This window comes from Haliotis cracherodii, unplaced genomic scaffold (assembly GCF_022045235.1).
Source record: "Haliotis cracherodii isolate W230 unplaced genomic scaffold, xgHalCrac1.p SCAF_9, whole genome shotgun sequence".
NCBI classification, from domain to species: Eukaryota; Metazoa; Mollusca; class Gastropoda; order Lepetellida; family Haliotidae; genus Haliotis; species Haliotis cracherodii.
In genome coordinates, this window is record NW_027266343.1 from 1,422,346 (window position 1) to 1,481,234 (window position 58,889).

General features: G+C 39.2%; 4 protein-coding genes across 5 annotated transcripts; 1 reads left to right on the plus strand and 3 right to left on the minus strand.

The window, feature by feature from the left end:
- Positions 1-1,427: 1,427 nt before the first annotated feature.
- On the minus strand, positions 1,428-10,325 carry LOC139452547 (ribonuclease P protein subunit p30-like). The gene is made up of 11 exons (XM_071234062.1): positions 10,244-10,325; positions 7,732-7,796; positions 7,271-7,330; positions 6,171-6,245; positions 4,780-4,845; positions 4,513-4,602; positions 3,696-3,812; positions 3,212-3,241; positions 3,054-3,091; positions 2,820-2,899; positions 1,428-1,594 (listed from the first exon to the last, which is right to left on the minus strand). Exons 1-11 carry the CDS (start codon positions 10,317-10,319, stop codon positions 1,428-1,430), a joined length of 864 nt encoding a protein of 287 aa, XP_071090163.1. The 5' UTR covers positions 10,320-10,325.
- Positions 10,326-10,508: 183 nt separating this feature from the next.
- Positions 10,509-39,457, plus strand: LOC139452169 (F-box/WD repeat-containing protein 1A-like). 2 transcript variants are annotated; one of them, XM_071233523.1, is made up of 12 exons: positions 10,509-10,662; positions 21,338-21,566; positions 23,928-24,114; positions 27,640-27,733; positions 28,164-28,307; positions 29,866-29,984; positions 31,345-31,450; positions 31,727-31,870; positions 32,111-32,229; positions 33,975-34,085; positions 35,098-35,176; positions 36,377-39,457. In XM_071233523.1, exons 1-12 carry the CDS (start codon positions 10,597-10,599, stop codon positions 36,530-36,532), a joined length of 1,554 nt encoding a protein of 517 aa, XP_071089624.1. In that variant the 5' UTR covers positions 10,509-10,596; the 3' UTR covers positions 36,533-39,457. The 2 variants fall into 2 exon arrangements, with proteins under 2 accessions (XP_071089624.1, XP_071089623.1); XM_071233522.1 differs by having other exon boundaries at positions 35,098-35,174; positions 36,372-39,457.
- Positions 39,458-39,524: 67 nt separating this feature from the next.
- Positions 39,525-48,877, minus strand: LOC139452947 (ribonuclease H2 subunit A-like). The gene is made up of 8 exons (XM_071234566.1): positions 48,721-48,877; positions 48,038-48,109; positions 45,978-46,104; positions 44,025-44,112; positions 42,534-42,671; positions 40,813-40,900; positions 40,175-40,298; positions 39,525-39,682 (listed from the first exon to the last, which is right to left on the minus strand). Exons 1-8 carry the CDS (start codon positions 48,845-48,847, stop codon positions 39,541-39,543), a joined length of 906 nt encoding a protein of 301 aa, XP_071090667.1. The 5' UTR covers positions 48,848-48,877; the 3' UTR covers positions 39,525-39,540.
- Positions 48,878-51,061: 2,184 nt separating this feature from the next.
- LOC139453002 (probable serine/threonine-protein kinase DDB_G0278901) lies at positions 51,062-53,979 on the minus strand. Its single transcript, XM_071234632.1, has 3 exons — positions 53,552-53,979; positions 53,318-53,410; positions 51,062-53,204 (listed from the first exon to the last, which is right to left on the minus strand). Exons 1-3 carry the CDS (start codon positions 53,977-53,979, stop codon positions 51,062-51,064), a joined length of 2,664 nt encoding a protein of 887 aa, XP_071090733.1.
- Between the last annotated feature and the right edge of the window lie 4,910 nt (positions 53,980-58,889).

A 58,889-nucleotide genomic window follows, 5' to 3' on the forward strand; every position in this document is an offset into this window, starting at 1 on the left:
CATGTCAGCTTAATTAGGGGGGAAAGCCCGAAGTGATGCAGGTCTCGGACATTTACCACTTCGGTGAAACCCACGAGCAGGGTAATGGTGCTGACAAACCTAGAAACATAATCGGGGGAAACCGGAATTTGAACCCACAAATGAGACGAAACTCTGCACAGCGAATCGCGGTGCCTTGACGACTGGGCCACCCGTGCCCCCACAAGACAGATGAAGTCAGCAAGCCGCTTAGTAGGGCTACTAGACAGAAAATGAGGTACAGCTGGCCTCGAGGGCTACCAGACAAGGTGCAGCTGGTCGCTTAGTAGGACTACTAGACAGATCAAGGTATAGGTTTCCCCAAGGGCTATTAGACAGATCAAGGTACACCTTGCATTATCAAGGTTGAAGGCAGTTAGTTACTGTAAACAGCTTTATTTCTGCGCCGTTAAAATATTGCGAATACCACACCAAAGGCAATACTGCGACGAGATAGTTTTGCGAGTTGCCATGTTGAGATGACCCCTCGATTACAAAACAATAGACAGCTTCTCTCAGAAGCTAGTTAATCTGAGTTGGCCGGAAAGTTGACCGGAAGGGATTGCAAGGGGTAACAGTGACACTAATTGGTCTGTTTACTCTGTCATTTGTGATGTATTGTGTGACCATTCTGCATTCATTTGTGTTTTTCACTTATTGAGTAACTTGTGGTTTTGGTTGATGATTTCAACATTTGATGACGTGTTGCAATGAATAAAGTATGTATGTATTATTTATACTTATTTTTGCGTTTTTAATTTTTGCGATTGAGTCTCGTTCGCAAATACCACACCAAAGGCAATACTGCGACGAGATATTTTTGCGAGTTGCCATGTTGAGATGACCCCTCGATTACAAAACAATAGAAAGCTTCTCTCAGAAGCTAGTTAATCTGAGTTGGCCGGAAAGTTGACCGGAAGGGATTGCAAGGGGTAACAGTGACACTAATTGGTCTGTTTACTCTGTCATTTGTGATGTATTGTGTGACCATTCTGCATTCATTTGTGTTTTTCACTTATTGAGTAACTTGTGGTTTTGGTTGATGATTTCAACATTTGATGACGTGTTGCAATGAATAAAGTATGTATGTATTATTTATACTTATTTTTGCGTTTTTAATTCCGTTTACAGTATGCTGTACATTTTTCTCCAAAATATGACCTTTTCAGACAAGTGAGTTTAATATAAATACCAAATTCACATATCACTGCATGCCAACCATATGAAGGATGAAAGTATTGCAGTTCATATAACATTTACGAGATGGCAAAACCAACCAAGGCCCATAGGAAATATGGGATCTGTGTGTCCCGGAATGACCATACAATGCAACTGTGGCGCCTTAGACCACTTGTAATACTTCTATCATAAAGACACGAAATAATGCAAAAAATAACTTGAAAGACTATTTATTTATTCTTTCCCTTTTTCTTCTTCCTTTTCTTCTTCTTGGGCTCATCTTCTGTCCCATCATCTTCAGCCAACACACTACATCCATACTTGTCCATGGTCCACATGTTACCAGACACAGGTAACTTGCTCACAGATATAACAGATTTTGAGATTTTCCTTGATTCTAGAAAATACAATAACATTAGAAAACTTTAAGAGCTTGTCCTGCAGTCTTGTCAGTTTTGAATTGGTCCAAACTAACATATCGTCTTTATTATTAGAGTTAATCTTGTACTAAGGAGCGCATCAAATAGTTACAGTTTGAAAACACACCCCATCCCACTCAGGAAGGAAATATTTAGGAGGTGGTTATTGTGATTTGAAACCTCTTATTGACCAATCAGAATCAAGTATATTTTGCTTTTTGGTTACAAATATGTGCTTGGTCTCTCAAAGTGTGCCAATTAAAGAAACAATTAAAAACTATCCTTGGGAATGAGGGCCAGAATATTCGTCCCCAGCAACCTTCTTTGGTCCTAAGAGGCAACTTGATAGCATCCTAAGACTGTCGTCATAGACCAACATCATGGACCATTGTACACAATATCAATCACTGTATTTTCTGGTCTAGATTCCATTATTTACAGGACACTGTCACAAGCTGGAACATTGCTGAATGCTGAGTTAGGCAACCAACAAATGTGTTTACAAAACAAAATAAACTCATCTTTGGCATGATAAATTATCTTCCCAAGGCAAGGGAGTAAACTGACTGTAAAAGTCCAGTTTCCAACCTTGCCGAACTAGGCTGGAATTATGGAGTTATATCTTGGCTGGACAAACGAGTTTACAAATAGTCCAATCAAATTCTTTTAACGAAATTGACATCTAGTTCGTAAAGAACATGGATTTCTACATGCAGATTTCGGTCGACTGCAGGATTTGCAAAGGGTGTGTTCTGTCAGATATTTTTCCCTATCCTTTCATGTTTTTAAACAAGGTACTCAATGATCTGATGGACCTTTCGAGGTGAGACACATTCTTTTGCAACATATATCTTGATCATCGATCAGATCGTCTTCATCGGGCACCGCCATTTTGTTTGAAGCAATTGCAAGTGATATGAGAGGTGGAATCTGATTGGTCAATAGGTGGTGCATAGAAGTTACATAACTAGTAATAGTCACTAGTGGTGCTACCATGGAACCCAGAAATTCTAGCCTAGTTCGGCAAGGTTGGAAACTGAACTTTTAGAGTCAGTTAATTCCCTTGCCTCGAATCGAATCAGCCACTCCCCATCAAATACTAGGGACCTATCCTGACACAGAATCCCATCTGATATTTTCATAGTAAAGTATGTATACTGACAATGGTAAATGGCTGTTAAAAGACACATTGTGAATACTGACCTGCATGTTTTAATACAGCTCTGCAATTCTTGGCAACAGCATTCTTGGCATTTTCATGATTCAAACCAAACATAAGCCCACTTATATATTGTTAAGGAAACAAAAATAGTACATGAACATTGCAACTAATTTTGAACCACATGCATATATGCAAAATGCATATTTGTTGCCATAAAAAAACATTGTAAGTAATTGCTTTAACTTGTTTATACCATCTATGAAATGAAAAGATACAGGTTGATGACATCATATGGACCTCTCAGCTCCATTGCCTAGAAAAAAGTAAAGTGATTATTATTTAATCTATTGGACGTATGAAACATACAGTCTAAGTTCTCACACTGTTCATGAATCTATACAAAATAGATGCAAAGTAACATGTAATTTCTTACCATTTCACAGCCACTGCTGAGAATTATGTTCTGAAACAAATTTAACAAACAGTTTTAGCATCATATAGTAAGCTTGTTGAATTTCTGTTTCAAGCATCTTGCTTTTATGGAAGTTGCAAAGTTTAATTAGACAATCTAAGGGAGAGTAGTCTTGTATCTTCAAATTATCTCCCCTTGGACATCTTCAGCAAGGTACTCTTTAATATAACAGTGTAAGGTCTTTGAAAGGCATTTAGAAGTGATGCACATTAGGAAGAGAATATATGGATGTCAACTTCTTAATTATGAGGAACACAATGTTTCGGAGTATATGCTTACTCCTTATGAAGAAGTAAGCATATACTCCGAAACGTTGCGTTCCTCATAATAAAGACATCCATATATTCTCTTCCTTTAACAATGTCACTGGTAATTCATATTTTATATTGAAATCTGCAGCTGATGTACGACCAATTTGTTTATCAGTATAGACATAACATCTTACCTTTCCCTTTGTGATCTCTGCCAGGGAAATTGCAGACGATATGACATTTCTCCTCAGTGTTGAATCACGTACAGTAGGACTGTACTTTATTTCAAAATGGATACCTCTTTCAAAAGCCTAGAAAGAAATCAATCTTATTTTGAAAAGTAATGAAATAAAATTGCAAAATAAAATGGATACATTTTGTCTCTATTTTCATTCACACTGCTTCATTTGATTTAATGCCATCTTATCAAATATTATTGTATAAATGGATATTCACCCTCTAAGTGAGGATATTTATTAATACAGACCAAATAAATCTAACACTAATAAGTCCACTTCTCAAACCATAAGAGTATTGTTTATCTGCATTTAACAGACATAAGCTAAAAATAATCTGTAAGCAAAAGGTTTTAAGAAGCTAATGGCTCATGAATTTCAAGTCAAATAAATCTAGTTGAAACATACTATGTGCCTGAGAATCAAGAATATGTATTTTGGTGCATCATCTTATGAGTGAGTGAGTGAGTGAGTGAGTGAGTGAGTGAGTTGGTTTAACGCCGCTTTTAACAGTATTCCAGTTATATCACGGTGGTCAGCTTAATGTGGGAGGAAAGCCCGAAGTGATGCAGGTCTCAGACGTTTACCACTTTGGTGAAACCCACGAGCACAGGTATGGTGCTGACAAACCTAGAAACATAATCGGGGCGAACCGGGATTCGAACCCACAATCATAGGTTTCTGGCGTGTTCAAGGGACGCAACTCTGCACAGCAAATCTCGGCGCCTTAGACGACTGGGCCACCCGTGCCCCCCATCATCTTATGAAGGCATACCATATTTATGGAGGGCTTCTTAAAAAAGTATGGTACTTTCTCTGTCATGTCTACAGAAATGATGTCCACATTAAGTACTGCACAAGCCATCTGAAACAGAATTACAGTGTAATCAATACACAGTTCATCAAGATGTGTTTTGAATGCTTCGTTTTCTAAAGTATCTCTCATATACATGTGAAGTGGTTGAATTTCAAGTTTATGATTCACCAATGAATATAAAATATCATAAAATAGTATAAAATATGATAATATGCCAGGACATACATGAAATGTCTTCTCTGACGTGGGTTCAACTGCCACCAAATCATAGGCCTGTACCTCGGGGGACCCCTGCAAGACATGGAAACAATGAAAGCTAGATTTGGCTCTGAAACATTGTACAAAGAATAAAAGAAGTTGCTTTCCATAAAAAAGTGCCATGTATTCACATTAAATCTGTTGTAAAGCATTTTTTGTCAGGGCGGTCGGGTAGCCTAGTGGTTAAAGCGTTCGCTCGTCATGCCGAAGACCCGGGTTCGATTCCCGACATAGGTACAATGTGTGAAGCCCATTTCTGGTGTCCCCTGTCGTGATATTGCTGGAATATTGCATAAAGCGGCGTAAAATCTCACTCACCCACTCACTCACTCATTTTAGGTCAATTCTGATTGTGCATCCAAACGTTACTAATCCCAACATCATGACACTAAAAAAAACATATAAATTATTGATGGTCCAGTGACTATTTTTTATGTGTTTTAAATCCAATGTAATACATGTATACAGTATATTAAACAAGCAAAAGAATTTGGTATACTATATTAGTTTCATACATGCAATCCCGTTAAAGTGTGCAATTTTATAGAATGTGTAATTATAATATACTCACTGCAAACAGAATTTAAGGATAAACATTATGCCAAGAGTGACTTAGTAGGATCTTACTGATTTCAGGAATGTCACAACGGTTTGCCAAGAATGGGCTTCACACATTGGACCCTAGACTTGCCCAATTCTGTTTGGTCAATTCAATCACATCATGCTTATCTCAATACCACTCATCCCTCCGTCCCCTTATCAAGCTCGCTCATTGATAATCAGTACTTTTGAATGGGATCATGTGCCTATCTAGTTTAAGGATTATTTCCCATAAAATAAACATTCTTCATAGAAATATTATTTGCCAAACACTGTTGGCCATGTCTGTTTGTACCCAACTGGAGCATCAAACCCCAGTCTTCAGTGTAATGAGAGAACACTTAAACCACATGGCTAGGCTGCCAGCCCAGTTTCAGTAACATTTGTAACATTTCTCATCTGCTGTTAGATAGATGAGTTTAATGACACATTCACAAAGTAAAGAAGGGACCACCTACTAATTTCTACAATACTTAATGAAGCATTACAGACAAAAGGGAGTGTGTGAGTGAGTATGGTTTTACGCCGCTTTTAGCAAAATTACAGCATTATCCTGGGGGGGGGATGTCACCACAACTGGGCTTCACACATTGCACCCATGTGGGGAATCGAACCTGGGTGTGACAAGTGAACGCTTTAACCACGAGGCTACCCCACTTATCCCTTGAAGAAAAGAAGACAGACTTGAAACAAGATTCTCTGTAAAGAAATGTTTCTAAAAATATTTGGCTCTATCTAGCATGGCAACAAACACTCACCAGCTTGTGAGTTTGAGAAGGGTCTTCAATAGTAGCAGTCAGTCGACTGAACTGCTCCATGGAACGGCGTTTTTTCTGTCAATAAACAATTTTCTAAAGTAACCAAAATTATAACCGAAGAAATATAGAGAAAATCACGTTCTATGCAAACATTCACACATCTGGTTTCCATGCATGTTAAATTATCATAACTACCTCTTTTTAAAAGACACTACTGCTGGGATCAGTACTTTAAACCCAGCATAACATGCAGGAAATGCAGTATATGGGCACCTATGATGGCTATAAACAAAGCTGGACTCAAACTCAATATCTACATAAATGACGTGAAATATTTTACGAGGCGACAACGCTCGTCGTAAGAGGCGTCAAACAGGATCGGGTGGTCAGGCTCGCTGACTTGGGAGATGCATGTCATTGTGTCCCAATTGCGTAAATCGATGCTCATGATGTCAATCACTGGATTGTCTGCTCCAGACTTGATTATTTACAGACCGCCATCATATAGCTGGAATATTGCTGAGTGTGGCATAAAACAACATACAAACAAACAAAATACTTTACTGCACATTTAATGTGATCTAATAATAATATAGGGATATGATCTAATACTGGTCATGCCAATGGACGAATAGTAGGCCAGAACTCTTTCCAGCATGGTCGTCATGTTCGTCATGTTTAACACAGAATAGAACTGACTAACAAAAGATACTAACTTCTCGCATGATGTTAAAAGCAAAGAGTAGGTAAACATGGTATCAGTAAATAAAATGTAATTAAACATACCATATGTTATAAAGTTTACAATGATTTTTAGGAACGGTATAGTCAAAGAATCTAAAAGAAATCTGGTTTAATACAGGTCCCCAGCAACCTATACTTGTTGTAAGATTCAACTTAATGGATTGGGTGGTTAGGTAGCATGACTTGGTTGATTGCGTGTCATTTTACCTAAACAGTGTGGAATGTTATTCATAATATCAATTACTGGATTTGTCTAGTCCAGACTTGACTATTTACAAGCAAATGTCAAACAGTTGGAATACTGCTGAGTGAGGTGATAAACAACAAACAAACTTAGTAAACAGCTGTGAACCTACCTTCAGGAATTGGAGATCTGATTTTCTCAGCTCATACTTCCTTGGTGTTGGTATTGTGGTCTGCAGGGATAACATCAGTTAACATACATTTGTCATAGTTGTCAAAGATCATTTACTTAAAATGTGTGTCATTACATACATGCAATATCATATTAATATTACAATACAATGGTGGTGAATGGGTCTAGGGTGTTTATCATATAAACATTGAGATATAATACACTGGATAACTGAGGACTTCCAGCAAGCTTGTTGTAAAAGGCGACTAACGGGATCGGGCGGTCAGGCTCGCTGACTTGGTTGATGCATGTCATCAATCCCAATTGTGTTGATCGATGCTCATGATATTAATCACTAGATTGTCTGGTCCAGACTCGATTATTTACAGACCGCCGTCATATAGCTGGAATATTGCTGAGTGCGGCGTAAAACAACAAACCAACCAACCAAGCACACAATACCTGTGAGGCACCTTTTCCTTTAAGGTCCTTCAACAAAACGTTCAGTCCAACACATTCATATCCAACTGTAAGGAACAAAACAATGAGTAAAATATCAGTCATAGATCAGAAGAGTTAACAAGAACTGGAATATGCCATGGCATTTGCTTGATTCCAGGCCTAAGGTAAATTATGAAATCAGTAATTCCCAAATCAGGTTCTTATTTTCATGCCTGATGTTCAAATTTTGCAGTGGTAACTTGCATTTCACTGAAGAGGATTGATAAAGAGAAAACAGTTTTAATACTATGAGTTACATGTTTCACCAGCATTTGAACTGTCTTGATCACCATAGGAGTATTCCGGTTATATCACGGCATCTCAGCTTAATGTGGGAAGAAAGCTTCAAGTGATGAGGATCTCCAACATTTACCATTTTGGTGAAACCCACGAGCGGGTTTGGTGTTGACAAACCTGGAAACAATTGGGGTGAACCGGGATTTGAAACCTCGATCAAAGGGAAACAACTCTGCACAGTGAATTGCAGCACCTTAGATGACTGGGTCACCCGCTCCCCCTTAAAACACCTGACCAAAGGTCAATGGGAGTACTTTAATGTTCAATTCACAAACTCCCATAACATATTCATTATTATTCATGGCGATGACAGAGAGCTTGAGTCTTTAATGAGTTATTGTAATTAATTGTACTACTTGTAATAAGAATAACTTAACACAAATGTCACTCTTTCATCAAATGTCCCTTCTAGACAATTAATGAACTGGAAATCATGAAATTAATGAGCCCAAATGTGTCATGAACAAATTAATGGGAGAAGCCCTTCTGCAGTGAACCTGACATGAGAATGAACAAGATCGATATGTGTCACTGTATTTTTGTAACAAATGCATTTTTAACATCAATTTTATACACACAAACTTCAAGATATAGTTTTCCCCCCAAGGCCTAATGAGCCATTACTTTATAATGTATTGAATACTTACACCAACACTATGTTTGACTTTAAAAAACATTAGAAAAAGACATTTTGTATGAGAAGAATGCCAAAGCCTTAAGTAAATAAGTTTAGGAGTTGCAGTTGAAGCAAACTTTTCCTGCTACATGGTCCTTCTTGAGTCACAAAATATTATAGTTACATGTACTTAAATGGTATCATTTGTTAATGACCTGAGCATACTGAATTGAAAAAAACAAATTTTGTTGTTGGTTGTGTTGGTAGTGAAAGTGGTAAACCAAACCCTGGGGATCGAACCCCGGACCTTCCGCTCTCTGGGCGGACGCTCTACCACTAGACCACGGAGGCGGTCGTAGATATTGAGTAGTATATATTTGCAGATATCTAAATATATACTGATTGTGTATAATTACAGAATAACCTACGTGCAAAAGTAATTATGGAATATCTGTACCAAGTGAATAAAGTTAATAATGTCAATTAAATAAAAGGTCGATGGGGTATTCTTCATCATTTTCCTCATACTGCATCTCATTCTGGATCTTATAACCTATATGGCAATGTTTTTCACCAGTCAATGTTGGTGACTTTTTCAAGCAATGCCATTTAGTCTTATTCCGGCCGTCACGCTGGACATGGTATTTTTATGGGTGCAGGCTAAAACGGCACCTCAGCAAAACCTCACCAATTTCTCAGGCAAAAACAGTACCTGATTTGGTGAAAACAGCTACCAATTGTCGAGCGAAAATGGCACCTCTATTTTTAATAACGATAAGAACAATTTAAGTAGTAGTATATATATGCTTTATGATGTTATGTTGTAGTACATGTTTTTTCTTGGGCGGGGACATGGACTCTTATCCGCAGAAACATTCTTGTGATGTTGGCTGCCGGCAGAAAGGTAACATATACATGAAATATCTATAAAATTACTATTTATTTTCTATTTACTAAAATAAATATTTAAAAAATAGTATACCTGTTGTCCGAATTCTTGACATTTCCCCCAGACTCAGTTTCAGCTAACATTGAGTAAATTGCCTTTATTTTACTTCAAAGCATGTTATGTTTTCACAATAAGTTTAGTTGCACCTCCCTTTCAGAGTCAGCGAGTAAATTAAGAGTAGAGGCTAGTTCCTAATGTAAGCTTGTTTTAACATTTCACAATTATTTGTGTTCATTCATGTACTTCAGTACCAAGGTAAAACAAAATAAGGTGCCGTTTTAGCCGAGGTGCCGTGTTCGCAATAACCCATTTAGATTATGGACAATATTTTTGGTTATTTCACTACTTGAGCTCCAGGAACATGTTTATTATCTTACAGTCTTTTAAAGGTGGTGTTTACAACTACAAATAACCAGCTACAATATGCTACTCCCCAAATAATGGCACGGATCAACTCGTAGACGGATGGTGCTGATGATACTGAGGAGAGAAATGTAAAAAACGTGATGATGTCCCACGAGAAATAACTGTCCATTAACACATAATGACTAATTATTTCATATCTACAACATCAGAATATGGATAGCGACGAAACAGACGATGATTGGTACGTTTTATTGCCATTGTCAGGGCATCCTTGGTGGTTTCATCTTCTGCAGCAAGGCAAAGATCTGAAAATGCCGCCATGTTTGTTTGAAAACCGGAAGCATGAACACATGTGCTCGATCCTGTCCTAATGACTGAAAATTGTTTAACCTTAATTTTTCAAATGTACATTTCTTTGCTATTCAGAACTCACAAGATCCTGAGGGAAATTGATAGATATTTCCAAAAAACACATCTCGCGTGAACGAGAAAGGTGACGTCATAGATCCTGTCCCTAATATGGGAACAATCTACAAGGGTGGATGCTGAATTTCGCCCGATTTTCTAAGCACATACTCTCTTTCTTCGTATAGTGAACATGTCATCTATGGAAACAACAATGGAAACATGTAGTTCTATAGATGATAGGCCCGATGAGAAAAGGGTAAGGCCGATAAAACGGTAACAAAGAGTCACTAATCGGTTATTTCTGGACGCCATTTTTAGAATGTTCTGAGATGTCTTGGCTTGTCAAATGGAATCGACCTGTTTTGTCTGCCTATATATATTATTATGGTCTTCTTATTTTCATCTGCTTTGTGGGTGTTGATTATCAAGACATCTAAATATTAAGAATACTTTATGAAATATGAGCAACGCCCCTAAATCGGTCTGTGTAAATATTTGAGGAAGTGAAACTTGGATTTTTGACAGGTGAGCATCCACATTGTCAAAACTGGCTGAACGAACGTAGTTGTAAGAAACATGTTATTCCAGTGATGTCAATATCTTGAACAAATAATAACTTCAATATTCATATGAGAAAAGTTTGATTATTTGGTTTTGTGAGCCACTGGTAAGCATGGTAAGTTGAATATTCATGAAAATTGTGTGTAACCTCTGATGGTGACCAAAATGACATGCTTGTCACTGTTAGTACAATATTAAGTTATTAACTTTACACATTTTGTTTGCATGTGAAATAGAAATATTTATAATGCCGCATGCAAGTTTGGTGCAGGAAAAATAACCCACTGTTCCATCATGTCTACTCTGGATTGGTTGTCCGATTCAGTTACTTGCAGACCACCGTTGATAATACTGTATTACTGCTAACTTCAATGTTAGACACGACCACTTGTCCAAGATTACCTAAAATCGATCTAGACTAGCTGTTTTTTCTTAAGGTTTTATTATTTTATATAAACAACTTATCCAAAATGTGCTGTGGACTTGTATATGTTCAAAGGTGTCTACCCCTTTTAACAACATTCGCTCATTCTTATCTTCATGATCATCAAACAGGGATTCAGATCGCCCTTGTCATCAGCCATAGTTCGACTTCAATATTGGGGTTAATATTACACACTGATTATAATCACACTCCATTTTTTACCTTTTTATAGACATGAGGATTTACAATTTCAGTTACATCCTGTTACGCGAGCTGCTAGGTATATGTTTTTATAATCAGGGATTAATATGATTAAGTTTGTCGCATGTAATTGTCTGGTAAATTGAGACGGAAGAAGAATTCCGCTCTAAACATGTTTCTTTCATAATCTACCGGTGATACAGTTAAAAAAATATCCACTTTAAGAACTCGAAGGACTTTGAGGGGCGAGGGGTAGCCTAGTGGTTAAACCATTTGTTCATCCCTCCATATGAAAATATTACAGAACCAGGAATAATGTTTTCTGATATGTTGTTAATCCATTTGCTGCTGTTTCTAAATACATTCAAAATCAAAATAGTCATAAAAGTAGTCACTTAGTTCTTTTACTGCTTATTTTTTACATATGGAAGAGTTTGACAAGATTACAGATCAGTGATCGAGCAAAAATGCTTCCAACAGTCCTGCCTTGTTGATCGAAAGAGCCTAATGATGTACAAAAGTCAAATAACAACAAATGTGACTTGTGCAAGTTAAGTAAGGCATTGATATTGATATATGTATCCATTAGGGGTGAAACAGTACAGCAAGGATACGATAAGTATCATGATACATAGGTCATGATACGATACATATTGTGACACACATTTTTGCATATTTATAAATATTTCAGAGCAGGTTCAAAAGTTAAAGCTAGCTGTAGACACATGTTCATAGCAGCTATTTTAAGTAGAAACTTGAAACCCTAATTACCAGTTACTTACGACACATTTCTTGATATTTGACTGCCTTAAACATGTTAAACAAGTAGTCAGTAATTTCTTTTAGCAAGTGTATCGTCTTGTATCGATACAGAAAAAAAACATATGAATGTATGATGTATTGTTTCACTCCCAGTATCCATTCATTGTCAACCATAAGGTTAGTTTCAGGTCATCCAAAGCAGTAATGTGATCGTGGTTGAAATTTTCCGTAAATAATATTCAATAAAACCAATTAAAACATAAGACAGATATACAATGAACAATTTTTATAACCAAATAGTGTAATAACAGGCTGACGTACAAACTTCAGTATGTATTCGTAGATGTCTCCTTTTCAGACTACACTACAATACCTTTTGAGGTTTGTTATTATATTTATCAAGCTTGTTGTTGTTTACATGAAGTATACTGAGAACTTAGTGATTAGAATGTTCGAATGTGTTTTTTACCGTACATGTTCATGATTTTTCTTTTAAGGATCATATAAACTGCACATGAATTTATATATTTTTCTTATCAGGTCAGTTTTGAAGTTTTAGCCATTTCCCAAATGGTGACCATCATGATTATTGAACTTGAGTCAAGGAGTCCTTTTCATAACCCTTTAATAAGGCTTTATATTAAGATTTAGGATTCACAGGTTGGTGGGGTAGCCTAGTGGTTAAAGTGTTCACTCATAACCCTGAAGAACCGGGTTCGATTCTCCACATAGGTACAATATGTGAAGCCCATTTTTGGTGTCGCACAGTTGATATTGGTGGAATATTGCTAAAAGTGGCTTGAAACAATAGTCATTTGATGCAGATACAATGGGACATGGAACACCTCATGGACCCTGGGTATATGTTTAAGTTTTATAACCTTAATCAATCAAGCCCAAACTAATTATCCTTAATTTCACACAGGGCACTATTTTTATGCAATGTCTGGTAGTCATGGTAGTCGGTAGACTAGCCTGGAAATGGGCACTGAACATGAAGCCATACCCCTGTTACACTCATTTATAACAGACCTTTTTCATGTACAGATTTTTGTAGCAAAAGGTTTGGTCTGTGGGTCTTTAATAACAATAAGAATTAAATGTATTGTAGAGGATTTATTTAATCATCTTAGCGTTGATGAAGGTGATTAAAAAATGACCATTTATTGAGGGTAACGGAAATTATTATTTTAATTATAAAAATCCTTTGGATTATTTTTATTATCAAAGCAATATTTACCGTATTTGGTATAAAAAAAACCTTGTCCCCAAGGCCTTAATGATTTGTACATCCTTGTATATGAGCCGCTACCCCTCTATTTCCCAGTCCAGTTTTATCCATGCAACATCTTTAAGTGGCATTTTGGAAACTAGTTTCTTTCATCTCTCAATTAAATGTTTCACTATCCTTGAAAACCATACCAAATCCTATAGCAATCTTCATAACCAAAACGATCTGCTGTAATGTCTTATTACTAAAACAAGAAGTGTTATGAAATTGAAAATTTATTTTTGACATATGATCTTTGTGTTTACAAAAATGCTTTGGTGTTAACTCATTTGATAAAACAATGTATGTCTTTTGTTTGCACAAAGTATCATGATGCATGTTATGACATCATGATAAGGTTTTTTTTGTTCTTAAGGTTCTGAGGGTTATTGAGTTCTGAGGGTTATTGAGTTCAAAAGACCTTTGGAGTAATCTCTACTTTTGATCTTGGGATGTATGTACTGTGTACTGATTCACTGCATATAGATGAACATCCAGGGATAATTATCAGTGTTAGAAACAAACAGTTTTCGCCCACTAGTCCTTATAATGATAACATATAGCAAAACCCTTAAAAAGAGCAAATTTCTACTAGTCCTTATGATACCTTTACCATTGGGCAGTTTGGCAAGGACTACAGGACTAGTGCCAATTTCTAACGCTGATTATGTTGTTGGGTGTTGGGGTAGCCTAGTAGTTAAAAGTGTGACGATGAAGACCCGGGTTCAATTCCCCACACGTGTACATTGTGTGAAGTTCATTTCTGGTATCCCCTCCTGACGTGATGTTGCTGGAATATTGCTAAACGTAAAACCATACTCACTCACTAGTGATGTTGAACTGATCATTTTATGTACCTATGCACTGAACATGCTGAAGAGTTAATCACCATTGATTCCTTACTGAATGGCTTTCATTGAAATTCATAATCCAGAGAAAGCATTACCTTACCTTTCCTGGACTCTTGACCCTAAGGGCAGTGACCCATAACACTTTGCATCATTGCCCCTGGAGTGAACCACATCTGTCAGTCAGGGATGATTTACTAGGTCATAGGTCAGCAATTGCAAGGCTAGATATCAGCAGCTTCACTTGAAGTTGGATGAAGAAGGTTACAGGTGAAAGATTGCTATGTGTGCAGGTAAACTAACTATGCTAACTGAAGAATTTGTTGGATTTCATTTTGATGGTAGCATTGAGAGACTATGGTGTTATAACACAGTGTTTGAAATTTATGAAAGACAAGGGCTCCTTCACAGTTAGGTATCTTGATTCAGATACTGTAGCACAAAAAGACTGAAGGATCTCAGGACCCCGATAATTTCCATTGATTTGTCTTGGATTCTGAACTTTGTATTCCTAGGAAGGCAACTAGGGAGAAAAAATGTTATTCTGTTCAATATTGGGATTGTTTTGAGTTCTCATTTCCTTCAATCAAGAGGTATTTTATCATTGTATTTTGAGTTACATTCAATGCAGTTGTATAAAACTAAGCTTTAAAACCTTTTCCACTCTATTGATCCAGTTATCAGTGAAGTACAGGTTACATCTGAAAAGACATAAAATTAGTTTATTACTTGAATTCGGAAATTTATAATTTAATTCCAATTTGAATTCTTTTAGTGACATTTGCTGCTTATTTGGGGTAAAATATCAGCCCCAGAGCAGATCTAGAGCAATCCCTGACTTCTAACATTAATGATTATGCTTGCTTGCCTCGAACATACAAATAATATGAAGGGAAAGAAAGTATCCCTAGTTAGGGAGCTGGTAAATTTCTGTATTTTAAGTTGACCTACCCCAATGTTATAAGTTGATCCCCAGATTCAAAACTATGGCAGGGAATCTCAATGATACGGAACTCTTTAATTTAGAACATTGCTTTACATAATGGAAGCTGTTATCCGTTAAATTTGTCAGGATTATAAAATTTCATTACGGCCATGAGTACTGTTTATTGACGTGTTTGATTTATGATGACAAGTTATGTATGATAGTGTTCTGGCAGTAATACACATCCCCTAGTCTGTTAGTCTGAGACTAGTGAAAATCTAGACAGTTTAGTTATTTTCTCCCAAAATTTCGTCATGGTACATACCCACTGGTCCGAAAAGAGTGAGTGAGTATGGTTTTACGCCGCTTTGAGCAATATTCCATCAACATCATGGCGGGTGGGGGACACCAGAAATGGGCTTCACACAATGTAGCTATGTGGGGAATCCAACCTAGGTCTTCCGAGTGACGAGTTGAAGCTTTAACCACTAGGCTACCTGACCGCCCCGGTCCAAAAAGAGCTGTGAACTAGTGGGATTTGACAGCCCCCAGGTCGAAATTGTTGAAGTACTTGATAACCTTGTTTACATGTAGTATTTGAATCTGAACATGCTAAATCTTTTAATTTCCAAAATAAGGAGTCCATGACTTCAAGCTTAATGAGAAACAATGTATGAAAAAGGTGGAAACAAGTATCTTGATATTAAAATGAAGCTCATTAGATCCTTACAAAGTCTAGCTCAAATTTATTGTTAGGGTTAAGTTCCCCTCAGTACAGACATGTTTATCCATAATAAGGAAACCACACAAGACTTCTTGAATTACTGTTACACCTATCTGTGATGTGTGCCCATGTTAAGGATTGTGACAGTCAGGGAATTAGACTGATTTGCAAGTGTGAGCATTGTCACTTCCTCCTGTGCACTTCCCTCGTCTGACCCCATTAGGTGCTCGCAAGTCTTCATGTTGGAGGAACATATGGCTTGGCTTCCAATGGAGGAAGTGAACTCATTCTAGTTTTTAAGAGAATGTATATTTTTCGCATGCCCTAACATCTGCAGAGTGAAGAATGTTTTGAGGTCGCTTTATGGTGACTTTACAAAATTTCTTCTTCTTTGACTGAATCTTGAGAAAAAGAATTCTCATGAGTACTTTGATATTGGTACTTGATATATTTAATTATTCAGGTTTAAAACTGTATACATCTTGTACATGATATATATTCTAAATAATTTCTGTATTCAGTCTGATGTTACTATTTGAAGTATGTTAACATACTAAACATTGTGAAAATCATTGATTCTACTTGTTGGATGCTACCTGTGAAGATCCGGGGTAGAAAAGGTCTTCAGCAACCCATGCTTGTCTTAAGAGGCGACTAGCGAGATCGGGTGGTCAGGCTCGCTGAATCGGTTGATGCGTGTTATCGTATCTCATTTGCGTGGATCAATGCTCATGATGTCAATCACTGGATTGTCTAGCCAAGAGTTGATTAATTTCAGACCGCCTTCATATAGCTGGAATATTGATGACTGCGGCATTAAACAACAAACAAACAAAAACTTGTTGGATGCCCTTGTGAGATTTCAGGGTTAGAATAGGTATCTGGCGACCTATGCTGCTCATTCTTTCAATCACTGGTTCAGTGTGTGCCCAAACTTTTGAGTCTACTAGTCCAACCTGTGCCTTGATGTTATTTTCAGTAGATGTTGGTGTTAATTTTTGTATTTATTAACAAAGCTTACAAGACTGGGCTACAGACTAGTGGATACTGTCACTAACTGCTGGTTTCTTTGGTCCAGACTGGATTATTGCCAACATCATATTGCTCGAATATTGCTGAGTGCGACATTAAACAACAAACAAAATTTACTGGATTGTTGTCTGAATATTTTGTCTAAAAATCTAGACTTAAAATGATATACAGCATTGAAAGAAAATCATGGAATCCCCTTTTTAGAAATGAAATATTTAGAGGATTCCTAGAATAAAATACTCTCAGCGTTAGAAATTGGCACTAGTCCTATAGTCCTTGCCAAACTGCCCAATGGTGATGGTATCATAAGGACTAGTAGAAATTTGCCCTTTTTAAGGGTTTAACCTTTATGTTATCATTATGAAGGACTAGTGGACGAAAACTGTTAGTTTCTAGACCTTTATAAACTCTACTAGTAAACCTCAAAATGCTCAAGGACCTCTTGGCCCATTAATTATGTTTCAAAAGACTGATTCTTTTTAATACCTGGAACATGAATCACATGATCTTGGGTATGAATAAGTTTGAGGTCAATATTTTTGTTATAAGTTGTCATACAGGGGTGTGAATAGTCAATGCATGACTTGCGTGACTGATTACCTGAGATTGCCAGTAAGAACCATAAAATCGGCTTCATTTGTACAGACAACCTTAAAATTTAGACCTTTAGTCAATTTTGATAAAATATTTGTAACAAGTACTAAATATTCAAAGCTTTTGATCATGTTTTAGGACCTGTTCTTTGATGGGTTGATCAGATTACCATGTAGCAACATATTAAGAAGTCATGGAGGGTCTGTTTAGAGTTTGTTAAACAGGATGCAAATTGCTGCATCATCTCTGACCAAGACTCGAAGTAGACACAGAAATAAGAAAGCATTACTTGTGGGATGTAAACAGATGCTCTTCAACATAAGTATTGTGAAAATTAAAACACAGCATGTTAGTTTCATTTGAATATGTGAGTTTGGGACAGTTTTCAATCTGGGATTTGTGAAGATCAGGAGTATGTGTCCATGGCACTGAAATTTGAACACGTCAAACTTGGTCTAAGGATCTCTGTCTTACTCAGAGAATTTAAACTTTTTATAAAATCTTTATTAATTAAAACATGGACGTTGCACATTTCTGTCAGTTTGGAATGTGCAGCGACATTGATAAGGTTTCAATGCTGTGACATCATAATTTAATGAAAAGTTTCGGCAACGCTCCCATTCTGCTCTGCTTTGACATGTCATAAAATGAGAATAAAGTCCATTTTCTTTGATAATATATTTTTGATGGTGTAGACTTTGTCAGATTTTCAGAGTCACTGCTTCATATCTTGACTCACAATATGTCATTAGAACACTACCATACATGCCAATTATGCGGGGATTTTTTAGATAATGCTGCAAGGCTTGTTCTGGTTAACCAAGTTAGCCACCAGCAGCAGCTGGATAATGGATATATCAAATATCAGAGGAAGGATTTAGTATAAAACTTGCCAAGATATTATCTTTATGAAAAAACAAGTTAATGGAATGACATTAGCAATTTCACAGTTTTGAGTCTGTATAGTTTAACCATGGACGTACTGTTCATGTATAGGGCCACTGGCGGCAGTGATTTATCCAGGCTTGTTGTGTGCTCAGAGGCCGATATTCAGACACAAGCCTGCAGCTCAGATTGGAATTACAAATTTCCCATTCCATTTATTTATAGTTATTACCACTATTACAGCTTTATATACAGACTTATATTTCACTGATAACAGGACCAATAAGAAGGGTTAAAAAAACTTCTGTGCTTAGTTTAACACCATTACATTGATTGCAATACCTCTCATTTTGAAACTTTTAACGAAAAAATCCAACTTCAAAGAGTTTTAACCAGTTTACCTGCCAAGCACAGTTTGAAATAGATGCTTGCCCGAAGGCAAGTGGCAGGTAGATCTTGTGTTAGGCCTGCAGGTTTAAATTTGTGAGGGTCCTCCTTACAGCCTGCAGTAAATTTACATGTTGATTTATTTGTCACAGTAATTTGTGTAAGCTGCAGTTTTGTTTTTTTCTAATTGAGGGTCTGCAGAGCTTATTCAGGGCCTCCTGCTCCTTGAGTCTGTGGGTGCTGATTACAGCGTGGCAGAGCACTTAGCTTTGTCAAAATGCCTTCCAAGCTCAAGATCAGCTTTTGGTTATTTGGGTATTTTTATGCAGGGTTTGGTTTTGATAAGGTATCCACAATTTTTAGAGGGTATTCAAATTTTTGTACCCACCTGTTTCTTGACATTTGGGTATTTTAACCTGTTTCATAACAATTTCTGTAAATTATTTAAAACTAACAATAGTAGTATACCCGTCTGCTTGCAGCTCCGGGAAGCCATTTTGTTTGCAAAACCTAGCGTTGACTTTGAAAGAAAGGCACCATTATTTTATCACCAACTGTTTAAGATACGTTGACTGGTCATGAGATGCATTTCAATTGGAATCAATCCGTATTTGAGTGTGTTTGTCACAAGTTTTTCCCACTAACTGTCGGTACGTGAACTTCGCAATGGGCTGATAGTGATACTCAATCACTTTATCTGACAGTTGTAACATACACAATCATTTTACATAAGTTATTATATGCTCATTAGTTTTTTTTCAATAGCATATTTATTTTTGTTATTGCGTATTTGATACGCTAGGATTTGTCTGCATATTTCAGTTTATTTAATGCATATTTTATGCAAATACGCAGCGTATTTTGAGCTCTGACCTTGAAAAGTAGACTTAAAACCATGTTAGTTGCTCTCTTTAAATGTCATTGACATGATTTAAAATATTATTTTGAAAGGCTTTTCAAGTTGTTTTTGACAATTAACAGTCAAGCTGTGCTGTGGATATAAGACTTCAACATTTCTAGCATGAAAGTCGAACACTGCAGCGATAGAAACCAACAGTTTTAGTCCACCAGTCCTTATAATGATGTAGCAAAATCCTTAAAAATGGCATATTTCTACTGGTCCCTATGACATGTATGATACCTTAACTATTGGGCAGCTTGGCAATCACTACTAGACTAGTGCCCATTTCTAACGCTGCACTGCCTGATGAATGCCTGGTGTAATGAAATTTTTATTGACTGGCGAACCCCTTGGTGAAACATTAGCTGTGTATGGTGTATGTACTAATCACATGGTTGATGGTACATGGGATACTTGACAGTCTAGCAAGGTGATCAATAGCCGCAGATAAGATGATTACTATCTCTGCCAAGCCTATTCTTCATTATGTTAGCTTCCGTAATAGCCGTATTCATCATCCCTTTGTTATTAGGAAAATTTGATTTCTAATATCGGACACTCCTCTTATTATGAAAAAGAGAAGAAATCTCATTGTTGTTGCGTGGTCATGCGTGACAGTGATTGACAACCCAGAGATCCAATTTGATCCTGGGTCACAACAAGTAGAGCATGTGTGGACAAAGGGTAGTTGACCACCTTTCAACTGCCCAGTGATGACCATTGGTCAGGTGCATTTCATTGACGACATTGAGGTGTGTAAACCTTACGTGCCTGTAATAGACCCAGCTGCTCTTAGAATACAAGCAACTCTATGTTGATTATGTCAACATTGTGTAAGGTCTTTGCTCCATTTAGATTTGCTACATGTTCAGGGTTTCAAACTTGCTGGCTTTGATGATTACTATGGTGTTTTTTGCTGCTTAGTCATGAGAGCGTGTTCAAGGAAGTTGACAATCCCTGCAGTTAACCCTGACCAGAGTATTCAAGTTAAGCTACAGTCATCGTTGACCATGAGAATAAGCATGATATTTATAGACGTAGGACTACAATATCTTTTGTCATAAATTGTGACTTTGTCAATTGTTTTAGTTCGAGTGGGAGAGTTCTTTACCTGTTGACACTAGTACTTTTGAGGTCGTCTCACCTGTTCGTGTTTGTGTAGCAACAGATTTATCATTTAGAAAAGTATATAGTTGATGTCCAGTGCAATGAGTTGCATCATTCTTGTGACTTACACATTGTGTTTGCCAAGTCAACATTATTAAACTTGGGAGAGAATTCCAGGCTCAGGATGGTATCCAAGTCATCAAAAGTGAAGTTCACCAAATCCACATTCAGTGTTGGTCAACACAGTTTAAAAGAAATATTTGCAGTGAAGAAGTTAAAAATCATAATACCCTGTTTTGCCTTTCTCCAGGCAGAGAGTGCAGCTGTTGTGAAGAGTTCTACGAAGATGATGCCAGAGTATTCCGAGAAGTTTTTACAAGAGAGAGATATTTGTACCACACAGTTTGAGAAATGGACTGAATATGAACAAATTGCATTTGTTGAACATTTATTATCACGGATGTGTCATTATCAACATGGACAGATTAATGCTTACCTTAGGCCCATGCTACAGCGGGATTTTATCACAGCACTTCCAGGTAAGGAAAAGCATTTTCATATCACTTATTGTGGTCCAGAGTGTACTAGGGGGTGAACATCCGTGAAGATCCGGGGTAGAATAAGTCTTCAGCAACCCATGCTTGCCGTAAAAGGTGACAGTGCTTGTCAATTGGTTGATGCATGTCATCATATCCCAACCGCGTTGATCGATGTTCATGATTTGAATCACTGGATTGTCTGGTCCAGACTTGATTATTTACAGACTGCTGTCATGTAGCTGGAATATTGCTGAGTGCAATGTTAAACAATAAACAAAAAAAGAAAGATACTAGGGGTGAAACGATACATCAGTGCTGTGTGAGTTTTTGATATGTGTTTTTTTGTATCAATACTTGACGATACATTTGTTAAAATTCATTACTTACTACTTGTTTAATGACCCCATCCCAACCCTCAGCATTTTTGGCAATCAAACATTGCAAAATGTGTTCTTATAAGCTTTTCAAATTCACTACTAAAAATAGTCACTATCATGATTCTATATACATGTATCTACAGATAACTTTTGAAGCTGCTCTGAAATATTCATACTTTTGACCTTTCCATGTGATTTGTGGTAAATATGCGTTTCGCAGCGTATTGTGACTTTGCTGTATCGTTTCAACCCTAGAGTCTACACTTTCTGGTTGAATGTTAACCAACATGACAGCCAGAATGCTATGAACCTGTGAAACCTGAGTGCAGACAATTTGGGAAACATACTACTATTGTTGCTGTGTACTCATGATGTATGAGTTGTATTATATTGATATGGTAGTCATTGACTTTGTGAAATTTAAAGTATCACGATACTTTGGAGTGTTTGTGACACATCCCACTCCTAACCTCTGTATCTTCTTTAGTTCAATGATTACTACCGTATTTGCCGTAATAAGCGCCCTTCTCTAATAAGCGCCCACGGCGATATTTGCTAATATATTGGCAAGTGAACAATCCCAATTAGCACCCCTTCCAATTGATCAATGTACACAAGACTTATATATTCGTGTATAATACGCGCACATGTGATATATACACCCTAAATTATGGGCAATTAATTTCAGGAAAAATATGTCGTATATAAACAGTTCAGGCTGTCAGCATAAACCACGAAATTTATCTTTCAACTCTGTTTTTTTCCACCAAAATAATATTCTAATAAGAGCCCCCTATTTCTATTTTTGAGAGTGCCCTGGGCGCTTATTACGTGGAATACGGTATTCATGGATATTACTAGGTGGGGCCTTTGTTCTTTTTGCCCCAAATTTGGAGACAGGCCCACATTTTCAAAGATAATTGGGCATATGTGCTATATGGGCCTGTGTTGGCATACCTCTGGAATATTTGAAATTTCCGCTTAAAGCATGTAAAGGGCCGAATTCCTTGACTGAACCCTGCTTCTTTTTGGTAGGGTCGAATTGAGATGAATTAGAGGGCCTAGAAGCTACATGACTTAATTACATCGAACCTTGTCATAGTTGACTTGTTAATAATATTAGTATTCAGATATTTTTTGCAGATTAATGTGTTGTATATTTTTGGAAATTTCAAAAATGAATATGAAAGGTATTGTTGAAATTCATTGTGGATAGTTAGAGTTTTGTTGCATTAAATAGGAACTGTCAAATGGCTCCATTTTATGAAATGTATTCACAATTACATGCTGTAATCATGGTTACAGGTAAACATACATGTATGTTATGGCAGTGATATTTAATCAATAACATCAATTACCAATGAATCTGCTATTCAGTTTTTCGAGTAATCATGACAGCATAACACTTTCCCTGTTTACAAGACAAATAATAATTGATTTCAACACTGAAATCCAATTCTACAGTCATTTGTTTTAATCTTGATAAACAGTGATAAAAAAAAAATTCTTTTCAGAAAAGCTGAAAATTGAGTAATGTTTTTCATTTCTTTGTGGGTTTTCAGGGCTTGATTTAAAAAACTTGATTTAACTTGCACCTGGTGCATGTTGCCATATCAACCTAGTTGAACCAGATAAAACCAGGTTGCACTCTGGTCCCATCCATAGATTTATGAAAGTTGAAACTAGCACGTAATCTTGAAGGACCCACAGTTGAATGACATCATGCCCACCAAAAGCATGACAAATTACACCTAATACAGGGATTATTGATGTCGTAGGGTAAGTAAAGCTCTGAGGTAGTGAGTGAGTCTGATGTTGTGTGGACATGTAAGGGTTAGACACAAATTTGAAAGTTTTTGACATGTACTTGGTGCATATAGACATAAATATTAGGTTGCATTGTTCAATAATAGGTTGCACTGGTGCATGTATATAGCTAAACTGAGCCCTGGTTTTAATGTCAGCATGGTATGTGTGTTTGTAGCCAAAGGTCTCGACCATGTGGCAGAGAACATCTTGGGCTATTTGGATGCCCCCTCGCTGTGTGCGGCAGAGCTGGTGTGTAAGGAGTGGTACCGTGTCATCTCAGAGGGCAACCTATGGAAGAAACTCATAGAACGCAAAGTGCTGACAGACAGTCTGTGGAAGGGACTAGCAGACAGGAGAGGATGGTAGGTTACCTTATGTTTGTTTGTTTACATTCAGCTGTAGACGGGGTTACCTAGTGCATTAGACTCGTGAAGGTCCGGGTTAGAATAGGTCTTCACCAACCCATGCTTGCCGTCAAAGGCGACTATGCTTCTTGTAAGAGGCTACTAACGGGATAGGGTGGTCAGGCTTGCTGACTTGGTTAATGCATGTCATCGTATCTCAATTGTGTGGATCGATGCTCATGATGTCAATCATTGGATTGTCTGGTGCAGATTTGGTTTTCAGACCACCTTCATATAGCAGTAATCATAATTTTGTCCACAGTTGTTTTTGTGTCGAGATATTTTCTTAAATTCAGAGATATTGAACATATTTCTTTTCACATTGCTTTCAATACAATAATGTAAAACAAGCATTGAAGTCTCTTCCTCTTTATTGATCATGTTGATAGTGTTATCAGTGAGATCACCTTTACAAGTCGCCTTACAAAAAAGTCACCCCCATCAAAGCCAGAATGTTAATTAAGTACTACATTAGCATGATTAGTACAAAGAATGATAACTCTGTGTATCTTGAAAATCAGATTACAGACCAGTGTTCAAACTTAACATAGCCTGCACATACTAGACAAGTAAAATGCAGAAAGGACCGTGATTCTTAAAATTGCAAAATAATCTTTTGACATACGACTATCTTGAAAATACAAAGTTAAAACCAATCATAATCAATGTTTGATCGTTTGGATTATGATGAGTGATAAAATCCCAACCAGTTGCTTGCAGAATAGAAGAGTCAGTCACATGCTTTTGATGTCTTAGGTAGTGATGAGGTACAAACTAAACAAGTCCTTCACAGTATTCATGGTGTGACACTTCCACATCCATTTCAAGATTGAATGTCACATACCGTATTTACCATTATGTGCATCAGGCACTAAGAACATTGATAGACAGGGGAGCTTATTGCACGATAACTTAAATCAGAGATTGATCAGTAGGGAAGAAACAGTTCAAAAATGGATTTAGCTAAAAAGTTCTGTGCATTTACCATGTTTACATTCCCTTTCTGCGCTGCTGTCTTCTGTACATAATCTGTATACACAAGCAGGGGTCCGGAAAATTTACAATCCCAATCGGACATTTTCATTTATGCCACGCCCCCTTCAAACAGCGTGTTTTAGTACGACTTTTTACACACAAATTACAAGTTGTTACGTATTCATAATATGATGAATTATGAATTGTTTCAATTTAAATTGTTTAAAATTCACCGGACAATTAATAACAAATAATATCATTTTAGATATACATGGAAAACATACGTTTGTTTCTGTTATAATAACGATCTGTCAACGTTGTGAACGGTCTAATTAATATTCATGAGTCTGCTCAAGTGTACGCGTCGTAACATTTGGATCGAGATTATTATCCCATATTTGGTTATCACGTGACCTCACGGGAAAAGTTTTTTTTTTAAAACTAAAGATTATTTAAAAACAAGACAGATAATATAATCCAAAAGCCTAAACTATCGTTGATAGCAATAGTTATTTGAATACTTTTTCATCTGTACGTAATTATTGACCTTAAAAAATTTGATATCGATCGTCACAGAAAGCAAAATGGCGGTCAATCAAGATTCAATATACGAGTAGCTACTGAAAACAATAAAATCTGCAAATCCTCATTGTATGTCAACCAAGTGAAAGTCGTTAGCCACGACTTACAAAATGATCATTCAGACTTTGAGGGTTTGGCAGATCCGCTCGACTGATCTGCATCGGTCGACTGGCTGTCGTCACGCTTTCGCTTCTTGTCTGAGGTTACGTATCGTAGCATTGTGAGGATAATGAGGTACATCGATGATGCAAGGTATTTATGTACAGTTGTAAACACATTTTACTCAAATTAACAAGATGTTCTCAGTAATAAATCCTCGATTAATCAGTGTCAACTCAGTTTATTGCCTATTACAGTGATTGACCGATTGGACTATCATTCTACATGTTCTAGGTACGATGTATTTACAGCAATCAAAACAAACAAAGCTTGTCAGTGTAGATAATCTTCATTGTGTTACAACTGCAGACAGAAATTGCTCAGTCCTAACTATTGATCATGTCCGGTCAAAATTTAAGAATGTCCGGACAATACTTTTTAAAATGTCCGGACAGAAAAAATTTAAATGTCCGGTAAGCAATATTTTAAACCGGACATTTGAGATTCCCAATCGGACATGTCCGGCGCATATGACGGTTTCCGGACCCCTGTACACAAGAAAATAAGGATTTTATAGCAATGTTCGGACTAAGCATGCTTAGTAGGAAGCGCTTGTGATTACTTACAAATTGATCTATAACTTAGTCAGGGAGTGCTTATTGGATACTTAATATGGCAATTACAGTACTAGTGAATGTAAATTGCCTGAGACAAGACATGCAATAGATATCCAGTAGACATCCCTCAAATTCGAATGTCATGCCTATCTCAAACGAAACCATCTGCCCCAAATGTGTCCTTAGACATGTTATTGTTATAGGAGTATTATTAACTTTGTACACTTCGGTCAACCAGTGGCCAAGGAGTAATGATCGGTTTTAGGATTAAAAAAAATAATAGTCTTAGTTCTCAGGCACTGCCCACATCATCATAAAGTTCATTGCACATTTCGTTTTGGTTTCCATGTTAAGTGTTTAAGTACTAAAAATTTTATATATTTTTTTAAAAATGGAAATAAAAACAAAATGTGTGGCAGACTTTATGATGATGCGGGTGGTGCCTGAGAACCAAGACTATTAATTTTCTTTAGCCGTAGCATGATCAGAAATTAATCTGGCCTCGTGAGATGTAACCACAATGTTTTCAAAATCAGTAATTGCTGTGCATGGGTTTAACAAAAAGTAGGATTCTAAAAAAACAAGGATTAGGTAACCAGTTCCAGCTCACCGGACGAGCCGGCTGAACCTCTTCGATGAACGCAATTGTGCTTTTGCTTGTAAGATCTATGGTTTGGGTATGTAAGCTGACAATTCGTCTAATTACATGGTTGATTGAAAATACACACTTTAGCAGGTGTTAGTGAATTTTGAGTTGCATTTCTGTTTGGGAATTCCAGTTTTTGATGGTATGGTATCATGTGACATACAAAATGATGCTTGGTTGTCGTGTGCTATGAAAACTGGCAAGAACAGTGAGAATATGGAATTGAACCAATATGCTGGTTACATATTTTTGTATCTGTATCTAGGATAACACAATATCTCGAATCTGTATCTAGAATAACACAATATCTCGAATCTGTATCTAGAGGTTCTGATATGGAAGCAGTCTACAGTATGTAAACATTTGAGTTTGATAATCAAAAGAATTGTCAGTTTTATGGTCAGAGGTCATGTGAGGCTATAGTTGTTGAAGCTAGTTTCCAGTTGAAACAAATATTCTATGAATTAGACAAAGTTCAATGTTGGTGAGTTTAACACTTCCATTCTTGTGTTCAAATTCAGGTTTTATATGTAACATGTAACTAACATTCATTTTCTTTTCCAGGTGCCAATTCTTGTTTAAACCCAAGCCTGGAGAACCACCAAAAGATCATAAATTTTACAGAAGTCTGTACCCCCAAATTATTCAAGATATTGATGTAAGTATCAACTTGCATACCTATCAACATTGTTCCTGGACAATACATTATTCATATTTTTGTTCTGTTTATGTGTCATAGTCATTTGTCCACCAAGTCTCATGTATTTCAAATATGCTACCCTTTGAAAATTTATCAAATATTATTTTAACATAGTTATAAGGTGATATGTTAGAGGTGGTGGGGTGTTACAGATTTTTGTACCCAAAATTGATGTTGGTAGGTCGTAAAATTATGATTTAAAAATTCCCATTTCAAATATTTCTTTTTAACTAAGTCATAATTCATTGTGTTTTAAAGTTTACAAAATATATTTTCCACAGGTTTAAATTTTGTATTTTAAGTAATTTATTTATATAAACAGCTACGGTAAATGAGTTTTAGCATGTGTTTCCCATTTTAATGCACAATGATATTTTTTCTTCTTCAGAGAATAGAGAGCAACTGGCGTACAGGGCGCCACACATTACAGAGGATTCACTGTCGCAGTGAAACCAGCAAGGGAGTGTACTGTCTCCAATATGATGATAGCAAGATCATCAGTGGGTTGAGAGATAACACTATCAAGGTATATGTACGTGTATTGCTTTATTTTCTCTCAAGTAAGTGCAGTAAAAGAAACCCTTTTCACCATGTAAGCATCGTTACGTTATCCTTTGGGCTTCTGGGTAAAAGTCTATTCATGTCTTAATTTTTCTTTCTCATCAATATTTTCACTTGACAAATTTTCACATTTCCATCCAAAACTTCCACATGTTAAAAGAAGAATTTGTCCCAGTACCCCCAGCTTGAAAGAGCTGACAAGAATGGAAGTCCCAATAGCTACTGAATTTCTCCTTTCCACAGCCAAACCAGGATTGTGTGTATCATATTGGGGGCCTTTTACAACCAGGACCTGTTTTGCTCTAGAAGTGATAAAACTAGTAATAGTATCTCTGTTTTCCAAACTGGAGTTCAGATAATGTCAATATGAGTATATTTTGAAAGATTTAAGAAAGAAATGTTGACCTACATGGTAAATAGTGTCGATATTATATTAAGGAAGATGGTATGGAAAATGTGAAAATGTAGGTGCAAATGTGGTCTGTTTAATCAAGGCTTGACTGTCCACTTGAAAAAAGATCCATGTTTTGAAACCCTAGAAAGCAGTGTTTAAATATGTACTAGCCATTCCCTTGATATGACATTGGCTGCAGCTGTACAGTGTTAGGCTGGACCACCACAGAAGAACAGCTCCAAGCTGTGACTTGGCTGTGTCATCAGTCTGTTGACCTGATCAGTACTCCTGACTCATTAATCAAGACAGTTTTGTTTGTTCCCAAGTAGAATGCATAAGTATCTCCTGTCGTATATCTGTAATAGTGCTCATAACAGCTTGGTAATTGTCATCGCCCTCATCATGCCCTTTAGATTTAAGCGTTAAGACATTATTTGGCTTATAGTGTTTTTAGTTGGTTTCTGAAACCAATCGACAACAGAAACCTGTTCCTTTACTCTTGCACTTTAAGTTTAAACTTTGGAAACATTTTATAATGATATTGTTTAAAAATTGTTATAATCTCGTCAAATGATCCTTTGGCAAAAATAGTAAAGGTTCATTTTAAGAAAAACCTTTAAATTCTTGATCTGTTGTCATATTGTAGATGTTAACTGTAGGGATGTGGCTAGTTAAATGTTCACACAAAGAAAGGCTTCAGAAATATGTTGATACTTGGTGAAGAGGGTTTTCTTATTTCAATTATTATGGTTGTAATTGCTGTTTGGCAAATGGTGCTTCACGTGCAGTTTTGCTTTAGACTCATACAGTACTGGCTTCTGTAAATATAGGCTGTGGGGAATGGATGCAAAATTAAGCATGCTCTTACGTTTATGCATGGCAATTTTTACATGTATGTACATTACAATGAATATATATTAAAATCCTATGAATATATCAATATATTCTCTTTAAAGATAAAAAAAATCTTTTAAACAAATTTAACTTGAAGATCAATGCATCAAGAATAAGAAATTCTTCCATGTAAATGCTAATGGTGTATGGAGATTTATTACTTTGTATATTGTGGGTTCTCCCAGTACTGTAGGGGTTGGCCCATCTCTATGTACTAGTACATGGCTTGACATGTTTGTAGATGTGGGACCGCAACACACTGGAGTGTGTCCAAGTATTGACAGGCCACACAGGATCTGTGCTGTGCCTTCAGTATGACGAGAACATCATCATATCTGGATCCAGCGACTCCACAGTCAGGTCAGTACACGAGACAGGAGATGGGATCTGTCTTGAAACAGCAAGATGAGTTTCCCAAGCAATGCTGGTTAGACAATGTTTCTTTTTCGTGAAGTTACAAGTTGGATTGGTATGGTATGGGGGCGGTCGGGTAGCCTAGTGGTTAATGCGTTCGCTTGTCACGCCAAAGACTCTGGTTCAATTCCCAACATGGGTACAATGTGTGAAGTTCATTTCTGGTCTCTCTCTATCCCTTCCCCAATAATATTTGCTGGAATACTGCTAAAAGCGGCGTTTGTCACTCACTCACACATTGTGTGGTATGATTTGAACAAAACTATTACTCATTTGGGGGCATGGTATTGAGTATATTTATGTTCCCTTCATGCTTATTGGCTGCTATGTCGGACAACTGTCACTTATGTGCTACGTGCAGTCATAATACTTAATTATTTTCTTCCAGAGATTCCTTAGGATTCTACACTAACGCTTAGTAATTTCATACTGACATAATAAATTCATAATCATAGGACTATCAATTGGCATCAGTGCCACCCCTTGTCCCACAAAGGGGATTCCAGGTTAAAATAGGTCGCTAGGATCAGGTCATGCTTGGTAACATACCCCAACATCATGGAATTCTACTCATTATGTCATATTGGGAGGGGGATAGATGGCCCAGTCGTCTTGAGACACCATAATTCGCTGTGCAGAGTTGCGTCCCTTGGCCAAGCCACAACCCTGTGATTGTGGGTTCGCATCCCAGTTGACCCTGATTGTGTTTCTAGGTTTGTCAGGACAAAACATGTTCGTGTATTTCACCAAAGTGGTAAACGTCTAAGACTTGTATCACTTCTGGTTTTCCTCCCACATCAAGCTGACCCACCGTGATATAACTGGAATGCTGTTCAAAGTACTCACCGTATTTCTTGCTCTAGACTCAATAATGCAGGAGTATTTCCATGTTTGACGTTAAAAAAAAATACATACAAACTGTATAAGTTCCATGATGTAGCTAAACTACTGTTCAAAGCAGTATTAGCCCAACTAACTCATTCAACTCTCTGACCCGTGAAGATTCCGGGGTAGAATAGGTCTTCAGCAACCCATACTTGCTGTAAAAGGCAACTATGCTTGTCGTAAAAGGCGACTAACGGGATCGGGTGGTCAGGCTCGCTGACTTGGTTGATACATGTCATCGATCCCAATTGCGTGGATTGATGCTCATGATGTCAATCACTGGATTGTCTGGTTCAGACTCGATCATTTTAAAGACCGCCGTCATATAGCTGGAATATTGCTGAGTGTGGCGTTAAACAACAAACATTCAACTCTCTTTGAATACTCCCATCAAGTTGTTGATATCCGTCTCCTGTTACAGAGTGTGGGATGTGAAGACCGGGGAGATGCTGAACACACTGATCCACCACTGTGAGGCTGTCTTGCATCTCAGGTTCAATGATGGCATCATGGTCACCTGCTCAAAGGTCAGTCTCTTGGATGCAGTTGCATTGTTTAGGATGAATATTTATTGTTCAAAAAGTAACATGAGTGTCAAGGGTCCTTGTCATAGAATAAGTGTTAGAGGTCCCTCGTCATAGAGTTGGTGTTAGAGGTCCCTCGTCATAGAGTTGGTGTTAGACACTTGTTGCCCTTGAAACAAATACATGTGCAGAATATGGTGTTTTGTTGTGGGACAACTTGTTCTGTGTTGTGAGTGTTGGGATGAATGCCTCTAATCTGAATTAATTCCCTCCAACCAGGACCGCTCGATAGCTGTGTGGGATATGCAGTCCCCCACTGAAATCAACTTGAGGCGGGTGCTTGTGGGTCACCGAGCTGCTGTCAATGTGGTTGACTTCGATGAGAAATACATTGTCTCGGCATCTGGAGACAGGACAATCAAGGTTTGTGTACATCAGATCTTAAACATCAAGTGTTGGTGACTAATAACTTAATATTGTCATATGCATTTGTTAGCTCACTTCATTAGGTCACTTGTTGGCTCACCAAGACCAAACTCGGAATATATCATGTGAGCAACAGTGCCTATTTTCGATGTTATTATTTTGCAGCAAAGCTGAAAAAATACACATGTATGATTCTGGACATTCTGTATCAAGTTGAAAATACTATTTGTGCTTCAGGTGTGGAACACTTCTACTTGTGAGTTTGTGCGGACACTAAATGGTCACAAGAGAGGTATTGCCTGTCTTCAATACAGGGACAGACTAGTTGTTAGTGGCAGCTCAGACAACACCATACGGTGAGTACGCACAGTTGCTGCTAATGCAGTGTTAGGGTTTGAAATTAGCCATGAAAGGTCCTTGTGACGACTGACAACCCTAATGTTGGATGATAGAAATTGAGGGGGTCCCTACATTCAGATCTACGGGAGTGAACCTCAAGGACACGAGGACCCACCTTAATATCAATCGCTTGTAATGTAAGCTGTACAAAGATGGTGGTTAAAATGTTCGCTTGCCGAACCAAGGATCCGGGTTTGATTCTCTATAAAGGTCATGTGTGAAGACAATATTAATGGTGTTCCCGCCATGATGTTGCTGAAATGTTGCTGAAATATTGCTGAAAGCTGTGTAATACCTCCTCACTTGCTGGTGTCCACCAGCCATGATGTGGCTGGATAATTGCTAAAAATGACAAAACCCTATTCACTCCCTCAAGCAGGCATGAGACACCTTTAAAGTTTGACCATCATCATATCAGCCTTGAAGAAGCCTGTATTTTGTTATGGGGTCATATTTAATATATGTTTGGTCCTTGACAATTGCCGTAAGCACAGGCATATAAGTAGTCTAGATTGTCTGCACTGATCTTCACCACAAGCCAACAGTTGCCCTGCACCATGTTCTCTGACTTAATCAGCATCACTCCACTTATCATGCAGCAGGACTGTGCTGGCAACTGATAATTCTGGCAGTTTTTATTGTTGGGTAATTGATGTCCTTGAAGTTAATGCTGTATCCTTGAAGTAAGTTTAAAGTCCTTGAATGACTTAAGCCCTAGTTTGTAGGCCTGCTTGTTGTATGTTTTTTGTATGTTATGTTAGACAGGATTAAATAATAGTAATACCTGGCCTTTCATCCCGGTAGTTAATGTTATTTGTAGCAGGTAAATCTTTTGCTGACGTGTAGGAGCTTCTGTTTTGGTTGCCAAGAATAACTAAAATGAAGAGCAAGTAGTGATGAAGTGTGATATGGTCGTTCATGTTCCCAACTGTTCATTGTATCCATCTAAGTGAACAGACTGACTATACATGGTTTGAGGAAAGAAGGACTTGTGACAGACCTGTGAAGATCCGGGGTAGACTAGGTCTTCAGCAACCAATGCTTGCCGTAAAAAGCGACTATATTTGTTGTAAGAGGTGACAAACGGAATCTGGTGGTCAGGCTCGCTGACTTGGTTGATGCATGTCATCGTATCCCAATTGCGTGAATCTATGCTCATGATGTCAATCGCTGGTCCTTGTGACATGTCTTTATAGATTACAAGTTTTGTTTGATAGGCATTACTTAGAAGTTGACGGATGACAAGATAGACACAATTTTATGGATAACAACTTCTTTAATACTGTAAAAGGCGACGTTTCGGTATAGATCCTTATACCGTTGTCAAGCATAATCCCTTTGTTGTCACACCTACCTATGTTATCCCACTCATGTATGCCCTTGTTGTTGCTGTTAATCCTCTATTGTTATCATCCACTTGCTATATATATATTCTACACTATGTCCCTCATTCAGTCTTGCTTGACAACGGTATAAGGATCTATACCGAAACGTCGCCTTTTACAGTATTAAAGAAGTTGTTATCCATAAAATTGTGTCTATCTTGATTACAAGTTTTACCATGAGGTTGATGGCCAGTCTACAGCAGATCACCTGTGCCAACTAATGAAAGTGAACATCAATTTCTTACCGCTACTTTATGTTGTGAATAAAAGTGTCTTTCTGACACGTGTACCCCTACTCATTGCCTTGTGTACTTCAGGTTATGGGACATAGAATATGGCGCCTGTCTCCGGGTGTTGGAGGGCCACGAGGAGCTGGTCAGGTGCATCCGCTTTGATGGCAAGAGGATTGTCAGTGGAGCTTACGATGGGTGAGTATGAATATACATACTTGGCAGTGTGATACTAGATTTGTTCAAAAAGTCATTCAACCTGTAGCCTTAAGGTTAAAGTACTTGCTCGTCATGCCAAGTTTTGTTTTTTCTCTAAAATGTGAATCAAATTTTGGTCATTTGACTTCGAAGACTATTGAAGTCTACTGCTAAAACTATTTTAATTTGTCAACATTATGAGAGAGCTATTAGCACCACTCTTTCAAACCTTTGAATATATACTGAACAAAAGTGGTTTGGGATTATGAAATTTTGGGGGATATTTTTTTGTAGTGACCACTGAGCACATAATTTCATTTGCAATATTCCCAAAAGTATTCATGATCCCTTACTTTTTTTATCAGTATACAGAGCTCCAGATAAGCTTTTGGTGTTGTGGGGATTTTACCTATGCATTTTAAAATCATTGGGTATCAGTAATTGGATTTTATTTTACTGCGTATTTCTGCATTTCTGATGCGTATTTTACGCAGATACGCAGCTTATCTGGAGCTCCGAGTATATATAAAAGATTATAACATCTACACACAATATGCAATAGTTGACATACTATGTCTTACCTTGTTCTTTTTGACATTTTCATAAGCATCTCAAACCTAATTGATAAGCAGGTACTTTTATTATTAATGTCAAAGATAGTATAGATAAGACTCAATGTATTTGTCTAGCTATGAACATGATAATAGGCTGGATCTTTGAAGGGTTTTTTGAATGTTTTGTTTGTTGTTTGTCACACTCCGCTATATTCAAGCTATGTGTCCGCGGCATATATTACTTAGCATGTGTCGGACAAACCAGTTACTGATATTTGTGAGCAACAATCCACACCATCAGGGAATGATAACGGTAAATTATCAGATGCCAAGCCTGACCACCCAATACATTAGGTTTCCTCTTATGACCAGCATGGGTTCTGGTGACGTATTTTAACCCGGAATCCTGACAGTGGCTTTGTTGGGTTATGTGAATTGAACCTATGATTCTATTGCAGCAAAATCAAAGTGTGGGACCTGCAAGCTGCACTGGATCCCCGCTCACCAGCAGGCACTCTCTGTCTCAGAACTTTAGTGGTGAGTTACTATGATGAATTCACCAACACAGACGTTTGTATGTGCCATTATTGGTCAACAATGAGTCTGCTGTTGATGTAAATTCTTAATCAAAATCTGATAAGGCTACTGAATCAATAGATAAATCATAATTTCTAAGACATGATGAGATGGGTATCATGATGCATGAAGTGTCAGTCAATCAGGTGCAGATGAACCCAGGGAGGTTGGTTCGTTTTTGTTTACGCAATCAGCAATATTCCAGCTGTCACGCAAACAAACAAGTGCCTGAAAGATTAAGCAGTGTCCCATCAGGGTAATATGACGCACGATAGCCTAAGTCACAGAACCTGACCATCCATTTCTATATGTACACTTACAACCAACAATAGGGGCTTGGAACCTCACTATCCAGTCCCCATAGGGTCAGGGAGTAGATGTCTGTATGTCAGGGATGGTTGTATGTCAGGGATTAAGATGTGTATCACAAATATGTTGCTTCAGAGCAACGCAATTGCTATGGATACTGTCATGATTAGTGTAGTATTATATATAGCTCCACAGCTCTACAATGCTGTCAGTAGTTGTGACTGCAAGAACGATCAACTGACAGATGCAAGTGTGGCAACCATACTAGTTGATGATGGAAATACAGGTAACATAAATCAATGACCACATACTACCTGGTAATTGGAATGGTAACCTGGTAATGTACATGAAGGCCCACCCTACATTAGATGATGATTTGCCAGGTACTGTAGATGGAGGTCCACCAACCATCAGGTGATGATTTGCCTGGTAAGGTAGATGAAGGCCCACCCACCATCAGGTGATTAGTTGCCTTGTACTGTAGATGAAGGCCCACCCAGTCAGGTGATGTTGAGTAGTCTGGGAGAGTACATGATGGCCCACCCACCATCAGGTGATGATTTGCCTGGTAATGTAGATGAAGGCCCACCCACTGTCAGGTGATGTTGGGTGGTGTAGCAATGTTACAGTGTTACATCAGTTGAGTGTCTTCTTTTCATTAAAGTAAATGAATATCCTCATTTAACATGAACGTTTTACTTTGAAATTTTATCACAAGACACTGATATCAAAGTTATTATACTCATCTTATAATTTAACAACAATTTGTCATTTTGTCTTTCACCATATTATTGTACCCCCAAAGAACAATTTCACAGGTATGATATCTTGTAATTTATGTGTTTTTTGCAGGAACATTCAGGACGTGTATTCCGGCTCCAGTTTGATGAATTCCAGATAGTGAGCAGTTCTCATGATGATACCATTCTCATCTGGGACTTTCTTAACGTGCCCTTGCCAGAAGGTGGTAAATCGCCTCAGAGAACCTACACCTACGTATCCAAATGATGCATGCTTCTTTCAGGCTCATAATGCTGACTTACTAAGACTAAATCAATCCTGTCAAACAAACGCTTTGCCATCGGAACCTGATGTAATGGAGGCTGGTGACTAGACACAAAACAGTTGTGTCAGCAGCAGCATCAGCATCATAACCTCGTGCCCAGCACAGCTTCTGGCACAAGGATACCTGCCAAATCTCAGATCTGATGGTATAGAGTGGGTAGAGAAAGGCATGGAAGACAATGGACCATGATAATGACAGACAGACGGACAGCAATGATACGGAATTCCTTCCAAGCGGACGTCTTTCAGCCATTATTTGTATTTGTGTGTCCCGGGCAGCTGTTGACAATGTTGTCCAAAAAACATATGAGCAAAAAAAAAGAAAAATGACCCAAAAAAAATTGATAAGATGTTTCTACATAAACTTGAATTATGTGCTCCATCGCTGCTCACTGCTGACTGAGTGGAATGGAGAGAATGGTAGAAGATGAATTCTGTGATTTTTTTCTGTGTGTGGACGTATGGATGGATGCTCTCTTCTCAGTGTTTCTCATCTCATCTGAGTATCTGTAGTTCGTGAATGGAGCTGGACCGTTTCTTAATTTGTCAAGCTTTCGTAGACAAAGTGGTATTGGGCATCTATGCTTTGCCATGCCTTGTGATGGGGCCCACTTTGCAACTGTTGAAGTTTCTTTTTTTTTCGTAGGGTGTTTTAATGAGAAGTTGCTTTGCAGGGCAAGTGCTATAAAGAGCCTGTTTCATATTTTTAATGTTGAATTTGTTCTAGGTGAAAGAGTGTCAGTTATTCATGCATGAACAGCTTTACTGAGTAAAAAAAATAAAGTCGTGGTCTCATATATGATCTTTTGTACACACAAGTTGCCTTTTAGTTTTGTGTACATTACTGGTTGTCATGGTTACCTTTAATCTGTTCATTTGTAGATCATTTCCCAGTTCATTATTTAAAGCCATGGGAATCATATAATGATTCCTGTTGTATTCATAGACTTTCTCTTACTCCTTCATACTCTTGCTGCGTATGAAGTTTTATTCCAATAAACCTTTGTAATACATACAGACCATGGCCGATGAATTAACCTGTACTATCGTAATAGTGTGTATATGTCTCCTGACTATAAGTTATTGAGTGAATTTATTGTGCTGTAGAGATAATTTCATCTGTTTGAACCTTGCCAAAGTTCGATGATGTCATCAGTAGGAGGGTTCATCAATCATTTCAACCATTCTCGGTTCATAATCCAGCCTCACAACTGATGTTGTCTGGAACAGTTTCCTTCAAATCCAAAGGAGAAATAATATTGTACATACTAAGAATTGTATATAGTGAGCTGGTTTCAAGTGCTGTAATTCCAGGTTGTCAGACTGGCAAGGTTTAAGTGTTGGATGCCTCTGAGACTTACATTCTCAATGCTGTTACCCCTTCAAGCTCATTAAGATAATATCCTTTATGTCGATATGATAGATACCTCTCTGCATGAAGATCTGAGGTCTCCTCCATAGGGGAACCCTGAGTGACCTTTGACTGCCCAAACTAAAGGAAGGCTGTGTGAGTTCTTTAGCCAATCAGATGTCAGCTTAGCAAAACAATTTGGATTTCTTAACTTTCTTGATTTGAAAATGCTGAATTTATCAAAAGAAAAACCCGCATGGAACACAAGTGAGATTTCTGTTGTACTCAAGTTTGGATGTAGGTGGAAGGGCATTCAGGGTGAATAAAATGTACATGGGGATTTTGCTGGAGGCAAGTGACATTAGGACATTTTTCACCTGCGCTTGTGGGGTTCACCAACATGTCAATGTCAAAGACCTGCATCACTTCAGGGATTATCCCACATTAAGCTGAAACTCCGTGATATAACTGGAATACTGTTCAAAGCGGTGTTAAGCTCAACTAACTCAGGACTTATAAGTTTTAATTCATTACCTAATTTAGGACAGTTTGGATGACGGTCAGTGTCAAAGAAAATGAACTGAATCCCTATAATCTAATGGCGTGGAATAATCAGAACAGGTAGATTGACTTGTTTTCAAGATGCAGTAATCAAATATGCTGGTTTGAATTTTTTCGCTCATGCCTGCAAATAGTTTCGATGCTGATTAGGGAGTTCTGAGGTAACCCCTGGAGATGTCCGATCTTCATGCAGGGATATCACACCCAGTAAAACATCCTAGTTTATTGCCCCTCAGTCTGACGTTCCAAATATTTGCCGATAATCATGACCACAAAATTGACACCGTAATGTACAACCGTTTCTCTACATATCAGTCAATGAAATGGGACAACCTAGGATTTATCTTGTGTTTGAGATTATGTCTTTGTATCAATTACAGTTTGTGCATTAATCTGTTTTTAACCAAATTCTTTTATTTAGGCATTTCTGTAACTTACAGTGGTTTGGATACAGTGATTCTTCTCAGCAATAAGGATATAAATCAAAAGTACTTGAACGCTTTGACAGACAGTCTTCAAGTAGAGTTTGCTTTATCAGAATGTTCATAGAATCACGCACAATTTCCTGCCCTAATTGTACAACTGCCATATAGATACAATTTGCACAGCAATTTCACCAAATCGTTATGATCTACTTAAACCTGTAGCTGCAGAATGTTTTTAGAATAGTCGTTTGCTTCAAGCGTGGATGAATGAAGTCCAAGATTGTAAGTGGTAAAAGAAGCAATTTTTAAAGGTTAATTTCCCAAAATGAAATCTGACCACGCATCTGTAAGTTATTCTTTAATGTGGTCATTATTTATTGTTGTGTGTCCAACTACCTGAAGATGTGACTAACATTCTACTCATCTCCCATTTGTTACATTGCAACACTGAATGTATGGAACTGTGATTTCTTAAAAAGTCGCTTGTTTCATGTAGATATCATTTGCAGTATTAAAACCAGGGGAAAAAAATGGTTGTTTGTATGATTTATTCACATGAATCTTTACATTGGAAAGTATGCAGATCACAATGTCTGTGGCTGGTGTCATGAACATCACAAGGCTCCGACCTGTGTGAGATGTCTGTCTGTGAAGAACCTGTGTTTCTGTTGGCGTGGGTCCTCTGTTTTCTTCTTGAAGAAGGACAAGAGGGATGCACTGCCTGTGTTTTTGGTTTCGTCTTCATCATCATCTTCCCTGGAAACATTACAATTGATCTATAATCATTTTTTGGCTGGAAATAATAGGTATTTTGTCAGCTGGTGGTAGCTTGGGAGTTTGAAACTTTGTATTTTCCGTATCTCCAAATACTTTATATATTCATTGTTCTTTTTTTTCAAAAAGCATAGAGGAAATCCAACTTCAGCCAGGGACATGTGGAAGGAGAGTACATGTGACATACTTATTGATGTGGGATCGGACACATTCATTGTTGACAGAAATCTTACTAGGGCTGGGACGCCCCCCTATTACCAATATACTCACTGTAGGTCTAAGTTTGCTACTAAATGTCCAATTGAGTCCCAGCCTTAAATCTTACACTACAGTACACCAAGTACACTACAGTACAGGGCCCTTAAAATTAGTAACTGCTCCTCACATCCTTAGCTGTGTATGTCAACGTTACATAAGGTGCAGGTCAACGTTACATAAGGTGCAGGTCAACGTTACAAAAGGTGCATTTTGTACCATCTGACTGGAACACAGTCCTTCTCAATCAGCTGGGAAGCAGTGGACCAGCTGAAGCGAACAAAGTCCGGGAAGCCAAACACAGGGTCCATGTTCCCAGCCAGAAACTTCTTGGTGCCGGGATCTAGAAATCAGAGAAGACAATACAGACAACTCGAGTCACAAGATACGTATCACAGTACTTGAGGCACAACACGATACGTATTGCATCACTTACCTATCTCGCTAGGTTAGTACCGAAAGTGAAAGTATCAATGCAGCATATTGTCCCATGAAAAGTTATCAGGCCATGTTATTCCAACACTTTTGAAATTTCGAATGAAAATCTAACATTGGTAAGGTGTATCTCCTACATCCATGCGGTCGGGTAGCCTAGTGGTTAAAGCATCGCTTGTCACGACGAAGACCCAATTTCGATTCCCGACATGGGTACAATGTATGAAGCCCATTTCTGGTGCCCCCCCCCCATCGTGATAATGCTAAACGTGGCGTAAAACCATGCTCACTCACATCCGTGAATCTTGCCACCCCAGCCATCTGAGCAGATCTCACTGAATGGCTAGTCAGTTGGAGGAAACATCTTTCACGTCAGCTATATAGCCACACAACTGAAACAAACTCTTCAGGGAAATATTCACCTGCTGGATACCCTGAGCCGTACTCGAGTCCTTCTCTCTCCACTCCCTCCCGGAACTGCCATGACTTGACGGCCTGGTCTCGTGCTACCTGAAGCACAACGCAACTCAGTTGAGGAGACCGGATTGCAAGGTTACATAGGTGATACTGTCAGTCTATGTAGTGAGTGCGTTTGTTTTGTTTTGTCATTTTCCTATCCCTTGGGCACGCCAGAAACCTATAATTGTGGGTTCGAATCCCGGTTTGCCCCGATTATATTTCTAGGTTTGTCAGCACCTTACCGGCTTTTGGGTTTCACCGAAGTGGTAAACGTCTGAGACCTGCATCACTTCGGGCTTTCCTCCCACATTAAGCTGACACACCGTGATATAACTGGAATACTGTTAAAAGTGGCGTAAAACCCAACTCACTCACTCACTCACTCATTTCCTTATCTCTCCTGCATGTTATAAACTGACAGCACTATAATGATGCAATGAGATTATGAGCAAATTCCCTTTCAAAACAAGAGTCATCCGAAGATGACATATCCCCCCAACGTGGCATGTCGGTAAACTGTGTGTACCATTTGAGTATTTAGATTGGCAAGGAAATCTTTCTCCTTGATGCCAAAACCAGAAATATAATGAAGGTTATTAAATATTGGTTCATGTAGCTCACTTTCTGATCTCATGAAATTGTAATAACAATAAAATCCAGATTCGAATATGAATAGCTCTGTCGTAGCCTCATGAACAAAGGCATAAAGAGAATGTACTAGGTTATGTAGCTCACATCATATATAGTATATGATATCGGTAAATAGTACACCTTAGAATAAAATGTTATTAAAATCTATAAATAACAAACTGCACTGCTAGTGAACATGATTGATATGTGCATAAAGTTTGGTGAATCTCGGTCGCATGGTTTAGAAGATATGCTCCAGACAAGAACATTACCCTAAGTTCATCAATTTTTCAATTTATATTGAAAAAATAAAAAATCTGTTGATAGCAAAGGCACCACTACATAACCTGCTTGAAAGGTGTAAAAACTTTTGAGAAGCTAAGTTGTATGGTTCGGGAGATATGGTCCGGACAAGAGCACTACCCTCAAATTTCACAGTTCATCATATTTCCATGGAAACGACAAAAATATTAAATTCTAAAAATCTCTAAATAGCAAAAGGCACTACTACTGAGCCTGATTGGTAAGTGTACCAAGTTTTGGGAAGCTAGGTTGTACGGTTTAGGAAATATGCTCCGGACAAACAATGATTACAGACGGACGGACAGACAGACATACTGATTGCTATATCCCCCCGTCATATGTCGGGGAGATAAAAATATAAAAAATTCATAACAATCAAGGTGTGGAAGAGGGGAAGGTAGATGGTTCTACCCCCTAGCTGCACCACACCAAAAGATGATAAAAGGCGCAAGGGAATAAAACAATAACTGGTCGGCTTGGAATCCACATACTGTGTCTGAGTGGGGTATTCATGTTAAACGTGCGGCATGGTATCTCAGTGGGCTAGCGCTATAAGACCGGCATTAGTTCAGATAGTACAAGCAGCCACAGAGACACACGTGCATGCACATAGCTATATATAAGTGAAATAGTCATGACAGCTCCATTAAACCCCATTTCAAACACTGGATTCAACATTATTACTTCGCAAATTACAGCAAATTACCACTATGCTTATCATGCCTACACAAACATTATTCAGTTCCCCGACCTTGGCACAGATACTGGCTCCGCTGACAATGGGGTAGGTGGCGTCAGCTTTCTTGGCAACAGTGATGTCGATGTCGGGGAAAATATCCTTCAGTTTGGCCTGGTACTTGGCAGGGTCTCCCACTGTGTCGACATACACCTGCAACAACAGACAACGCAGCAGTCGTGTGAAAATACCTAAATCACCTAAGTCTTGTTTGTTTTGTTTGGTTGTTGTTTAACGCGCCGTCAGCAATATTCCAGCTATGTGACGGTGGTCTGTAAGTAATTGAGTCTGAACCAGACAGTCTTGTGGTCGATATTGTGAGAAACAATCCATGCTGTCGGGGTACGAGGACACGTAATCAACCAAATCACAGAATCTGACCAACCAATTCATTTTGTCTCTCTGACGACCAGCATAGTATGCGGGGATCTATTCTAACCCAGAATCCCCGTTAAAATTGTTATAAAATATATATACCTTTGTATTAAAGTATGAAGTGGTGAACAAGTGGGTCTAGCACAATATAATACACACTAATCCCTCTGTTTTTATTTGGACAGTTAGATTAAATACTACCGATTTTAGAAATACTTATCTTAGAAAATGATAACTGCTCTTAATACAGTTTGTTCTTGATGCCGCACTCAGCCATATTCCAGCTATTTGACGGTCTGTAAATAATCCAGTGATTGACATCACGAGCATTGATACACACAATTGGGATACGATGACATGCATCAACCAAGTCAGCAAGCCGGACCACCCGATCCCGTTATTCGCCTCTTACGACAAGCATGGGTTGCTGAAAACCAATTCTAATCCGGATCTTCACGGGTCCTCTTAACACAGACCAAAGGATATCCATGAAACAAAGACCAAGACTTACCGGATGTGAAATCCAGCATTCAACATGGATACAAATTAAAAACAGACAGAGAAAATTTGTGTGCATGTTTAGGAATAAACGCTGCTATTTCATAACAGCACGTAACATTAATTTCTATACATAGTCATTACAAAATACAAAACATACTTGAATGCTTCACGATCTTCTAGCACTTACACTTGTAAACTCATTACACTGAGGAACTCCATATCTATTTTAACTGACAGCTTCTGATTAATCTGACATCACTTGTGGGAGAGGACTGTATTCAATTTTTGACATTCTCTGGGACTCCAATTTTTTAACCTGGGACCCCTACAAATAAAGGCTTCCAGTCCCCTGGTCCCAATAGCAAAGAAGCATGAAATACTCATATCCCCCACCGATATGACAGGTCCAGTTCCTACTGAAACTCGAAAATAGATTTTTAAATATCCCAAATTATCAAAAGGCACCAGTTTACCACTAGATCTATCTATGTGCCAAGTTTGGTTAAAATATCTCCCATGGTTTTTTATTTCTGCTATGGAAACGAAATGTGACGGACGGACATTACCCATTCCTATATTCCCTTTCCATTTCCATAATAACACAGCTAATCCTTCCTGAGATAGTATTACCTCTGTGATATTGGCTCCCAGACTGAGGGCTCTCTGTAGAAGTCCGATAGCAGAGTCATGGGAGAGCGCATTCAGATTATATTTGGTCCTGGAAGGCAAAATTACAGTACAGAGACACATTAGGCATGTGATTAACACAGAGCATCTTAACCTTGCTACACGATGTGATACATAAGTGGGGAACTGGTTTAACACTAGCTTTGAACAGTATTCCAGTTATATCACAGTGTGTCAGCTTGTTGTGGGAGGAAAGGCCGAGTTGATGCAGGTCAGACTATCAGCAGCCTTGGTGAGACCCATACACAGGTGAGGTGTTCACAAACCTAGCAACGTAGTAACAGCAAACCACCATTCGAACCCATGATCCCAGATTTCTTCCACGCCTAACGGATGCAACTCTGCAACAGAGGCTTAGAGAACTGGCCACCTCTGTCCCTTCAAAACACAACAGGAACCTCAGGGTGTGAGGTGAAATGGGGTTTAACGTCGCGTCCAAGATTATTGCACTTATATAGCAACGTGATGTACGTGTGTGTGTGTTTGTGTGGCTGCTTGTTCTAGTCCGGACTGATGCCGATTTATAGTGCTAGCTCACTGAGAAACCATGCCGCAGTTTAACATGAATACCCCACTCAGACACAGTATACTGACTCCGAGCCGACCAGTCCTTGTTTTAGACCTTAATGCCGAGCAGCAGACAGGGTAACAACAAGTACCATCTTTTAACGTCTCCGGGCTGAAGCTCTACCACTAGACCACAGAGGCGGTCTCGGAACCTCAGGGCATTGCCACTGTAAGGAGCTCCCTTCAATTCTAACGATATCACTTCCAATTGGGGAAAACATGTAAAAGTTACAATAAGCAAGAATAAGCTTCTTTGTGAATTATTAACTGTAGAAGTTCATGTATAGGTGATGTGTTTTTCAGTCAAGCAACTCAAAATTGATTGGATAATGTGAATTATTTTGCTTATCTAGAATAAACTGGAGAACAGAACAGCTGCTTGTCATATCATGGCAACCTGTTAGTTATCAGGTCTGCATTAGGTAAACCAATGGTCGATAGCATGATCAATATCCCTTGCAGGAAGTGTACAATCACACACAATCAGCCAAGCCCGACACTGAAGCACGTGTAACACGTGGTGTCTCCTTCGGCAAGTGACTTTGTTTGAAATATGCTTGTGATCACCCAGCAGTGAATGGGTACCCAGACGGAGGGGATGGTAATATGACTGACAACCTTTTATACCTAACAGACAGTTTACAGATCCATTTACAAGGGTAATAATGTAGCACTTTGAGCATGCTTTAGGGTGTGGATTAGGCACATTATTATTATTATTATTTTTATATTATTATTATTGAAAAATTATTATTATTATTATTGTAGTGTATTCTCCTTGTAGTTGTTTACATCTTGTGTGATACAGTTTCCCGCCAAAGTACACATTATCTCATTACGTCATATGATGACGTCATGTATTTATTCGTTGTCTGAGTAAAACTAGGATGGCTTCCTTCCATGCTCTAGTGTGTTTGGCATGGCACATGAGCGTGCATACTCCCAAAGATAATGTGTGAATACATGACAATTATTATTATTATCATCATCATCATCATCATCATCATTATTATTACAAGGAACCTCTGACTTTCAAGCTTAATTTCAAACACTGAGTATTAGCAAGAGCATGTGTCAGTAACAGCAGCACTAAAGAAGTTGGGCCACAGGAAGGCCAGTTTTCAGGCAACTCTTCGAAAGATTTGGCATGTGCAAAATTACTAAGAGAGTTACCTCCCTTGACATGTTCAACAATAAAAAGAAGTGACCGTTGAACCCATCAGGTCTGCAGGATTGCAGGCACGTTGCATGAATGGTCAGCAAGACAGGTCAGAGGTTGCCTGCATACTTCCATCACAAACTGAACTGAAGTGTAATGCTCTGGCTCACCTTCGGAGCATGCTGTTGGAAATGTAGGCCGGCGTGAGGATTTCTACAATCCAGCCCACGGAGTCCGATGCAGCCTTCATCTTCTCCAGCATGGATTCTCTCTGTTCTTCTGACAACGTCTTGGAATCTGAAAAACGAAACATCAAAAGTATTTGAAACTGATTTTTCCAAAAGTGTTTTGCCAAAAATAAACATGGTCAATACAGAAAACAAAAAATAACAAAAGAGTGTTTTTGTTGCTGTTTAACGCCACACTCAGCAATATTCCAGCTATATAACGGCAGTCTGTATTAATCGAGTCTGAACCTGACAATCCAGTGAACGACATCATGAGCTTCGATTCACACAATTGGGACACGATGACATGCGTGAGCATGAACAAGCATATTCGCCTTTACAGCAAGCATGGGTTGCTAAAGACCTATCTACCCCTATCTTCATGGGTCTGCAATCTTACATTTCACCAAACAGGTAAAAACAGATGCTATTCTGCCATGTCTGAGGTGTATGAATACTAAGAACTCCTCACTGTCCTCGTCTCCTACAGCTGATATTCGACACTATGCTGCAACTATACACTTTGTAGCGATCCAAAACAAGTCTCAATACAATACATGAAAACTCAACACTGGCCATCATCAGTGGCATTTTAAAAAGAATACAAAACTAAAAGTAACATCCACTAGATTGAGTTAAATCAGCAAAATAGTAACTTCACGCCTCTCGTACATTTCAGCAAACAATAGTATTTTGCAATGATATTTTACACAATTTACATATGGTGTCACTCTTATATGAACAAGGAAATGGTGCTCACAAACCAAGGAATGATGGATCATACTCAAGCCCATGTCTGGGATTTGAAACCTGTGACTGACTAAGGGACATAACTCTGCATGGAGAGTTGCAGCACTGGCCCAACACGACCAGAGCTAGTGGAAGCCATCACTGTAATGTACCTGACTTAGGGCTGGGATGATACACCAACTGTGTGATCCGATACGTATCACGATAACTGTATGTGCTCTTTTCTTTGGTGCGTAAGTTTTTCAGGAAGTACAAATACCTGGCACACTGACGATTTACAGTAAGCAGTGTCAAGTATGATGCAATGGATGAAAGTATTAGGTATTCACTAGTAATTAGTGTTTGGTGTAACATTTATTAAAGAATACATTTAAGGTTAGAATCAATACTTTTTACTTTGTGGGCAATTGTGATCGATACGTGTATCGAGAAGTAAATAATCACGATCCACAGATGCATCGGTGCATCCTCCCACTACTACTGACTTTTCTGTGTATTTTATCCTCATTAGGTTTATCTCCTGGACCAATTCATTACAACCATCAGCTTGGTTTTTATAGACTTTTCGACTGAAAAGACACGAAAAATAGTCATCCAAACAAATGACACTATCCTATTATGCAAGAAACAAGTGGTGACAGCAACTACTAGAATCCCCTGGTTACTCATCATCTCAAATATAACTGGGGACGCCTTCTAGTATAGGGACTTTGTCGTTATAGTCTTCGTTGAAACAACTTTTCCAGTACAAAAACATATATAACTCATCAATAATAGTCTCCAGATCTGACTCAATGTATCGAGGGCTAGTTTGTACTAGTCCGTACTTTAAATGTAGATCTATGCTGAATATGCCTTCAAAAGAAGGAATTTGATTGGGTGTGGATTTCAACCTCTGAGTGAGAGAAATTCTGTACGAAGACCATAACAGGCGAGATGGAGATGTTGACATAATTTCCGAAATGAAGTCATAGCAGTTAACATGGTTGCTGGGTCCAGAATATCATGGGTATATATCGAGGATACAAATCATTGATATCCTGGACCATTATTGTTAATGTCAAAAGTACCCTAAGGAATTTCCAATATTTTGGAGGAGTATTGCCATATATATATGTTAATCGTCACTATTCAGGGTAGTACTTTTAGTAGATGTTCTTGGTTTATTTCCATCCCTGTATATGATCACAAAGTGGAGCTATATCACATACTGTAAAATCGAAAGTTTTAATATGATGTTAATTGTAATTTACCTGCCAATCCCATCTCTCTCAGCTTCTCCTGCCGTGAAAGTGGGCAGTATGCAATGCCGTACACCATTGGACCTGGAAGAGAGGGAACAAGACAGCATTTCAATTCATCAAGTTCACCTGTCCGTGATAGAATACTCTTTGAGCGTAATGTGGTTCAGCAAGGATATATATTATACGTCCAATTTACCATATATACTGCAGTGAACAATACAGTGAATATTTTTTTCCTAAGCTTAGACATGACGACTGCGGATCATATGGTCACGCTATCCAGTACTAATGGTAATTGTTTTAAATGATCTTGCCGAGATTGAGTTGTATCAAAGACGTATATAGATTGTATATACGTCTTTGGTTGTATGTACGGAGGACAACTGAGTCTGGGTGTTAATTTGGCTTCTTATTTTTCACAATATTTTATTACAATAGCAATGATAAACCCTGCATGATTGATCGTGATGAAGATCAAACATAGGAGTCAAGACAATATATACGCAGCTGATAAAACTGACAATGCGAAATACTGGGATAATTAATATCTTTAGGGTATTGTTGTGCACGGTGCCTATAAATAAACTAATGCTTTATCATAAAAAAACGATAATTATTCATCCATTTTTTTATCAGCTGTTTCGCATTCGAATATTTTATTCTTTGCAGTTCCTATTTAAGCAAGTGTCTACCTAGCACTGGGCCCCTTCCGGCCTCGTCGATCCCCAGGCAGCATGGCTCCGTCTTGCAGATCTCTGGAACCTCGGACTTTATAATGCAGTTCTTGATTCGATCGGATTCATATCCACTTTGGTCCATTTTCTTGTCAAATATGTCAACAACGTCATGTACAGGTTCCCGCGGAAAAATAATCTAAGGGAGGTTACTCTCATACTTAACACTATTAGTAAACCGCTATTAATCTTGTTCATTCGACTCTTATATTTGCGACACAAAAAGAAAACATAGGTTATATTTAACACGGTCGAACAATCTATATGCTGACGTATCAGATATTTCGCTCGGTTTCAACCAGCAACCAAGCGACCAGAATAGAAATATCCTTGGTCAATCTGTGCTGAGAGTAGTGATCTTCTCTAGAGACTCAGATACCTTAACATAGACTTACGACAGTCGTAGCGTTAAGCTGTTTCGTACAACGGCACCCAGGTATGTGAGTTACGATCACCTTAGCGCTGAGATCGCTTTGTACAACAGCTCCATTCCCAAAGCGATCTAAGTGCGAAGGTGATCGTTACTCCCATACCTCAACATAGACTTACGACTGTTGTCGCGCCAAGGTTGTTTTGTACAACGGCACCCAGGGCCTAACCAAACAGTTATTGTGTTCGTCCAATCCCCGTGTTTGTTGGATCATTCAAGCTGGGGTGCACGTGTTAACCTAACACTTGTTTGTGCAAGTGTTAGCCTAACGTTTGTTTGTTTGTTTGTTTGTGCAAAAGTAAGCCCAACGATTGTTTGTGAAGGTGTGAGCCTAACATTTTGATTGTTGTTTAACGCCACAATCAGAAATATATATTCCAGCTACATGTCGGAGGCTATGACATGACTATGCTTGTCGTAAGAGGCGACAAACGGGATCGAGTGGTCAGGCTTGCAGACCTGTATGATGCACGCCATGGTATCCCATGCTCATGATATCAATCACTGGATTGTCTGGTCCAGACTCAATTATTTACAGACCGCCGTCATATAGCTTGAATATTGCTGACTGCGTCGTTAAACAACAAACCAACAATGTATTATGAGCAACGCCCCACACCGTCTGTGTTCGATGACACACAATCAAGCAAGAGCAATGACCTACGCCGCATGAGTTCGATGACACACAATCAAGCAAGAGCAATGACCCACACCGTCTGTGTTCGATGACACACAATCAAGCAAGAGCAATGACCTACGCCGCAGGAGTTCGATGACACACAATCAAGCAAGAGCACTGACCTACGCCGCCGGAGTTCGATGACACACAATCAAGCAAGAGCAATGACCTACGCCGCCGGAGTTCGATGACACACAATCGAGCAGGAGCAATGACCTACGCCGCCGGAGTTCGATGACACACAATCAAGCAAGAGCAATGACCTACGCCGCCGGAGTTCAATGACACACAATCGAGCAGGAGCAATGACCTACGCCGCCGGAGTTCGATGACACACAATCAAGCAAGAGCAATGACCTACGCCGCCGGAGTTCGATGACACATAATCAAGCAAGAGCAATGACCTACGCCGTTAGGGAACGATTACCCAGTGAAAGTACTGTGACTTTAAAGAGAACTGTCACATCCTTCAATTTAATTTATATAGGTCCATTTAGTAGAGTCGGCATTGTCACCAGTATATCCTGGAGGGAAATAAAAAGACACAAAGAGTAAATCAGATAAAGATCGGTGTATTTGCATAAAAATGGATGTTAGATGACAAAATTCAAAATATTAGAAAATGGCAAAATGGCAGCATCGTCATTGTATTTAAGTTCTATAATACTCATAAATAAATAAATCACAGGACAGGGAATCACAGGTGCTTCAAATATTATTGAAAGGAATAATTGTTTTGTGGAACGAATTTCATCAATATAAATAATTTATAATGATATTTTAAGAGAAAGTTGATCAATACTTTCGTTGATCAATTAGCTGCTTTTACAAAAAAATATTTCATGCTTACTATATTGTCGAATGATCTATTTATGAACACGTCATTCCAATATTTTCTGCAATTTTCATAACATCACCTCTCGACGAAAATACACATAAAAATGGAATAAAATGTAAATCATATATACATTTCACAATTAAAAGGTCACCAGCTGAGATATTCATAGCAATACCTTAACATAGAAAGTACAGTATTTTATACATCATTCTTGGTACAAAAAATGTGATAATTTATATCACATCAGTCTTTTTTTCCACCGTTCAGTAGAACTAATAACAAGACTTCAATCACACATACTCAAATGATACATTTTCTCCTAACAATATGTTCGCTAAACCCCATCTAGAGTCTATATGAATCCCAATATCCCAAGGATAAGCATTAACAGTGACATGACCAGGGGCAGATAACCCTCGTACACTGGTGTGTCCTCCCAGTGCTTGTTGTAGACCTCCAGCTCGGCCTGGCACAGAGCGCGGTACGCCGCCACGTGGGGAGCTTCCAGGCTGGAGGAAGTTTCGTTCACGTCTACAGCAGCAACGGCTGGAACGACAGCAGCCTCGTTAACATCGGCATCAGAACGACGACCCTCAGAGTTAGCATCAGCATCAGACTGATCCTTGGCAGCATCAACAAACGTGTCGGATGAAGTATCAAGACTATGACTTGAGGATGTTTGAAGTTCACTAGATGCAGCGTCGGGAGTTTCCCTGGCAGAGGAAACCTTGGGCGAGACAACAGCAGAGAACAATTCCAGGGATGCCGATGTTGTGTGGAAGTGGCAAGATGCACAGGGTGATGCAGGAGTAGGTGTCGTCACAGGTGGTGGAGAGGTAGGCACAGTTTGTGTGTGGAACCCATAAGATCCATTTGGTGAATTGAAGGAAGCGGAGACTTCACAAGTTCCCACTGCTGGAATAGCATCCAAACTTCCATTTCCATTTCGTGTAGACTTTGAAGAAGAGGTATTCATATTGTTAACCAGAGTTCGACTTCCATCTTGTGCAGACTTGGAAGTAGCAGCATTCGTGTTGGTAACTGGAGTTTCATTTTGTGCAGACTTGGCAGCACCAGCAGATGTATCTGTGATCTCAGCAGAGTACAGGATGTCGTTTGGCATGTTCACTCTGGGTATAGTGTGTCCTTCAGACGAAACGGAGACGTGGATACGTGGCACATGATCAATGGAAATGGAATAGATGTCCTGGATCTCATCCGGATATGCTTCAGCTACTGATGTACCTAGTTCATGTTGGCCAATCCTGTTGCTTCTATTGCTGCTTCTGCTAGGTGGACCATCCCTTGACACAGCACCATTGACTTCAGCGGAGCTAAGACCTGTAGCTGTAGGTAAGTCTTTGTCGATAGGCGTGTTAACTTTGAGTACAGATCCGGCAGATTCTTCCTCTGGTTCCTCATGAATGGAGTCCAGGTAGCCATGTGACGGCACAGTTAGCGTGGGGAACAGGGCCTCGTTTATGTACTCCTCCTGCAGCCGCTGGTTTATAGTCAAGAGAGTGGGGCGGACAGCGGGATCCTCAGCCATACACATATCAGAAAGTGACAACAAGGCTGAGATGTGGGAGGCGCCATGTATCTTCTTCAGCACTCTTCCAAGACTGTATACGTCACATGCAGGGGTTGTCTTAGCATGAGCACACGCCTCTGGGGCGAGATGGAAACAATTCTCCATGTCTCCTCTGTACGTTACCCCGGATTTGTATGATGCTGTTCCCATGTCACAGAACTTGACCGAGGGCAGTTCTCCAGATATGTCCACTAGAATATTGTCTGACTTGATGTCATTAATGAGAACCTCTTTCTTGTGGATTTTTTTCAGTCCATTGACTAGCTGGCATGCAATATTCAGCCAGTGTAATCTTGGCATATCTGACTCGCACATAACATCACGGAGCGTTTGTCCAGAACCAACATACTCCATCACAATGTTGTAGCCCTCCTCCTCATCACTCAATAGTCCATAGCAGATGGGGACACAGCCTGTGGACTCAAGGTACATGGTGATCTTTGCCTCATTAGCGATGGCCTCCTGTGTTGTCCTGTCTGTAAAGTGTTGTTTAACCACCACATCTCTACTCTGGCCAGGGGACACCGTCAGTGTTGCTGCATACACCTCCCCGAAAGATCCAGAGCCGATGACTATTTCAGTGAGGCCATCTGGCTCAACTTTGTAGTCAACCATGTGTGAAGGAAGAGTTGGAATCTTGATGTGCCAGAACTCTGAAGACATGCTGAAGGAAGGTCCACACACCCTCTTGAAGACGTACTCAGAAGGAAAGGGTTCATGGCTGGCTGGCTTGGCCTCAACGTGGTCAGGGGTGGACAGAGCTGGAGAGCTGACGTCATGATTATTGTGGAAGGCTTGTCCGAGAGAGGCACGTGGTGTAGACAGGATGCTCAAGGTGGGAATGTCCAGGATGTCATCCTCGTGGCTGAAGTCATCGTGCAGGACGGAATGTGAAGACTCAGCCCTGAAACATCAAATTTTCGATTGTGATACACATTTGAACATTGTCATTCTATTCACGAGAATGAGGTGATTTATTATCCATCAATATATTATTCATATTAAAGTGTAATGTACCTATCATCTGGACAGTTGTCTGTGAAGGAAAGGTCTCCCATAAAGTCATCCTCGTTGGTAGGATTATCCTCGGACACTGGGAACTGTTCAAGTCTGAAATGAGAAATAAGTGTGATAACTTGGGCATCATCAATACACAATACGATATTTTGAATCAAATCACATCATACATATCATGATTTTAGCTTTCATTAAACAGTATTCCAATCACTATGTATTTACAATAACCCCTACCTCATACAGCACTCCTCTCTGTACCATAGGTCTCTCTGCATCTGGATAGTGCTGTCCTCTTCCCTCTCAGTTGAAGAGTCTGTGTGACCCACTGCAGTCCTTCCTTTTGACCTGCACTGACCCATACACTGTTCTAGGTTCTGGATAGGTTGTCCAGCACAATACTCGGGGCTCTCTCTGAGGCTTGATAAGAAACACAAGCCACTGCTGTATCCACCTTTAAGAAATGGTGTGCATGTCAGCTGGACAACTTTCTCTATGAGCGATTCTGGAACATTACGGAGGGAATGGAAATGCGAGATGTCTTTGAACAATTCTTTGAGATGTTCAGCATCTTCCTCAAAGGTATCTTTCTGGAGCAAATCCTCTTCAAAGAATTGGTTTCTATCAGCTCCTGAGGTAGAAACCCCGTTGGCAGCTGAAGACATCTGAACCAACACAGGATCCTTTTTAATCAGACTGAATGTTTTGTCTCCTTCTCTTTGTGCTAGCTTTGCATCCCTGCTGTGGCACTGTTGCAGTGTGGAATCTGTGACCTGATCTGTATCCTCCACTGTGTCATTTTGTGTTTGCTCTGACTCGATACACGTTTTGCCATAAGCTCCCCCCGCATCCGTTGGTCCCCTGTTACGTGACCTGTAGCCATCGGAGTGGCGTTTGTTCAGGTAGCTGTGCCTAGGCTTCTTTCTGGCAAGATCCTGACCCCCGGAGAACGCCTGGTCCGACTTGGTTCCAAAGACAGAAGAGTTGGCAGCGTCCAGATCACAGTCACCTTCTTCTTTGGTGTAACCGTTGTTATTTGTGTTAAGACAGGCTGAGTCGTTTAGCTGGGCAATTTTGCAGTTGAACAATGACTTGCCTTTCTGGTCAAACCAGAGTTTCCTGGTGAAGCTCATCTCCTGCCGAAGTCTGCTGTAAATCTCCTCCGTTGTGCCCGGTGCACCCCTTGTCCTCAGCTTCTCCCAGTACAGGTCCTCCATGATCTGGATCTGCGATCGACCTGCCTGTTGACCTGGTGCCCTGCTGGGACTTGCCCTGAAGTACTTCATGTGTTGACTGGCCAGGTCCTTCAGGGTGGCTGAGACCATTTCGGGGTGGGTATCCTCAAGACAGTACCAGGGTGTGAGCGGACTCCGGGCCAGGCAGCTGCCAGGGGGGACAGGCTTCAGGGAGGGGATGGTGTTGAGCATACGCCGCCGGGTGTCCTGTGTGAAGAGAAGAACATATACCATGAAATAAACGTATTGTGTAGTGTTGTGGATAAACAATATGTTCTGTTCCTTTATACATGCATACAAGAGATTCAGCTTGTCTTAAACGACAATCCTAGCAAATAACCCCCATTGTTTAACAAAGACTTACGACCGTGTAGAGATAAAATAATACTTTTCACAGAGCTCTTTTCAGTAACATACTCCATGCACGCCACACATGTAGACATGTAATAAGTATAGTATATAAGGAGTGATTGGCATTTGCGTCATGTGAAAACTGCATTTAAACCGTACGTTTTAGACTTAAGATTGTCATCATATCCGCGTCTCGAATACGTTATGAGCAGATCTTTCGAACATAAACAGTAAGTTATTATTTCAGAGAAACTAAAATTGTCACTGAAACGTCATCATATCGAAACTCGTTGCTTACACTAGGAAAACATTTTGAATGTAATTATGTACGAATGATAAGAACATGCTTTTGTTGAAGTTCATGTGGTTAGTTCAGATATGTTTTACTTTTATCGATCGAGTTTGTTTATTACTGAATCTTTGAAGTTTAGTTTATTTTTATATGCATGTTTAATTTGCCAGTATTGCAATATGGCTGAGATATTTTAACTCATTCACTAACTCATTGTAACAACAGTGACAAGTCACCTATAACTTGAGTTGTGATATAAGTAGTGAAATAATCTTTCACCCAGTTCATGCTTTGAAAAAAGTAAAACTTAAAATTGTCAAAGTAATCATATTTGCAGAATAGCAACTTTAACTGTTTGTTTTTTCACTGGGCGCGACTGTATGTGCGGGCGTGCGTGCGTGCGTGCTTGTGTGTATATATGTGTGTGTTGGGCAGGTAGATGGAAAGTGTCCCCCCAATAGTCGTATTTTGTAATACTCATTGACTAGATACTTATCTTCGGACCACATCTTTTATATACAGTTTATACAGTTCGAAATTCAAACAACCAGCCGTGTATTGTTTACATTTTCAATTCAACGGTTTCATTTTTTATTCCGCAGCAAAATGAACAAAATAGTTTTATGCACTTAAAATAATAAATGGAGGCTTACCATCTCTTTTTCCTTGAAGGTGATGTACTTGGTGGAGCGGGGCTTGTACCTCAGCGGAAGTCCGTCCAGTTTGTCTTTGAGCAGACGATATTTTTCAACCCGGCTCCACTGGGGTCGAACTAGCGGGCGTGGGTTTGAGGGCTCCACTTCCGGTGGTCTATCTTTCTGGTGGAATGGTAGAAAAACTCGAGCTTTGGTTAAGATCCCATAGTTATATACGTTGTCGTTGCTTGGTCCAGTCTCCATTCGAGTTGCGTATCTTGGAGTTGATGGCGCAGACTCCATGGTTTTCAAATGACCCGGCAAGAATACTACTGCCGTGGCTGCGACCCCATCGTAAAATGCGATGAATGGAAGTCTCGCCAGATACCGTGAGGTTGAGGGAGGGGTCACTTGAGATTCAGCCTCACCTGGATCCAGTGCGGCTAACATCGCTTGGTTGTAGGAGGTAGATAGACTTTGTTCACGCTTGAGTAGAGCCAGGTTCAGAAGGCTTGAGGGTTGGCCCTCCAGGAAGTCTTTATAATCAAGCACCAATGTACGTACCATGGACAGGATCTCTTCGTTGTATGTGATGTGTGGACTTTCCATATTGATGAATCCGACCAGTTGCACATGTCGTAATGGCTGAGGCTTCAGGTGTTGTACGTTATCTGACATTGGTGCAAGTGCCGGGGCTCTGTTTCCTTTGTATAATGCGACATCGGGGTGTCTCATGAGTCCTACCTTGTTTCCGTGGCTTGAGGTCAAGGCATATGCTTGTTCTACAGCTCCTGGTGAGAATATTTGTGCAGTGGCTACCATCCCATCGTAAAATGCAACAAATGGTCCAACCCTGTTTGTTGGGATCGAGGTATTTATCTGCTCTACAGCTCCTGGTAAGAATATAACTGCCGTGGCTGTGATCCCGTCGTAAAATGCGACAAAGGGGAGTCCTTTCTTGAGTCCAGTAAGATACCGTGAGTTGGAGGGAGGGGTCACATGAGATTCAACCTCACCTGGATCCAATGTTGCTAACATTGCTTGGTTGTAGGCGGCAGATAGACTTTGTTCACGCTTGAGTAGAGCCAGGTTCAGAAGGCTTGAGAGCTGGTCCGCCAGGAAGTCTTTATAATCCAGCACCAATGTACGTACCATGGAAAAGATCTCTTCGTTGTATGTAATGTGTGGACTTTCCATATTGATGAATCCGACCAGTTGCAAATGTCGTAATGGCTGAGGCTTCAGGTGTTGTACGTTACCTGACATTGGTGCAGGTGCCGGGGCTCTGTTTCCTTTGTATAATGCGACATCGGGGTGTCTCATGAGTCCTACCTTGTTTCTGTGGCTTGAGGTCAAGGCATATGCTTGTTCTACAGCTCCTGGTAAGAATATTTGTGCAGAGGCTACCATCCCATCGTAAAACGCAACAAATGGTGCTACCCTGTTTCCTGGGGTCGAGGTATTTATCTGCTCTACAGCTCCTGGTAAGAATATAACTGCCGTGGCTGCGATCCCATCGTAAAATGCGACAAAGGGGAGTCCTTTCTTGAGTCCAGTAAGATACCGTGAGTTGGAGGGAGGGGTCACTTGAGATTCAGCCTCACCTGGATCCAGTGTGGCTAACATCGCTTGGTTGTAGGAGGTAGATAGACTTTGTTCACGCTTGAGTAGAGTCAGGTTCAGAAGGCTTGAGAGTTGGCCCTCCAGGAAGTCTTTATAATCCAGCACCAATGTACGTGCCATGGACAGGATCTCTTCGTTACACAAGTATGTGATGTGTGGACTTGTGGACTTGAATCCGACCAGTTGCACATGTCGTAATGGCTGAGGCTTCAGGTGTTGTCGAATACCTGGTAAAATCGCCGGGGCCCTGGTTGCGCTCCCTTGGTAAAATGCGACCTGGGGACTTTCCTTTTCCACGAGTTCTGCCTTATTCCGAGCGCCTGACGTCTTCATGTCTACGACTCCTGGTAAGAATATTACTGTGTTGGATACGATACCATCGTAAAAAGCGACAAACGAACTTTCTTGAGCCCCACTCCAAAACTGGAGTGAAGGCGGCGTGTTGATTTCGACTATTTCAATCTTCATCATGCGATACGCGAGAACACGTCTTGTTGGCAGAATGACTGTATCAACAATGGCGTGACGTCACAAACGTCTCCAAGTCTAGGTCATCACGAATCAATCACGTCACACGAGATTGTAAACTTGGTCCAAGAAAAATACACTGGAACATTAACGAAATAGATTTTATATATGTACTTGCAGCCATCACGAAATTTCGTTATTATGTACATGTAGCATATGTTTGGTTGCAAAAGTTTCTCGAAATGAAAAGTGTATGACGTCATAAAGCTATGACGTCACAATGCAGTGACGTCATTTCACACCACAAGTTGATATGAGTATCACGTGACCGGACTTTTCTCTCCGCGGGATACACCTTCCTGACAATGTTTCTTTTTGCGATTGGGTAAGTTGTGGCGCCGGAATTCGCCGTGTGGGGGTGCGTCCCATAGGCATCCCAAGAAATCACTGATCGCTTGGAATCCCGGGTTCGCCTCGATTATATTTCACTCGTTTCAACCACATAAAAAACAACAACTTGCCAATGTGTTTAAATAAAGGCTTCCATGTTCTGGAAGGGACCTATTCAACAGGTACCAAAAACCTCATTGCTGGACGTAGAGGCGACTAAATCAGGAATGGTGTTCGGCTGGCGTGGACGGTTGCTCGAGTTTTCAGTCACTGGTCGTCTGGTGGAGACATGCTGCGATGAGATACGTAAAATATTACTGACACTCTCGTACATGTCTTAATGGACGAGCAGTGACCTTTTAAGTCCTTCTTAAGATCTGTCTAGAAGATCCTTGCTGTAGTGCTGAAAATACAACCGCGAAGCGCGGATGCAGCTTTTAGGGAAAGAAGGGATGCTCTTTGTGATCATGAGTTATACAAGTGCTTCATGAATTCAAATCATCCGGGAACAATAAACGTTTTGTAGTGGTTATTTTTGTGTAAATGTATGAAACTAACTTAGTGTTGAAAAACGTTAACCT

Excerpts from the sequence above, each read along its gene's own strand:
- LOC139452947 (XM_071234566.1), bottom strand. The coding sequence starts at position 48,847 with ATGGACCAAAGTGGATATGAATCCGATCGAATCAAGAACTGCATTATA. Across the intron at positions 48,110-48,720 it reads CGGAAGGGGCCCAGTGCTAG|GTCCAATGGTGTACGGCATT; the intron begins GTAGACACTTGC and ends CCTCTCTTCCAG. Across the intron at positions 42,672-44,024 it reads TGGGAGCCAATATCACAGAG|GTGTATGTCGACACAGTGGG; the intron begins GTAATACTATCT and ends CTGTTGTTGCAG.
- LOC139452169 (XM_071233522.1), top strand. The coding sequence starts at position 10,597 with ATGTCATCTATGGAAACAACAATGGAAACATGTAGTTCTATAGATGAT. Across the intron at positions 24,115-27,639 it reads CTAGCAGACAGGAGAGGATG|GTGCCAATTCTTGTTTAAAC; the intron begins GTAGGTTACCTT and ends TTTCTTTTCCAG. Across the intron at positions 32,230-33,974 it reads AGCTCAGACAACACCATACG|GTTATGGGACATAGAATATG; the intron begins GTGAGTACGCAC and ends TGTGTACTTCAG.
- LOC139452547 (XM_071234062.1), bottom strand. The coding sequence starts at position 10,319 with ATGGCGGCATTTTCAGATCTTTGCCTTGCTGCAGAAGATGAAACCACC. Across the intron at positions 3,092-3,211 it reads TCAGCAGTGGCTGTGAAATG|GCAATGGAGCTGAGAGGTCC; the intron begins GTAAGAAATTAC and ends ACTTTTTTCTAG. Across the intron at positions 1,595-2,819 it reads AGCTGTATTAAAACATGCAG|AATCAAGGAAAATCTCAAAA; the intron begins GTCAGTATTCAC and ends TGTATTTTCTAG.
- LOC139453002 (XM_071234632.1), bottom strand. The coding sequence starts at position 53,979 with ATGTCTTCAGCTGCCAACGGGGTTTCTACCTCAGGAGCTGATAGAAAC. Across the intron at positions 53,411-53,551 it reads AGAGAGGAGTGCTGTATGAG|ACTTGAACAGTTCCCAGTGT; the intron begins GTAGGGGTTATT and ends TTCTCATTTCAG. Across the intron at positions 53,205-53,317 it reads GACAACTGTCCAGATGATAG|GGCTGAGTCTTCACATTCCG; the intron begins GTACATTACACT and ends TTGATGTTTCAG.